This window comes from Xenopus tropicalis, chromosome 9 (assembly GCF_000004195.4).
Source record: "Xenopus tropicalis strain Nigerian chromosome 9, UCB_Xtro_10.0, whole genome shotgun sequence".
Taxonomy (NCBI): Eukaryota; Metazoa; Chordata; class Amphibia; order Anura; family Pipidae; genus Xenopus; species Xenopus tropicalis.
Genome location: NC_030685.2, coordinates 24,259,312 through 24,331,400, shown reverse-complemented (window position 1 = coordinate 24,331,400; position 72,089 = coordinate 24,259,312). Strand labels below are relative to the sequence as shown.

General features: G+C 39.3%; 2 protein-coding genes across 2 annotated transcripts in view; both read left to right on the top strand.

Moving 5' to 3' along the window:
- Positions 1 to 14,674, top strand: part of MGC89178 (protein) — an 18,787-nt gene extending 4,113 nt beyond the window's left edge. The window contains 9 exon segments of the mRNA NM_001008096.1: positions 1,519 to 1,757; positions 2,707 to 2,829; positions 3,152 to 3,329; positions 6,271 to 6,408; positions 6,998 to 7,012; positions 8,070 to 8,447; positions 9,521 to 9,723; positions 13,655 to 14,583; positions 14,618 to 14,674. Of these exon segments, the coding sequence (NP_001008097.1) occupies positions 1,519 to 1,757; positions 2,707 to 2,829; positions 3,152 to 3,329; positions 6,271 to 6,408; positions 6,998 to 7,012; positions 8,070 to 8,447; positions 9,521 to 9,723; positions 13,655 to 13,789 (1,409 nt within the window). The 3' untranslated portion in view covers positions 13,790 to 14,583; positions 14,618 to 14,674.
- A 17,114-nt stretch (positions 14,675 to 31,788) lies between these two features.
- Positions 31,789 to 47,915, top strand: LOC116407814 (uromodulin-like). Its single transcript, XM_031893847.1, has 9 exons — positions 31,789 to 31,867; positions 31,955 to 32,029; positions 34,746 to 34,939; positions 38,885 to 39,039; positions 41,131 to 41,373; positions 41,519 to 41,678; positions 43,122 to 43,200; positions 45,759 to 45,770; positions 47,808 to 47,915. The coding sequence occupies exons 1-9, from the start codon at positions 31,798 to 31,800 to the stop codon at positions 47,876 to 47,878; spliced, it is 1,059 nt and encodes a 352-aa protein (XP_031749707.1). The 5' UTR covers positions 31,789 to 31,797; the 3' UTR covers positions 47,879 to 47,915.
- The last annotated feature ends 24,174 nt before the right edge of the window (positions 47,916 to 72,089 follow it).

The window sequence follows — 72,089 nt, the reverse complement described above, 5'->3', positions numbered from 1 at the left end:
TGAAATGGCAACTTCAATTACTAACACTTCTATTCATTGCTTAAAGAGATGCAAAATAGTCAAACCCAGTGATCCCCAACTAGCAGCTTGCGAGTAAGAGGTTGCTCACCAACCCCTTGGATGTTGCTCTCAGTGGCCTCATAAACTATTTTTGAATTCCTGGCTTGGAGGTTTTGGTTGAATAAAAACCAGGTGTTCTGACAAACAGAGCCTTTTCTAGGCTGCCAGCCAACATTGGGCTACCGGATAGCCAATAACAGGCTTGTTTTGCACCAATCAGAAACTCTTTCATGCTTGTGTTTCTCCCAACTCTTCTTATATTTGAATGTAGCTCACGTGTCAAAAAGAATGGGGACACCTGGTCTAACCAATGAAACGTGTGCCAGTAACAGCAGACGACACAATATACTGGGAGTTGCTCTTTAATGAGAACAATTTTCTCTACTTTGTAGTAACCTGTAATAACTGAGCTGAGGATTATCTCGCTGGTGGCTGGTTTGCAATAACAACCAGTTAGCTATGGTCTACTGCAAGTTAGAAAATGCAAGGCTTATTTTGGGCAACTTCCCCGGTGCAATATAGCACCTATACGAGAAAGTATGTTAACATATTTAACATTTATAGTGAATATTTCAGGATTACAAGCAACAAGTCATGTTTTTATGTATAGTTACACTATAACATACACTGATTATTATTTGCTATAATTCAGTAGCTTTGTCTTTCCTTCCTTTTACTCTAAAATACAGCTTACATGCACAGGGGGGTCATGCTCGGCATATAGACTTTCAGTAGACTTACACTAAAGAACTTTATTTGATAAAAAATCTCCTACTGTTCAATAAAGCCTCCACCAGGTAAATAGCATTTCAGACCACCATAGACCCACAGACTACACAAGACCATAATACTCATTCAGCATGGCTGGCTTTTAGTTCTTCACTCTCAACGTGGTCCTTCTTAAGGTGGCCATACACGGGCCGATTCTAGTTGCCGATATTGGTCCCTTATGGCAGCTAATTGGCCCGTGTAGGGGCACTAACGACGGGCCTGCCCGATCAATATCTGGCCTGAAATCGCCCAGATATTGATCGGGCAGTTTAAAAAATTTAGTCAGATCGGGGACCGCATCAATGAGTCGACTTCGCCTATACCCGTCGTTCTAATTCGATCGTTTGGTCCCAGGGCCAAACCACCAAATTACCTGGATTCGCCTGATATCACTCACCCATAGGTGGGGGATATCGGGAGAAGATCTGAAGGTGTATGGGCACCTTTAGTCCCATAACCCTGATTGTAGACCAGTAGAACCGCAATGACATTTTTTTGAAGTCCACAGGGTAAGCAATGCTGCAAGGAGCAGAGCGCTAAAGACTCTCTGTATTAGGCACAGTGATTGGGTCATAACATATATATTTGTTCTGTAGACATTTAAAAAATCTTTGTTTAAAATTTGTTTTAAATGGTTTTAGCGGATGAAAGCTTTTACATGTGTCATTAATAATCTTTCTTTTTTAGGTATTGGTCCTGTCAGACACACAACTTCTGGAACAGAATTTGGTAATTTCTTTCTAAATCTTAATGCCTACGAAGGTGGCGACTGCCCTGAATATGCAATGGGTGGACTTAAGATGGCTTTGCAGGCATCACCCCACAATTCAATAATCATGGTCCTGACAGATGCTTCAGCTAAGGATTATAATAATGCCATTTTAATAAATGAGATAAAGTCACTTATTAGTGTAACACAGTCACAGGTAAGAAGCTGACAATATTTGCTTTCCAAAAATCTGGCATTCTATAAATGGAAACTATCGTTAAAATGAAAATGTAATCATACAGAAATTAGACATTTTCAAAATATAATTGAGTGGAAATTCTGTACAGTTTCTAAAATAATCAAGTTATTCTTCACTATACCCCCTCTCAGCATCTGTTTCTCTTCATTCTCTCCTTATTCAGGAGTTGGCATTCTTTCAAAATAACCAACTCCGACAGAAATCCTGTCTCTCTACATGCAGAATTTGTGCCAAAGTCAGTTATTTTTTTTAGATTTTGATTGTGCCTGAATCAGTTATGCGATTTAGCTCTAATCTGCTAGGAAAGGGAGCCCCCCTAAAAGATATATTAGATTTTGTTGTAAGTCAAAAACCTGACTCCAACTCTTGCATTAAAAGAGAATGTAGAGAGGCAGATATGTAGAGAGTAACTTCAATATTTCAAAAACCAAAGTTTTTTTTTATTTCAAAGAGATGACTCTAATATTAAATTTTCATTTTTGCAATAGTTACTTACTGCAAAGAAATGTAATCTTTTTGGATGCTTTAGAAGCAAAATTTTGTTGTTGTTTACTAACCACATTATTAATATCATGACAGCCTGGATTTTTGCCATTCTACAGGAAGGACTTGTTAGGGTATGCACAGAAAGCATAGTTGTAGCAAGCAGATTATTGGGGCTCTTATGCAAGGCTTAGTTTGCATGCCAAGCCAATCATATATTCATAGAAAATAATGAAAACCACAAAAAAAATACATGGTTAAAGTAACAGATGATGTATTATTATTGGTTTCCATGGTTTTTATGTTTTTTTTTCACAAAAAAATTGATTTGGCTGCAGATCTACTAAAAAGAGCTATGGAACTTATCACCAGGGTATATATTTCTTTCTAATTTATACAATAAAGGAACATATCTTATTTTCAGGTCATCTTTATGGTCACTGGCCTTTGTTCAGATACAAGTGACCCAGCATTCACTATTTTTAGGGAAATTGCCAGACTGAGTTTTGGCCACGTGTATCAGCTCAACCTTGCAAGTCTTGGGAGCGTAAGTACTTAACCCTCTATTGCCCTGTTACCTTTGGCTTTGTTTGGATTCAGTTAGCTGCTTTGTTTCTCATCACTGGGCTACATAATAGATTTTTTAAGCAATTAGGACAGATGAAAATTTAGCAATAACATGTAACTGTTACAGCTGCAAAAATGTAGATTGTTAATATACAGTATTACTCCAGATTTGTAAGTCTCTGCAGACCTAAAGCAATGTTGCCTTACTGAAGATTACAAAGCTTGTAAGATTGTAGGGTAAGTTGCTTTTCATTGAAGGTACTATTCCTTTGCATCATCGGTAATCTCCTGTTTACTTTAAGGCATTTCGATATGTAGGTTCTGTTATAGCAAGACCTGCAAAGTCTTCACTGAGGCTTTTCTCTGGAGATTATGAGTCCGGCAGTCATTCTGATTCTTTTGCTGTCCCAGAGAAGTTAACTGACTTGATAATGACCACCGAAGGATCAATTTCTTCTCTAAAAGTTGCTGGACCAGATAGTAAGTAACCTTACCCTCTCTATCCATCTGCGTATGTATCTAGAGGGCTCATTTAATACAGAGGGAAGATGCAAAGGGAAAAAAAGTCCAAACCCCATGGTTTTATGCCCACAATAAAGCTTCTCCCCCACCCAGTATATGTGCCCATCAGTTAATGCAGCAATGGCAGTGTCTGTCTGTGTTGCATGCAGAAGGGTTGTCACATGGATGGGACCTGGAAACCTTGATATACAAGGACAGCAGGATGAGCAAGAGATGCCACAAGGCTTTCCAAAGTCATGTAATTAATGCCTGCTCAGTAGTGATGTGCGGATCAGGAAAAACTCAACCCACACTGGAACAAAACCCACAAAATGTTGACATTCTAAGCCCTGCATCCAACCCATACCCACATATTTTCTGCTCTGTATGCTACTTCTGTGTGCACTTCCTTTTCCAATACAGTTTTTTGGATATATATAGAACCCATAACTATACAGGTATAGGACCCATTATCCAGAATGCTCGGGACCAAGGGTATTCCGGGTAAGGTGTCTTTCCGTAATTTGGATCTCCATACCTTAAGTCTACTAAAAAATCAATAAAACAGTAATTAAACCCAATAGGATTTTTTTGCATCCAATAAGGATTAATTATATCTTAGATGGAATCAAGTACAAGGTACTGTTTTATTACAGAGAAAAAAGAAAATAAGTTTTATAATTTTGAAACATTTGATTCAAATGGAGTCTATGGGAGATGGGCTTTCCATAATTCAGAGCTTTCTGGATAATTGATCTCATACCTGTGCTTAAAATTGCAATGAAGAGAAATTAAACTTCCAAGCAAGTCTCTGCCAAATGTAATGATAAAAGCATTTTGTAGGTTGTCTTACCTTTATAAAACTTTAGAAAAAAATTATTTTTACAGCATTTCTGAATAATCGTATTTTTTATCTCTAGACAAAACAATAGCCGCGGGTGACAAAATAATAGCCGAGGGGCAACAAAATAATAGCTGCAGGTGACAAAAGAATAGTTGCGGGCGACAATTTTTTTTGCCACACATATTTTTCGCCGTTTCGTGGATTTTTTGAAAGATTCGCAAATTTTTCGGTGAAACGGAACAGATTCGCTCATCTCTAATTACTAACTGTTTGTGGAGGAGAAATCGCTGTTGCGTTTCACTGCTAAATGCACGCGATACTAACAGGAGGCACCATCTTGGTGAAGTGTCGCAGGTGGGAACGAGTAACATCAATACTGGTGGGAGAAAGCGGATAGAGTGAGACATCAGTCATTGGTGCGAGAGAAAGCAAGTGTGGAAGCTTAAGCGAACTTATTAGAAATTCTACGCTACACAGATATAACGACTGGGGGACGCCCCATATCAGTCGCTGGTGTATGCTGGAAGTAGTTTGACTTTGTGGTGGTGGTAACGATCGCCTAAGTAACATCAGCTCAAAGCAAAAGAATTTCATTTTCTTAAACGGGTTCACCATTCAATTAACCGTTAAATTAACTTTTAGTACTGTATATACTCGAGTATAAGCCGATCAGAATATAATCCGAGGTACCTAATTTTACCTAAGAAAACTGGAAAAACTTATTGGCTCGAGTATAAGTCGACTCCCCCAGTTACATGGGAGTAGGAGAAACAATAGGTTACCTCAAAGCAGTTCTAATGTGTAGCGCTGGCTCCTTCTGAAATCTCAGACCCAAGCACAATGCACTGAGATGGCGCCTACACCTATATTACAATCAAAAAAATACATTTGTTGGTTCAAGAACACAATTTTATTTGCTATGTAAACAGCGCAACGAGCGCATGTCATCTGCAAGCCAATTTACCGTATATATACTAGTATATGCGCGAGTATAAGGCGAGGGTTACTTTTTGAGCACATTTTTAGTGCTGAAAAACTCGGCTTATACTTGAGTATATATGGTAAGTAGACAATGATATTCTAAAACAATTTGAAATTGGTCTTCATTATGTTATATATATATTTTTTTTGGTTGTTTAGCTTTTTGTTCAGCAGCTCTCCAGTTTGGCATTTGCTAGGGTGTAATTTAGGAATATGAATAGAATGGGGAATAGGAATAAAAGAGTGCCTGCATAGAAAGAGAAGGGATAAAAAATAGAATTTCCTTACTAGACTTTAACAGGTCATGATATTATAATGTCTAAAGATGGAATTCTTCAGATGCAGTATTAGTACCCCTAAGAATGTTTTTGTTACGGGCTGTAGTGTATAGGAGCCCGTAACTGCCAGGAGTAACGTCTTAGCCAGACAGGAGAGACCTGCCAACCCCAGTATTCACCGTTGCCCTTTTGAGCCCCCTGGACTTTCTGAGGTGGGACTGACAGGGATTTTGTATTCTCTGAAAACTTGGGGGCACATTTACTAATCCACGAATCCAAATGGGAAAAATTCTGATTGGAAACGAACATTTTGTGACTTTTTTGTATTTTTTGTGATTTTTCCGTCGCCGTTACGACTTTTTCGTAAATTGTTGTGACTTTTTCGTAGCCGTTACGACTTGCACGAATTGTCGCGACTTTTTCGTAGCTGTTACGATTTGCTCGTATATTGTCGCGACTTTTTCTTATTGAGCGCTCGTAAACGGCGGGCAAAACTTTCAGACTTCAGGCACTCTGCAGCTCCAACCTGGCCCAAGGAAAGTCACGATACTGAAGCTTGAATGAATCCAAAACTTTCGTACTCGGCGCGACGGCTACGAAAAAGTCGCGACAATTAGCGCAGGTCGTAATGCTACTAAAAAGTCGAGACAATTTACGAAAAAGTCGTAACGGCTACGAAAAAGTCGCAACAATTTACGAAAAAAATCGCAAAATACCGATCATTAAGAAAAAATGCATTCGGGCACTTTTCGGACGTTCGTGGATTAGTAAATGTGCCTCTTGGTGTATGAAATAATAATTCTTTTCTGTTACATAGCACGTCCTGTGGCATTGAGAACTGTTGTGTCTGAAAAATGGGGGTCCATGTACCGGCTGAGAAGCCCCAAGAAAGGAAGCTGGAAAATAGATGTTACTGGAGAAGGCCCACATTCTGTACGAGTGGAAGGATTAAAAGGTACATACAAATCACACTAATCTTTCCTTTTTTTGTATTAAAGTTTAAAAATACTGTTTAGCAATTATATGTAGAAGAGCGGCCATGTCTATAATTAATGCATCACTTGCCATTATGAAATTATCTACTTTTTGCTTCATTTTAAAAGGGTTGTTCACCTTTGAGTATGATGTAGAGAGTAATATTCTGAGACAATTTGCAATTGGTCTTCATTTTTTTTATTATTTGTAGTTTTATAATTATTTCCATTTTTAGCCAAGTTTTAGCAGCTACTTGGTTGCTAGGGTCCAAATTACCCTAGCAACCAGCGAGTGGAATAAGAATAGTAGACAAATAAGACAAATAATAAAAAGTAACAATAACAACAAAACTGTCGCCTCAGAGAACAATAGTTTTCTGGCTGCCGGGGTCAGTGACCCCGATTTGAAAGCTGTATGGAGTTAGACAAAGATGGCAAACAATCCAAAAATTGAATTGGGAATGATGGGAAACCATAGAGGGGCTACTGATTGTAGGGAGGACCATGCACACATTTGTTTAGCTTAGAATTTAACTCTTAACCCTGATTTACTCTTTCTTCTTATTTCAGTTCCAAGCACTGCATGTAAGTCAACATCTATTTTCGATAAGGATATTAAAAAAATATAAGAGTTATGCCCGATGGGAATTGTGTGGTGAGATAAGTCATTACTTACACTTTGTATCATGAAGACCGACCTTAACAACTGCACCTTGGTGGGTATTTAAAGGGATAGTGACAATTTTCACATTTACCAGGAACATGTGATTGATAAACTAGAGTGCTATTATAGTGACGCACTATTGGCCGTGCTGTCACAGGAGTTGACGTCAGGCTTGAAGACTAATCGACACTGTGTGCCAATCTGAATGTTCTCATCCTGTGTATCACTAGAGGTTTTCTGATGCTTAAATATTACTAGTCTCACCATACTAAAACCTGTGTAACACTAATAAAACAGCGGTTGTTGGATAAGCCTTCCATTGAGGTTATAGTTGAACCCTTGGTGAAGGCCCTGTTTAGCCAATAACAAGGTTGCAGTTGTATGAAAACACATGCAATATGAACCATTCAGCCATAAGTCCAACAATATAGGGTCACTGACATCCTGATGCTAGTGCTATTTACAAAGCCAGGGTATGACTGCACTCAAGCAACCATAGGGTAAGTGGTAAATACAGGCCCCAGTAATGAACTGCACCAATTGGTACTTGCAGCTGAATAACATGCAGATTAATAGATAGATGGGGATGAAAGGGGGATCATCTATGTATCTCCTTTCCATCTGCCCCTCATGAATGCATTGCTGATGAAGCAGGCAGTGCTGTATTCCTTGGTGTAGGTTCTACACTCTGTTTTGGAAAACCAAGACCCATGGCACTTCATCTATCTCTCTGTATGTGCAAGGCAGGGCATAAAGTGCAAAAAACATGGTGTAGTGCTACATATTTGGCACTTTGCACCCTGCCTTACACATAGAAAATGACACCTCAAATATCTAAGTGATCCAAAGATTTTGCTTGTACATCACATGGGCCCAAAGAAAATTTATAGTGCTACAATAAAGTGTGGCACCCAACACCCTCAGCCTCATTACTATGCATAATATTTGTTCGTTTATTGTCTTCCCTACTTTATCCAGTGACAACTGATTGTTCAAAATGCCACCCTAATGCAACCTGTGAAGACTATGATGGCACTAAAATCTGCACCTGCAAAGAGGGGTTCTTTGGCAATGGAATTAGATGCACTGACGAGGATGAATGTGCTTATTCCTGGTTAAACAAATGTGCCGAGGGTACTTGTATTAACACTATTGGCTCCTACACGTGTTCTTGCAGTAGTGGGTACATTGCAAATGAAGATCACATTTGTGTTCCTATTGATTACTGTGCAAAGCCCTCGACCAACAAATGCCATGAATATGCCACTTGCACACATACTGGCAGTGGCTACACATGTGCTTGCTCATCTGGATTTAAAGGGGATGGATTTGACTGCAAGTACAGCAAGTGCACAGGTATGAGTGACTAAGGCTTTAATACTTTATTTATTACATAAGATGTTTGTATAGTAAAATATGGAAAAAGCTAAAGAGAAAAAATGGAAGATGTTGTTACCAAGTCCAGTGACCTAAACTAGATATATAATATTTACTATCATTCCATCTAGACCAACAACAGTGAATTGCTAATTGTAATGGAAGCCTTGGAGAATGCTGCCTTGGTTTCTTAAAAACTGCCTTGTCCTTTTGTTTGTTAGGAGATAAGCAAAATGGTGGCGTCACACTTGATGTACCAGGCTTGGGGGGTCATTGGCTATATTTTCATCCTATACTCAGATGTACCTTGTAACGTTCAATCAGAGATTAGAACATTCCAATAGTTACTTTTAGGCTATCAGAAGAATGTATTATTATTCTCCACTGTATCGCAATTAAAAAGAAAAGGGGGAAACCATTTTAGAAGTTCCAAAAATAAATATTCTGTCTGCATTGACCAATCCTCACCCCTTCTTCGGCTCACAGAGTGATCCAGCCCCTCCCTTACATTGTTCCCTTGTGAAGCGAGGGATCCTGGGACTTTTCAATGAATCTGTTCACCACCCACTATGGTAAGTAGGGCGACTTTAGGACCCAGAATCCTTCACTTGGAACAAGGTGAGGGAGGAGTTGTAATACATTATAAGCCCAAAGGAGGGTTGGTAACATGGTTTCCTTTCAATCTTTTAATCAGCTATGTATGTGTAAAAGATACATTTACAAATAGTGCTTATGTACCTTTTTGGAATGAATCATGTCAAAAAAGGGGGTTATATTTTCCCTTTTAAGTTGCCCATTACTGATAGACTGTGATCACTGTAAAGCAATTAAAAAAGGCCTTGCCCTAAGGTTGGAGCCTTAAACCCCCAAAATTCAGAAACCTTTGATTTTGATCACCCCTTTTGTAATACAGATTCCGATCATAATGTGTGTGGGGCAGACAACTGCTAACAAAAAAAAAATATGCTCTGACAGATTTGATGTGACAATTTGGTTTAAATCACAAAACAGAATATGGCAGCTACACATGAACCACTGTATTTCTATTTAAGATATTGCAAGCCTGGACTTTGTGCTGAAGTGCAATGAGAATGAGATGAAAGCTTCGTTTCCAGCCTGCCAGCTAAAACATCTTGGATATGCTGTCAATGGTGTCCAACTTGCAGATACACGGTGCACTGGTGTTGAGGACGCCTTGGGGCTCGTTTCTGTTATTGCGCCTTTAAAGGAAGGAGAGTGTGGAAACACTGTAGTTGTAAGTATATTAAGCCATACCTGTATATAACGGCCTGATCCAGTAGCTTACAATACCACTGGCTAAGCTCAAACTTAACTATGTTTATTTAGGGAGGTCCTCTCATCCTATTTGGATTTAGTGAGAACAATACAATGTTTTTGGGATGGACAGTAGCTTCCTACTGCATCTTAATATAGAGATAAATCCACCCCTTATATAAAGGCAGTTGAGCTTCTGTTAACAATCTGTTACTGCCTATAAGATCTACTTGTTTCTCTTTCTGCTCAGTTGCTGCTTGTCCATGCAAAGTCTTTTTGGAACACAGATTAAAGCTGGTCATACAAATTAAATTGTACAACACCTTATGACTATGAAGATTGTCATTCATCCAGGTCATAGTATAGCTAGTATAAGTAAATCTAAAGCAACTGGACTTGCTAAGTAATCGTTGAAGACGTTTCACTACTCATCCAAGCAGCTTCTTCAGTTCAACTGACTGGTATGGGAAGTCCTCAGCATATATACTCTTCCACTAATCCAATCACAATGGCACTTTGTAACTCTTCCGAGAGGTGACTCCTGAAACTCACAGAGGTGTGAATACTGTGGAGTTACGCTGAGAGGATTACCAAAGTATCATGCAACAGGTGTTACTTGTGAGAGTTGCATGATGGCTCAGCATAGGAGGACGAACTCTACAGGCCAAGACTCTGCTGTATTTCTAAATCTAGAAGACAAGGGACACTCCTTTGAGAATAGCAACGTCAAAATTTTGGACAAAGAAGGCTGGTTTGAAAGAGGTGTAAAAGAGGCCATTCATGTTAAAGTGGCGAAACCATCCCTAAACAGAGGCGGGGGCCTTCGACACCATCTGTCTGCTACATACAATGCTGTTCTAACATCTGTACCCCGGCAGTTTCAGAACTCTTCGCACATCCATTCATGCAACTCTCGCAAGTAACACCTGTCTCTGTGAGTTGCATGATACTTTGGTAATCCTTTCAAAGTAACTCCACCTCTTTGAAGAGTTACAGTGTGCCACTGTGATAGGATTAGTGGAAGAGTTCACATGCTGAGGACTGAAGAAGCTGCTCAGATGAGTAGTGAAATGTCTTCAATGATTACTTTAGCAAGTCCAGTTGCTTTAGATTTACTTATACTAGCTGTACAACACCTTGTTTCATGTGACTTTCTGTAGCTATGGTGTACCATGGATATGGTTCTCTTCCCTTCCAGCTGTTCTGATTGGATCAATAGAAAGGCAACCAAACCTTGTATACAGTGAACTTGGCCAATGGCCTGATCTTTTTCATAGCATAGGGGTAGGCCCATATTCTGAACAGAAATCTAAAGACATCAATTAATGCATTCAGTTTTCTCCATAGATCAATATAGAGGGTGCATTCTGTGCACCAGAGCTGTTTTTCCACTGGAAATAGCAGAGAAATCTGTGCTGAATCCAAAGTGGTGGACATATCTCCACAAATTATTGGTATATATAACACTGCCAAAACTGAACTGTACATCAAGGTGGATGAATGAAGCAGATTTAAACGGTTTAAATGTATACATTGTTAATAAGTGTTTACTCCTATCCAGGCATAAGGGGTCATTTATAAATGCAGTGTAATGCGATTTTTAAACACAATTTGCTGAGTATTTTACCCACAATGAAGTGTTTTCCCACAGGCCATTGTGGCTGCTCACTGATTTGTGCTGCTCTGTTGAGACTGATGTGCATTAAAATAGGCATAGTTGCTAAAGTGCATTTTTGCAAACTTAATTCAAATTGCTACTAAAATCATCAGAGTGGGCAACTGCAACACAACGGACACTGTGGTAACCACAAAATTACCTCCATGTTCAGGGTGGCTCAAGGACCCTCCAACATAAATATGCACACTTTCAGTGGGACAGACACGCAACTATGCAGAAGTGGAAGGGACATTGTTAGGCACAATGATGGTTAAAACCCTTTAGGTACTGGTGTATAACATTAAAGGGACCTGTCCCCTTAAGAAAGAAATTTCAAATCCTTTTTTATCATGTTAAGGTGCCCATACACGCTACGATCTGCTCGCTTGGCAAAGTCGGCAAGCGAGCGGATCTTCTCCCGATATCCCCACCTACGGGGATCGGGTAAACTAAGGGTATAGGTGTTCGTCGGTTCGAGGACTGCATCACCGAGCCACTGCAGTCCCTGATCTGACTGATTTCAAACCTGCCCAATGGAGATGTCGGTCAGACAGGCCCATCGTTAGTGCCCATACATGAGCCGATAAGCTGCCGAATCGGTTTAAGGGATCGATATCGGCAGCTAGAATCGTCCGTGTATGGGCACCTTTAGTTAAGCAAAATAAACTTTATTTACACTATATAAATTATATCAGACTGATTTTCAAAACTGCCTAATCGAAATGTTGGTCAGACAGGCCCATCGGTAGTGCCCCTACATGGGCCGATAAGCTGCCGAATTGGTCTAGGGGACTGATATCGGCAGCTAGAATCGGCCCGTGTATGGCCACCTTTAGTTGAGCAAAATAAACTTTACTTACACTATATAAATTATATAAAATTTGTTTCCCTTTTTTTCCGAAGTGCTGAATGAAAAGGGAAAGTAAATGCCTGCCCCGCTTCTAGGTATAAAGGTGAGGCAGGCAATATATGATTGACAGCTCAGATTTTTAAATACATTAATAACAGCTATGGATGGATAATTTGGGTCTCATGTTTAATTTGCAAAGGACTTCTTTTTTAATATAGCTTTTTATGCCTTTGGGGCAGGTTCCCTTTAAATACAAATAAAAACATAATGTACCAGCTTCAGCACTTTCATGAGATATTCCTTCCATGGCTACACAACCTAGTACAGGTATAGGACCCGTTATCCAGAATGCTCGGGACCAAGGGTATTCCAGATAAGAAGTCTTTCCGTAATTTGGATCTCCATACCGTAAGTCTACTAAAAAGTCAATAAAACATTAATTAAACCCAATAGGATTGTTTTGCATCCTGTAAGGATTATTTATATCTTAGTTGGGATCAATTACAAGGTATTGTTTTATTATTACAGAGAAAAAGGAATCATTTAACCATTAAATAAACCCAATAGGGCTGTTCTGCCCCCAATAAGGGGTAATTATATCTTAGTTGGGATCAAGTACAGGTACTGTTTTATTATTACAGAGAAAAGGGAATCATTTAACCATGAAATAAACCCAATAGGGCTGTTCTGCCCCCAATAAGGGGTAATTATATCTTAGTTGGGATCAAGTACAGGTACTGTTTTATTATTACAGAGAAAAGGGAATCATTTAACCATTAAATAAACCCAATAGGGCTGTTCTGCCCCCAATAAGGGGTAATTATATCTTAGTTGGGATCAAGTACAGGTACTGTTTTATTATTACAGAGAAAAGGCAATCATTTAACCATGAAATAAACCCAATAGGGCTGTTCTGCCCCCAATAAGGGGTAATTATATCTTAGTTGGGATCAAGTACAGGTACTGTTTTATTATTACAGAGAAAAGGGAATCATTTAACCATTAAATAAACCCAATAGGGCTGTTCTGTCCCCAATAAGGGGTAATTATATCTTAGTTGGGATCAAGTACAGGTACTGTTTTATTATTACAGAGAAAAAGGAAATCAGTTTTAAAATTCTGAATTATTTGATTATAATGGAGTCTATGGGAGACGGGCTTTCTGTAATTCGGAGCTTTCTGGATAACGGGTTTCCGGATAAGGGATCCTATATCTGTACTAGCCATTTGGCCTCATTTATCACAACAGTGCAAAGATGGATGCAGTTAGTGTGCATATTGAAGCCTTTCATTAAATGTAGTTAATTTTATATCTATGTATATGTGTGTATATTGATGTCAATACATTTAATCACACAATTTACTTTCGAACCATAATTCAGGATATTCTTTTCTATTTCTCAGAATAATGGAACCCACACCACCTACAGAAACAGATTGTTTGTGGCACCAAATTCAGAGGTGGTGGATGCATCAAGCCTAGTCTTTCCAGTTGTAAAGAGATTTTCCTGCACATATATTAATAAAGAAAGTGCGTGAGTGAAATTCAACCTTCTATCAGCGAGATCACTGGGGAAAGCTGAGCATGAAGCCTGATTTATCCCAGCAAGAGAGGAGAACTAAAGAGACAGGAGAAACATAAGAGACCAAGATATTGTCTGAAATTTTGCACAATTATTTTTTACTTTTCATCTTCGCATTTTATTTTTGATAAATGCAAAATAAAAATGGCATTTGAAACAATCAGTGAATAAGAGGCTTGCTTGCAAAATGAACATAAAGGAAAACTATACCCCAGAAGGAATACCTAACCAACAGATAGTTTATATCATATTAAGTAACCTGTTACAGAATCTCTCCAAACTGGACTATATCAATCAGTAAATATTGCCCTTTTACATCCTTTCTCTTGAGCCGCCAGTTAGTGATGGGCTGTGTGCTCCCTCAGAGATCACATGACCAGAAATAATGCAGCTTTAACTGTAACAGGAAGTTGTGTGGAAGCAAAAGACAGAACTCAGTCCATTCATTGGCTGATGGGGCCTAGCTTGTATGTGTGCCTTGGCTTGTTTGTGTGCACTGTGAATCCTATGATCCCAGGAGGCGGCCCTTAATTCTTAGAATGGCACTTTTCTATTTAGCATTACCCAATAGCACATACTACTAAAAAAAAGTATATTTTTATGAAAATGGTTTATTTAGATGAAGCAGGGTTTTACATATGAGCTTGTTTATGCGGTATATTTTTATAGAGACCAACATTGTTTGGGGGTATAGTTTTCCTTTAAAGGCCGAGAAACTTTTCTGTTTTTAATAGAGCGCCCAAACATTTAATTGGTGTGTTTATTCGGCCCCAGCGGAGCTTATATTTTTATATACCATGCTATATATGTGTATATGGGTAAATAAATATTTTTGATTTAGTGAGCGCAGTATTTGTGCAGTTGTTTTTACACTGCACCTCTATCTATACTGTATATATATATATATATATAATGTCGGCCCAATATGCCAGCAGTCTGTAGAGCTCACATCTTGAGTAAAAAAGACCCTAAATCTGAGCAGGAGATTTATTAACTATTGTCAACTAGGGAGGCACAGAACCCAGTTTTTCAGATTTAGCCGAATACCAAACCGAATCCCAATAAGCTTACGCTATTTCGTTTTTTGAAGGGTTAAATGTCGCCGCGCGAAGTAGAAAAAAATTCTACTTCCGCATTCATGTGGTGACATTAAGGGGCTGATTTACTTACCCACGAACGGGTCGAATGGAGTCCGATTGCGTTTTTTTCGTAACGATCGGTACTTTGCGATTCTTTCGTATGTTTTGCGATTTTTTCGGATTCTTTACGAATTTTTCGGATCCAATACGATTTTTGCGTAAAAACGCGAGTTTTCCTATCCTTTACGAAAGTTGCGTAAAAAGTTGCGCATTTTGCGTAGCGTTAAAACTTACGCGAAAAATGCGCAACTTTTCGCGTAAGTTTAAACGCTACGCAAAATGCGCAACTTTTTACGCAACTTTCGTTATGGATACGAAAAACTCGCGTTTTTACGCAAAAATCGTATTGGTAACGAAAAATTCGTACAGAATCCGAAAAAAATCGCAAAACATACGAAAAAGTCGCAAATTGTTCGTTTTCAAGTCGGAACTTTTCCAATTCGGGTCGGATTCGTGGGTTAGTAAATCAGCCCCTTAGGTTCGGCCGAGACCGTGGATTCAGCCAATTCCGAACCCTGCTGAAAAAGGCAGAATACCTAATCCTGGATTCAGTGCATCCGTATTGTTAACCCTTTATGAGCAGTACTGATGCATGCTACTTGTTAAAGAGTTAATGATAGTTTCATGTTCAAAATAAAATGGCCAAAAATGTAGGAAAAAAATATATACTTTTCCCAAAACCTGTCCCTACTATAGTGTGGGAGGGGAAACAAATTCTTACCATTGTGATAGCCTTTACTAGATAAGAAGCTGCATCCTCAGGGTTGGACTAGGCCAGAGGGACACTGGGAAAAAACCCAGACACAATCTGAGGCATAGGCACTCCCCCACTAGCTTCCTTTCCCCGATTGTGGTGAAGTTAAGTATAAGGTACCCATGCTCTGGGGGTGGGGGAGGGTGGTAGCCCCGGTGGGTCGCACACCCCAGTCTGATGCTGTCCATCCTCTGCCTGTGCAGCTTGGGTGGCATTGACTGCTGAGTGGAGTGAGGTTATAGTGTGGTAGCGGTGATTCATGGGAGAAAATGGCTTGATTTCCTTCTTTCCTGATGTCCACTGACAAGAGCGGACATATCACCCACCGACCCACTGCCTTCCCCTACTGCCCCAGGGTTACTGGTATGAATCACTGTTTTAATCCCCTTTAACATTAATATGTATCTATCTGAGCAAGGAAATAAAATGAATGCTAGCGCAAGTGCAAAGAGCTAGAATGGATCCAAAATGGATACTATTCACAAAGTTGCCGGCACCCATGCATGCTCCTAACAATTTTTCTGCAATGGACAACATGCCCATTTAGCTTGGAAAAGGAACCCTGAAATAATCACCAGCATAGACATATTGATATTTCCAGGATTTCCCTAGCAGGTTGCATCCATATAATTAGTAATGCCACACACATTGACAAAATGGAAGTGATGCCATCTCCACTATAAACTTACATGCAATCATGAGAAGCAGATAGTAATAGGGTGGGTTGCAGATTGTAGGGAGGAGGACAATGACAAGGCTAGGAAAGGGGAGGGGAAGTGATGTCAGAGGCTGGGGGGGGGGGTTGAAGGAGATAGGAAGAGAGGAGCAGAACCATCTTTACCTGAACCACCCACCCGCCAGTGGATCAGAGCTGGGTGATTGCACGTTGGTGCCCATACATGGTTTTTTTTTTTTTACAGCAGGTGGTGGAATGCTTGACTTGGGGGCCATGGCCAAGGATTGTTACAGGTACTGATAAAGGCTTTTGATGGGCATGGGTGTGGTGACAGACAATTGGCTGCCTAGTTACACTTGCCCAGCTCACCCCTATGCCAGGTAGCCCAGAAGGATATATAGCGGTGGAGTTTGGCAAGCGTTACCTGGAAAGGGTTTTTATTTTCCTCATGTTCTAAGTTGTAAACATTTTGATTGGCAAGTTAATTAATTGATGTTAATGTAATTGTATATTCATCTGTAATTAAAGCTGTGGCCTTTCTATTCCAAAAACCTGGATGTCATTATTAGTGTCTTTGGGGGAAAGGGTCAGTAAGGGGATACAGGTATAAGGTTGTGTGTGGGTATCCTTCCCATGGGGCCTAACACTGCCCTTGTCATTTGCACCTCTATGGGCACACTCTTTGTTTTGTGCAAACAGCACAACTTATTGAGGGCATCAAAGACAATGGGCAGGATTTATATTGGCTTAAATTTATTTTACACATAATTTAGGAATTTTTCAGGTGCACATTGTTGGCTAATGAGGCCCAGTGTCTCCAATTCCTCCTCTGTCAAGGTCTGTTACCCACTTATACAGCAGCTTACTAGACTGAGCAGCAAGTTTTGCTGGTGGCATAATTACTGCCTGGAAATGTTCAATACACTCATTAATGTTTCTTGTGGAACAACATTTTTGGTAGATTGTGTGCATGTCCTAACATGTAATATACACTCAATAGGACACAATGAAATTAATACAATAATGTATTTCATAAGTTGTGCAAGTGTTTTTATGAGATCAATGAAGTCATTAAAGGTAAATGGAAAAATTGGGCTATTTTGAATCTAAGAGGAAACCTTATTATATTATAGAGGTCACCGCAATTCATCTAATTTCTAGGAAAATCTGGATGCACTTCAAGCTGAGACCATGTATATTGACTGTGATGAGCACCACAAGCATCTGATCTTTGAGGAGGGAGGTATAGTTCTTGACATTCTTTATGTGCTCTGTGTCATGCTTTTAATATGTTGTTTTCCCATTACTTTTGAATTAAGACAGAAGCTGTTATCTCTGAGTTTTAAAGAAAATATGAGGCTTCACTCAGGCATTGTCCTGCTCCTCTGCTTTGGGTTTACACTCTGTGCAACACCAGTAAGCATGAAGAGATGCCATTATAGAGTGCTTGTGGGGGAGTGTTACTTTTTGGCAGGGTAGGACTGGGCCGGGAAAAAACTTGGTGGGCCCCGGCGGCCCAGACCCGACCCTTGCTGGCACTCTCCCAGCCGAATGTTCCTCCCCTGACGCGTTAAACTTATACTTAGGGGGCGCCTGCGGGGGGTAAGGGACGTGGCTGGCAGGGGCATCTGCAAGGCCCCTGGGGCGGCAGCCCCAGTGGGCCCTGCACCCCCCAGTCCGACCATGCTTTTTGGGTACAGTGCACCCTGTGGGCTATATCAGCTTGGCTACTCTGTGCAACTCTTTTTCCCACAGGGCTGAAGATGTTTAGTTATTTCATTACCAATCTAGACAACCTTCTACAAAACTAGTTCTCTCGTTTCCTCCCAGGGACTATATTATTCTCCCTGAACATTAAATTTAATTACTAAGAAGGATTACATTGCAACTGGGTCCTCCAAATTTGGTGACCAGGGAACACATATCACCTCCAGGAAGATACTCCATAGCAAAACAGAGATTATTTTCAGTTTGAAATGTGCCAAGAAATGTAACCAAGAATGGATGGTTGGCACTGGTAATGCTCTGAAGAATTCTTCTCTCCTTAAAGATGCTGGAAAGAGGAGCATTATATTATCACCTGATCAAACCTGCACAGGGCAACTTATATACAGGGAGCAATGGCAGAAATGAACCTTACTCATCCTGCCCTTGCACTATGTTTAAATGAGCATTACAGCGCTATATATTGATATCACTTGTGTTTAACTTGGTGCTCAGAGCTGGAGTACATGTGGACTATCCCTATATTTAAATCTATTATCTATTCTATTGTTCTATAAGCTGGAAGAAGCTTACTGCCTGGTTGTTAGTTGTGAAACACGTTTGCTATTATTTCCCTTTCCTGTACCCCTAGGCAAAGGCCCCTTCAACTCAAATATAGTCCCAGACCTTTGTGGCCTACCTATAAAACATGATCACCACCCACAACTGACCTTTCCATCTCATTCCTCTCAATTCTTCTGTTCTTCCTCATGATTTTAATAGCGCATAGTTGTTTGGTCTTCTTGTGCTCTGCCAGGAACACCTACAATAAAATAAGGTCTTTGTTATACTGTATGTTCATAGTGCCCTAACCCTAATTATGGAAGAAGTAGCTCACCTCTCCAAACGAACCTTGACCCAACAATGTTCCGAGGGTATAACTATCCACTGACATAGTAGGTTTGGGCTGTGTGTTAGAGATCATACGAACAGATTGCTTAATTTAAGTTTACAAATAAAACAATATCCATAATACAAGTCAGCAGAACAAATATTTTTGGGTATTACACAAGCACATACATATATCCAGGGCTTGTGCCAGCCCAGTCCTTTCCCCATAGAGCCCTAACCCCTCCCCACCTCTTACTGAACCACCTACAGGAAAATAACCCAAACCAATACCTGTACATGTTCTTCTGCACTTTCTGTTTCTTTTTTTTAGATTCTGACTCTTTGTCAGAAAACAGAGGCTGCAAATGAAAAGAGAATATTTATCATATATTGAAAAAATGTTCCATTACAAAAACAGTAACAAGTACATCAAGTACACTGCGGATAGAATCCCTGAACCAAAGAGCTTACAAATAATTATACTCTAGTTCTGTGTGATATGGAAAGTAAAAAAAACTGCTATGAGAATGATGCCATGGTAGCTTTGAAGGGCTATACACAGTATATGAATACAGGCCTTGAGGCCTTAAACCAAAGAAATAGTGAGGCCTTAAACCAAAGGAATAGTGAAGCCTTAAACCAAGGGAACTGTGAGGCCTTAAAAAGGTTGTTCACCTTGAAAATATCAGTTTTAGAGATTGATATTCTGAGACAATTTGCAATTGGTCTTCACTTTTTATTTTCTGTCATTTTCAAATGATTTTGCATTTTGTTCAGCAGCTCTCCAGTTTGGAATATCAGTGCAACCGAGTAGCAACTCTACAACTGTAGGTCCTGCTGCCTCCTCGTTCATCCCCTGCCATCTGCAGGCTCCGCTGTATTGTGGGAGAGAAGTGGCAGTGGTATTAGGAGGTGTGGGTGCAGGAGGGGTGTTTGCCGGTGGCAGAACAACACAATGCATAAAAACAGCAGTTTTCAATAAAATGTTATAAAATAACTGAATGACAGGGACTACCAAATCCCTAAGCATGTGAGCTTCTAGCCCTAGGTCCCAAGTCAAGTGCCCAGGCCTCATCAAGCCCAAAGATAATTAAAGGTGGCCATACAAGCTAAGATCCACTCACTGCGAGTGAGCAGATCTTCTCCCAATATCGGGCTAATTTGTACGACAGGTATAGGCATCCGTCGGTTTGGAGACCGCATCAACGAGCCGATGTGGTCCCCGATCCGACTAAATTTCAAACCTGCCCAATCGAAATCTGGCCGATTTCAGGCAGATGTCTAAAGGTCCCCATACACGAGGCGATTTCACTCGTTGTACGATGAACGGTTATATCGACAAACGATCGTATGGCGATCGGGTTTCCCTACGATATTCCATCCATGGGCAACGATAATTTGCAAAAGATTTCATTGTATCATTATTGTAAAATACGTACTATCGTACATCTACATACGATCCAATGTCGTGGCGGACGCGGTATTTATTTATTTATGTTCGTTGACTTCCGCTGCTGGCAATCATGACATGCGCAGAGAACAATCGTTCGAAGACAAATGTCTGACACTCACACCAACTGGCAGATTTTATTGTTAAACTACTAACATTTTTAAACCTGGCCGATCGATTTTGGGGACGATAATGTCGGGTCGATTAGTGGGCCGACGATCGTTCGCATACCATCAACTATACGATAACTTAACGATAGTATCGGATCGTTCGGGAATCGGTCGTTTCACAGTAAAAAATCGTCCCGTGTATGGGGGCCTTAAGGGACCGGTATCGGCAGCTAGAATCGGATCATGTATGGCCACCTTAAGTCTTGTCCTATTTATTACCCCCCCCGTGTCACACTGGCATTTCTACATGCCCATGGATCTTTCTCTGTCTCTCTCCTCTGACCTGCACCACAGGGAACTCGCATAACTGCACCAATCACTGTTCTTGGTTTGAAATCAAGTCGCGCTGCTGTGTTGGTCAGTGCTGTCTCACACTGCTTCGGGCCCTTTTTACTAATAAAGCCGACATACATCAGCTTTAACTGTGCTCTTTAATACCATAGTATCATAGGTACTAGTGAAATGGTAATAAAAATGCAACTTCAGTTTTCTACGCTTCTAAAGAATGGGTACTGTTCTGCCCATGCCCCAGCTCGTTTGGAGCTTTGATCTATGAGGTTTTGTTAACAACTGGAAAATTTGATTGCAAAAAAAAAAAAAGGCCTACTTGAAGTGCAGGATGTAAGTTTTGTAAATAGTCATGTTTTTTCCCAGAATTCCAGCTGTCCCAGTGGTGCTTACAAGGTTCAGTTGTGGTAAATCAGGGATGAGTCTTTAAGCACAATATGTCCACAGATTTTGCATTGCAATGACATAACATAGTTGATACTTATCTTTACATGGTGTTTCTCTCTCTGGATTTGTGTATTCTGCAACTGAATTCTGGGTAACTGAGAGCGGTAAGCAGAAAGCATAAAACATATAAAGACATTTTCGGGTTTGGCCAAAGCCCAGAATCCAAGTTAAGGGTTGGGCCGACTACTGAACCGAATCCAAATGAGCATGTGCTAATTAGGATTTGGAAGGGTTACATTTTACACTTCCGTGTTTATGAGGCGACATTAACCCTTCCAAATCCTAATTAGGCCAGGACCGTGGATTCGGCTGAATCCGAACCCAGCCAAAAAAGCCCGAATCCTGGCCGAATACCGAACCGAATGCTGGATTTGGTGCATCTCTAATTTTACAACAGGGGGACTTTATTTATTATAATACTCAAGTTTCAGTGATAGAAATGACATCACTAAGCACTGATTATAAGGATATCATTTACAGGCTATTCATGGTTCTTGTGTACTATATATTTATAAATCTGTCTACTTATCTATCCTCAATAGGTCAACCAAAAAGGAGTGTCAGAATATAAGTATGCAAATAGAGGCAAATATATTTGTTATTTCAACACCTGATGGAAATATTGTCTGTATGTTTATTCCTTTCCCTCCCTTGGCACAATGTGATACCCGACCCAGGGACTGGTTCAATGCCCGTTAGCCTACAAATTGTGTAACACAGAGATGCACCTGTGAGCAATGGCACAGTACTGTAATTGTTTCCTGCATTATGCATAGCTTTCTATAATATACATTCATCATAGAAGGAAAACCTGTTCTACAAACAATTTGATGAAACAGAAACCATGTTGTTACGTTTATATAGGTAGGTGCTTTGTTTGCACGTTCCGCTCTCTCCTGTAAACTCTAAACATTTTCCATGGTGATGGGCTGTGGCCAAAGTAACTCTTCTAAAGTGATTCTATAGAGTGACATGTCCATAATGTTATCGTCGATGTTTGCTAATAGCAGCGATATGAAGTACTACTGAAATGGTAGACATCATATGACAGTAGGTTCATAAGCCGGCAGTTATTTTGTCACATGGCATAATGGATTTCCCACCCAATAAAAGGGATATTAGAAATCACCCGCCCTTGTAAATAGAAAGCAATATGGCTGACTCTAGAGCTCCTTGTTTGAGTCCAGTGGCAACTCATAGTTACATTGGGCAGTAGCGATGTACAGGCCGGCTTGATACCTGCGGGACCTGTGGGTCGGGCGGGTTTGGGACATCCTAGCCACATCAACTGCGGTTTGTGGGCGGGTTCGGGTTGAGCGCTTCCACTCATCCTCCCCGCCTGCAACTGTACACTGCTGGCTTCCTCTTCCGGCTCTCTAATTTGTGGGCGTGCCCCCAGCAAGCCCTACCCCCTTTTCTGATGTCATTGCAGGCGGGTTGGGTGCAGATCTATAAATAGAGGGAGGAAGCCAGGTGGGGTAGGGTTCAGGTTGGGAGTGGGCATGTTAGGATCGGGTGCGGGTCCAGTATTTCTCGACCCACACAGTCAGTTAAAGGGGATTAGAATCAACTTGCCCCACGGCACCCCCTATTTCTCTGCAGAAGGTGACCAAAAATGTAATTACAGAATTCTACTGACCAAAAATAGAATTATAGATGAAAGAGGATTCGCCAATGAGAATGCTGCTTGCTAGCATGTTTGTAGTCCAGCAACATCTAGAGAAGAGTGTGGATGAATGCAACAGTCTTTATATTTAGGGGGTGTTTTCTAAACACTCAAATTAAAATTTTGCACTAAAACTCCCAATATTTGAATTATGTTTCAAGAACTCGAATGTTCAATATTTATTAAGTGCGAAAAATCTGAAAACTTGAAAGTAAAACAAATTTTTACATTCTGACACTGCCTTGGAGGGCAATGGCACACAAGGAATTTTGCCCCAAACTTTTTATTCATGTTAAAAGCATCTAAAAGCCTGTGAGTTTATGTAGAAGTCAAAGGGAGTTGTACTAGGCAAAATTCAAGTCATATTTTCAATTGGAGATTTTTGAGTTTTCTGAGTATTCGAGTTTTTTAATTTGATTTTTTTGATAATTTGTGTTTTTCGTATTTGGGTTTTTCAATAAATAAGCAAACATTTAAGTTATTTTTTTGTAACTGCAAGTTTATTTAAAGTAGAACTTGAAAACTGATAAATAAGTCCATTAGTGTCCCTGTGATGTGTTGTTTATTTAGCCCCATCAAGCAAAGGCAACTCAGCCTAGTGATGAGCGAATCTGTCCCGTATTGCTTCGCCACAAAATTTGCGAATCTTTCAAAAGATTTGAGAAATGGCGAAAATGCTGCGCATCAAAAAAAATTGTCACCCGCGACTATTCTTTTGACGCACGACTATTCTTGTGATGCGCGACTATTCTTTTGTGCCCCGCAACTATTCTTTTGAAGCACGACTATTCATTTGTCGCCAGCGACTATTCTTTTGGCGCACGACTATTCTTTTGTTGCCCGCAACTATTCTTTTGAAGCGCGGCTATTCATTTGTCGCCAGCGACTATTCTTTTGGCGCACGACTATTCTTTTGTTGCCCGCAACTATTCTTTTGAAGCGCGATTATTCTTTTGATGCGGGCGACAATTCTTCATTCATTTGTCGCCCGCGACTATTGTTTTGGCGCGCAACTATTCTTGTGATGCACGATTATTCTTTTGATGCCTGCGACAATTCTTTTGACGTGGGTGGCAATTTTTGGACGTGCAGCAAATTTTTTAATCCGTTTCGCAAAACAATCTGTCAATGGCGAAATGCGGAAATTCGCCGCCAATCCATGCCTGGTGAAACATTTCGCCCCTTCACTACTCATGGATAGTGATGAGCAAATTTTTTCACTAGGCATGGATTTGCAGTGAATTTCTGCATTTTGCCATTGATCGTGTCAAAATAGTTGCGGTAGCATCAAAAAAGGGTAAGGCGCGGCTGTGTCAAAAAATTTTTTTTTTCACAAAGTTTTATATAGTTTCGCAAATTTTTTGGCCAAACGAAACAAGACAGATTCGCTCATCACTACATATTGAGCCCTATTTGTATCATGAAACTTCCAGATGCATTGCGTCAAAATAGGCACGGTTGCATAAAAAAAGGGCTCAGTCAAAATAGTCGCGGTAGCTGATCAGCTGCAATTTAACCAGTGCTGAAGGATCTACAGAAAAAGAGCCGATCAGACTAAACCGAATATCGCATGTAAGAATGAACGTCCAGACCAGCTTGGCGCCCCCTGCTCTAGCAATATGGTTCATTAAAGTATTACAGACTTGAAGTCCTATCTGTCAATTCATTGATATCTAGCACCCACTTATATACACTATATTTACACTGGATGGCACCCCAGAAAAATACTAAACCAATTTCGCCATTATAGGATGTTGCCCATTTTGCCCATAGATGTCAGTATTGTGTAACCAGCTAATTCAAGCTTTTCGTCTCCTATAAATATTTATTTTTATATTTGTATTGCTATTTTTCAGTATCAGTGCCAGTGTCACCTCTTGATCAGTTTCTTACTGGTTAAAAAAATAAAATAAATTTTTTTATTAAAGAAATAATGGTTGAGTAGATATATTTAACCTATTTATAAAGGTGAAACTGTGAAGTATACTTTATATTACTTTATTTTCCCTATATTATACAGGACTTTCCTTCAAAATCTGTTTGTTACTCTCCCAGAATTATTTTTCTAACATTCCCTGGCAAAGAGATGTAACTTTACCCAAATTCCAGCATGCACCAATTTATTAATGGTTTATACATGCTGGGAGCTGTTGCCCCTCACAATCAGACTTATACGCTTGGAGCAATATTTTACAATAACATTTTTCCCTAGCTCCCAAAAGGACCAGTGAACAAATTTGCATGGAAAGCATTCTATCCAATGAGAATCCGATCTGATCCGTGTAAATCTGTTTCCATGTAATTAGTTTTGATCAGGAGAATTCTCATTATACATGTAATTACATTTTTGGTTTGTAGATAAAGGGGTTTTTTCAAAAACTATTATTGCTTTAAGAATACAACCCGAATGTTTCTGGACTACAGGTCCCAGCATGCCTAAACCTTTGCCACTTTAGAATGAAATGGTAAAGGCCCATAGGCAGGTTTGGCCTTCAGTACACAAAACAGACATTATGGAACATAATTCAGGCGATTCAGAGAGAGGGGGAACAAAATGAATAACGGAAATAAAGGATCCAGCTCACATCGCCAAAAGCACAATAACATGTTCCAAACAACTGGTTTTAATGGCAAACCTGAAAGCAATTGATCAAGAAATATTACATTGTCAGATTAATGGTAACAAATCTGCAAGATTTATTTCCTCCCTTGCTCTTATCTTAAAGGAGAAGGAAAGTCATTTTGGCATTTTACTGCCAATAGATTTGCCCCATTAGTGCCACCTAGAACAATATATTTATTCTGCAGAAAGCATTACCGTACCTGAGTAAACAGCTTTAGAAGCTTTCTACGTTTGCGGAAGACAGCAGCTGCCATTTTAAGTAGCTTCCTGCTGCAGCTCTAGCCCTTATAGCTCAGATCACACATTCCTAAGGGAGGGGGGAGGGAGTTCTTAGCATTTTGGTGGGAGTAGGGAGCAGGAGAGGGAGAGAGAAGTGAACTGCGCAGACTCTGGCCCAGGGAATTCAGGATGTTTCTGAGAGAGGAAGTCAGACACTGGAACATCATGTTTACAAAAAAGAGACAAGAAATCCTGTGTTTCTTTTGATAGAGGATTCAGCATTACTGTGAGTACTTATGGCTGTATTTACATGACCTTTCTGATAAAGCTTACTTAGTTTTTACCTTTCCTTCTCCTTTAAACAGCACTTAATAAATGTACATAATATAGGGAAAACATTATTAAAAAGTGAGTTTTCCACAGATCTAGACTTGAAGCCAGATCCCTCAATAGGCATCTTATCAATGCTCCCGGGCTCAGTTATCAAATATAAGAGGTCACTCTTAGGGTACTGCCTAGGGGCTGCCAGGACAGTGATACCGCACCACTGGAGATCTATTACCCCCCGACTATAAGTGAATGGGTTAAAGAGATGGAAAATGTTATGCGAATGGAAGAACTGCAGTGCCCAAGGGACATCAGATAAGTTTGTATTGACATGGTCACCGTGGGTCTTATTCCTAGAAATATATAAAGATGAACAAATGACATTGGACCAGGGGCACTAACATTAAAAAAGAGGATATAAATAAAAAGGTCAAATACCAACTGATGAAGATGTCAAAAGGTTGATAACGGAGCGACTGAGCGTCTTCAAGTTTTGTTTTCCCTATTGCTACTTTTTTCCCTTCGTTGTTCTGGTTTTATTTTTATGTTGCTTACTTCTCATTACAATTCTAGAAATTATCACCACCATAATGGCAGCAATAGGAGACACCTCTACAGAAGTACAATACAGTATAATAAAAGAACACTTTTCAGATGGTTCTAAGTAAAATGATACTGAAACCTGTTTTCTTTATACAGTTGTAAACATTTTAAATATGCCTGATTTATTGTGATCCGTAAAGTGTTCACTGTGCCTACTGGTGAAAGTTCTCCTGCTTTATTATGTATTGCTTGCAAACAAAAATGAAAATAAAGAATATACCAAAAAAAAAGGGAGTTTTCCAATAATACTGCTTATGCTTTGTGATATCAATTGGAAGAGATTCAAACTTGACTTCTATGCCTTCCTTATGTACGTAGAGTAATTCTTGAATGTGCACCCTCTGGAGTCTTCTATGAATTCTATAGGCAAAATGTGTTTGCAATTGTGTCTTCATTCATTTCCCTCCCTTGGGTCAATCTAATGCCCAACCCAGGTAGGTAAAATGTCTCTTTGGGGTACATTTATTAATGCACGGACGCTCCAAGCATTCGTTCGTTTGTACGGTCGGAGTGTATTTTCTGAGACAATTTGATTCCTATGGGAGGCTTCCAAAATCATGCACAGAAGGATCAAAGTCGGAAAGGTTTTCCCACTGTCTACAATTGTTCGGTACAAAAATTTCGGTTCGCCAATACGATATTATCATGCCTAATACGATTTTTTCGTAGGCATTTTCGTGATATTTGCGATCTTCAGAAATTATAGTATCCAATCTGAATTTTTCCCATTCGGGATTCGAACTCGTGATTTCATGAATGTGCCCCTTAGAGTTCAAACCATAAAACACAGAGACTGTGTGTATAAGGGGATGTGATTGGGAAATAGTGAAGTGAAAGGAAACAACTAGAAAAATGCACCTGAAGGCGACTGCACAGTACTACAGCATTTCTGAACCATGCATAGTTTCCTACAGTATAAATTTATTATTGAAGAAAAACCTGTTCCACGGAAAAAACAGTGGCTAAAATAGAAAAGGAAGGTCAGCTGATTTATATGTGTAAGTACATTGTTTGCACTTTCCTCTTTCTTCTGTAAACTCTAAACATGTTCCATGGTGACAGACCGTGACTAAAGCAACTCTTCTAAAGCCTCCCTCAAGAGTGACAGGCGAATAGTATTATTCCCATTGTTTGTTATGGTTTTTATGAAAAGCAGGGACATTTCTGAAACAGTAGACTTATCATATGACATTAGGTTCACAAAGCAACAAGCCAGCACTTTTGTTACAAGGGGTAATATACCCCCAATGTTATAAAGAAGGTAGAAGTCACATCTTCCAAGGCGTATCCAGGAGACCCATGGTTAAGGCTCAACTCTTTTTCCACCTCAGACCAGGTGCCAGCAATTCTACAATAATGGCCAATATAAGCCAGCTTCCCCTTGGCAACAGAGTGGCCATCTTGCTGCGACCTGGTATTTCCCTATTCTGTGAGATCTTCCATTAATGTCAGGACTTGCCTGTACTCGAACTCTGGACTCTATATTAGGAAGGTTCTGCATTACTCCGCTGAGCCACTTGAGACCTTGGGCATCCAGCCCTAAACATTATATTCACCCCTCTTTGCTCCATTATTCAGACTTGCCGCCTCCTCCTCCCTTAGTAAGCTCAGGTGGTTGCAATTGGACAATTATCGGGCTTTATAAGCCAGTTAGAAGCAACCCCTGGTTGCTTGTTCATTAAGCCCTTTTTGTGATCCTGTGTCCGTACCTGCCTGACTCCTACCTGGTTCCTGCACCCGTACCTGTCCGTGTTCCTGTGTCCGTACCTGCCTGACTCCTGCCTGGTTCCGTTCCTCGTCTCCTGTCCCTGACTTCTGTTGGATCTCCCGGTATTTGACCTCGGCCTGTTTAATTGACTGCTCTCTGTCTTCAGCCTGCCCCTGACCACTGCCTGTTATTCGGACCTTCCTTGCCTGCTGCCAGTCCTGACCCTCTGCCTGCTTTACGGACTTGTATTGTTTGCCGCCTGCCTCTGACCACTGGCCCGTTTTGTGGACTTTGTATTTTCTCGCTCAACCCTTATAATAAATGTCTCTGCATCTCAACATGCCTTATACTTATCTACAACAACGGTACCCTTTATATCCATATTACACAGCATATAGACTCCTACCTGCCAGCCACCCACCTGTGGCTGCTCCTGACAATTAATGACTTCTGTCCATCTTAGTCAGCTCACTGCTTGTCTCAACCTTTTGGCCAGAATATGATCTAATTAAACTCTTTCTGCCCTCTGCCTGTTTCAGGGCCTTCCTTGTACCCTACTTGCCATGATCTTGCTCCATTTATTGGACTTTGAATTTGCAATTGTATTGTATTGTATTTTAGAACCTGTTATATTAGTGATGATCTTATATTTACATGCAATATTAATGGTTTTCCCTTCTCATATCGCAGAAAAAGTTGTGAAAAGTGTTTTTCATCAATTTCCTTAAAAAATTAGAAGCTTCAACAGGACAGCTGCTGGATTTGGTGTCCCTTTAATACTAAAGATCTTCTATAGGCATTCCCTTCATCTAGTCAATCTCTTACCCCATCAATGCAAGTAAGCATCCACAATGCTTTCTTCTTACTAAGAATATGCCCATTCTGACCAATCAGACCCACTAGCAAACAAATTAGGTATGGATTTATTGTACAGGTATGGGATCCCTTATCCGAAAATCCTTTATCCAGAAAGTTCTGAATTACGGAAAGGCCATCTCCCAAAGACTCCATTATAAGCAAATAATTTTACCCTTTTTTTACGCAAGCGTGCCCAATTTGATGCGTGGCAAAAAAAATTCTGTGTGACGAATTTTTCCGAGGTGAATTTTCATGGAAGTTTCGTGAAACAATTCGCCAATGGTGAAATGCGGAAATTCGCTGCGAATCCATGTCTGGCGACAAAAATTTGCTCATCACTATTCTGTATAACAGGTCCCAATACCTGTACAACTTAGGGGCTATTACTTATTTTACCGGTATTTATATAGCCCAGACAAATCTCTCCTTATGATTATACATCACTCCATCAATCTAAGGTCCCTATTACAGTCACACACAGTAGGTCCAATTTATTAAGAGCCAGTTAACCTGTATGTTTTCAAAGCACGGGAGGAAACTGGAATATCCAGAGGAAACCCACAGAGACAAAACATACAAACTTCTTGAAGACATTGCTCCAGCTGGAATCGAACTGCCAAGGAAAGGCTTCAGTGCAGCCCACTGACCTTAGTGTCGCTAGGCCCAGACCTCGGTGTTGTCCATTTAGTTTTACTAAGCCCAGACCTTAGTGTCGATAGGCCCAGACCTGGGTGTTGTCCACTTAGTTTTACTAAGCCCAGACCTTAGTGTTCCTAGGCCCAGACCTGGGTGTTGTCCATTTAGTTTTACTAAGCCCAGACCTTAGTGTTGCTATGCCCAGACCTGGGTGTTGTCCATTTAGTTTTACTAAGCCCAGACCTTAGTGTTCCTAGGCCCAGACCTGGGTGTTGTCCATTTAGTTTACTAAGCCCAGACCTTAGTGTTGCTATGCCCAGACCTGGGTGTTGTCCATTTAGTATTATTAAGCCCAGACCTTAGTGTTGCTAGGCCCAGACCTGGGTGTTGTCCATTTAGTTTTACTAAGCCCAGACCTTAGTGTTGCTATGCCCAGACCTGGGTGTTGTCCATTTAGTTTTACTAAGCCCAGACCTTAGTGTTGCTATGCCCAGACCTGGGTGTTGTCCATTTAGTTTTACTAAGCCCAGACCTTAGTGTTCCTAGGCCCAGACCTGGGTGTTGTCCATTTAGTATTACTAAGCCCAGACCTTAGTGTTGCTAGGCCGAGACCTGGGTGTTGTCCATTTAGTATTACTAAGCCCAGACCTTAGTGTTCCTAGGCCCAGACCTGGGTGTTGTCCATTTAGTTTTACTAAGCCCAGACCTTACTGTTGCTAGGCCCAGACCTGGGTGTTGTCCATTTAGTATTACTAAGCCCAGACCTGGGTGTTGTCCATTTAGTTTTACTAAGCCCAGACCTTAGTGTTGCTATGCCCAGACCTGGGTGTTGTCCATTTAGTTTTACTAAGCCCAGACCTTACTGTTGCTAGGCCCAGACCTGGGTGTTGTCCATTTAGTATTATTAAGCCCAGACCTTAGTGTTCCTAGGCCCAGACCAGGGTGTTGTCCATTTAGTATTACTAAGCCCAGACCTTAGTGTTCCTAGGCCCAGACTTGGGTGTCGTCCCCTTAGTATTACTAAGCCCAGACCTGGGTGTTGTCCATTTAGTATTACTAAGCCCAGACCTTAGTGTTGCCAGGCCCAGACCTGGTGTTGTTAGACAGCTTGCTTGTCATTTCAAGATATCGTCCAAACCTGGACCCAGCGTTGGGGGTTGTCTCGATAATAGTGATTTGCAAAAGACACCTCTCTCCTATTACACCCTGATATCTGCAGCAGAAAAAAAACTGCCCATTACACCCCCACCTGACGCCACTGGTACAGTTGGTTCTTGGCCCAAAAATGCACAAAGGTATTCAGGCCATTGACCACTCATAGTAACAGTATCAGGCAGTTTTCATTAAAATAAATGGGTGGTTCCAGAAGTTTCTCTATAATCCCATAAAAGAAACAGAGCTATGAATAGCAGGAAATAGATTCCTTCCACACCTTTACACTACAATAATTTCCCCATTTTTCAGCTATGCCTAGTCTCTCCAGCCTGAACATTACTCTGTATTGCATGCAATAACCCATCCTGTAAATAGAAATGACTGCTGTAAAGTTGTAAAGTGAAGGTTTTTGATTTTTATGAAGCTTTGTGCAAACTCTTGCCCAGTTCTTGCAGATACCTGGCTGCCTGCTGATTCTCTTTCCAGGGATCTCATTCAGGAAGGAAGGCAAGTAAAAAGCAATATATATGACTATTACTTTCGTTCCACACACAGTAAGTACATGGGATGCAATCGGACATTATCTATTCATTTCAGATTTTTCTAACTCGTTTTCTTGTCTCATTTTATAGACTTTTCAATAAGCAGAGATGAATATCTTCATGATCCTGTTGTCTGCTCTGCCTGTGGCAATTTCACTACAAATTAATTTAAACAATGGTAAACATATTGGATATTTTTTTTTTAAAATCTTCGACGTGCTATTATACATGTTTTCTTAATAATGGAAGTTATTTTTTTTTGCAGAACAAATTTTCCAGGACCGGACAGTCATTCAACTGTTGGAAAAAAAAGTTGGACTTTCGAAAGAAACTAGACAAGGTAATGTGTATTTAGCTTTTGTATGTACATCTACTTAGAAACATATAGCATTTATTGTGCTCTTGGAATTCAAGTCGGAAGCTCTCAGCCTTTTATTTACCTTCTTTTTGTAGTTATTATATAGATCTGTGCCAATATGAAGCATCACTCTCAGCTTAGAAAGCTTGCAAAGATTAGAATTCCACACATACAATGCCTCCCTAACAAAAGTGGCACTTTCCTTAAACTGTATATCTGCCAGTTTGACAATTTGCCAGCTAAAAGTTGCAGAGATTGTGTAGAAATCAATGGCAGATGTCCCTTCCCTTTCCTTAAAGATCTTTCTTTTGCTTTGAAACTTTAGGCTTTGGATTTGCGGTTTTCATGCAACAAGTCAAAAAATTCGGGATCTTTGCGACTTTTCTGCAACTTTTCTCGCTCTGACTTTTTCAGTTCAGACTTTTTAGTAAATGTAAAACATTTGAGGACTCGAGTTTACTCGAATTTTAAAATTAAAAAAAGAGAAATGGGCCCCTAAAAATCCTCACTGGGGTCAGTGGAAAAAGGCAGACACACAGTTTTTGCACTTCACACCTTCCCCTGTGGGTTATGTCTAAAGGTTCAGCTCTTTGCACTCCCTGAATGTACAAAGAGCTGTGGCTTTCACTAAATACAGCACTGCTTACAGGTGGAATGATGCAAAAAAATGGGTGCAGACCGTCATATTTTTGCACTTTGCACCCAGCTGTTCCTGAGCACAGACACATGTATCCGCCCCCAGTGGCAGTGACAGATTCTGGCAATAAGGGGTCCTCTAGGGACACGGCCTGTCTACACTCACCAATCATGTGCTCTGCACTTTGCACCTGATTTTGCACCCCTTAGTGCTCTTACTTCTGTTCAGGGTCTTTGTAGATTATATTTATAGGGTGGGTGGTGTGTAACAAGTGCAGGCTATGGATACATACCTGCCTAGGCTTACTCTTTTAGAGAATAATTCATAGTTTTGTTTTAGCAACTAAAAACGTTCTATTGCAGGAACTAAAATCTACTTTTTCTATTCTTCTAACCAAATAAAAGCCTTACAGTGATTGGCAATTTTGGTATAGTTCAGAATAGTATCCAGCTCTCACATCAGAATTAGTTGTTCTGGTTAAGATTTCTAAATGCATGGTGTTACCAGGGCACATATCATATATTGGGCCAGATTCAATTTGATAAGAAAAGCTTATCTTCTAATTCAATTCCAGATAATCTCACTGTTTATCACATGAAAACTCTATTGGAGGCTATGGGAAATACTTCCATTTCGCCCATAATATTTTTCACGTAATAACCATTTTATTCATCATCATTGAACCAAAATTGTGTATTCTCTTTCTGCCCTCCAACCGCCATGATTTACACAACTCAGTATTATTAGTAGAATCCATTGTTATTGAATAGGTAACACTCTGTAAAGAATTTAGCTGAAATTGATTTAAATTGTCCCAGCAAAACAGCAGTAATGTGGGGACATACAGACACATGGACACTTTTACAAAATGTGGGGCATTGTACAAAAACCCCAAAACCTAATGTTGTCATTCTGTACAGGCAGAAGTGTTAGTAGTAGAAAGAGGTAGGTGTTCATAATACCTACAGGTTCTATGGTCTTTCTACTACTAATGCCTCTGCCTATACAGCACGCTGCCCTAATGGTTTGCCGTATTACTTGGATACAATGCTTGCTAGATTTTGTCATCTAATAACCAGCTCCTATCTCTCTCTGTGTTTGTTACATTGGGATCTTTATGTACAAAATAGTGTAACTTTTATCCCATTCTCTATTTGTTAGTCATATGTATCCCCCCCCCCCCCCAGCTCTACTTTCATGCAAAAAGCACCATAAAAATCTGGCTTCTTCCCTGGTTAATGAACCACTTTACTACCCTACTACCCAGCCCTTACTTACTCCTCCTTGTGTAAAACAGTAGCAAAGCTTTATTTAAGATAAGTTAAGAATTATCAACATAACCACCCTGGTCCTTCTTACCAGACAGCAAGTAAAATATAATTTCCATTTGTGAACTTTTCTACATTTTCACCTTTTTAGACTCTGAGAGACTGGAAAGGTAACCAAAGGCAGCCAGTTATGAGCGAGGTAAAACAGTTATGTAGAAAGGATGTATTAGTATTTGTTATAGCACTTACACATGTGTTAACCCTTGACTTAGTAAACCTACTGCACAATATGTTTTGGAGTGGAGTATTCTTCAAACGTCATAAATGTAAAATGAATCCTTCAGTTTAGAAGTAGATCCACATAAGCGATATCAGTGGTGAGAACACCATGGCCATGACGATGGTAGTTCCTTCATTAATTTACTTAAAAGTAGGGTTGGACTAGGCCAGCGGGGCAACAGGAAAATACCCGTTGGGCCCACCAGACCAGATCCCCATCCCAGCTCCCCCGGGCCACAAATGAAAACAAATTAAAACCAATTGCAGTTTGTCTTGGAATATCCCTTTCTACATTATGTCAAAAGTCAATTTATGTAAACAACCCCTTTACAGCAGTATTGCTCAATAAAAGGCTTATTCATAAAATATAATCCTCCATGAAGCAAGTGAAATAAAGAATGTACTTTTCCTTTCATACTTCTAATCATATACATTAAAATGATTGCCTTTTTGTAAGTGAAAGTGTGTTTGCAGAAGCATAATATTCTCCTTCCTTCTTATGGTGGTGCTTTAGACATATCTCCCACATTGTCCTGTGGATCAACATATACTGAAGTCACTTTCCAGAAAAGCGAACTCTTAGCCTGGAATGTGGATATTCCCAACATACGCCTAAAGTACAGTACGTGTGCCGAGCTTCTGCACAGCAGTGACACAGTAACAGTGAGATGGCAGAACGGAATGGCAGAATGTCGAAACATAATAACTGTATGTATGCCAAATATTTATGATTTGTTTTAACAAAATTTCTGTTTTTAAACTGATGTAATGATTGAATTGGTTGAGTATCACTTACCGGTAATGTTGATCTGGTATTCAGATACACCACCTTTTAATATCATTATATTAAAGTTAGTGGCTATAGACAGTTGACTGCTTTTATTGGCCATATAGTAGGTAAGGAGTTGGTCTTGACTACTACAGTATATCTGCTTTATTTTTCTATGGCTTGTTGGCTACTATATCCGCTTTATCATAGGTGGATTTTAATGAAAGCTTAGGGAGGCTAAGCCTCCCCAAACCTAAGTCCTTTGTAAATTTACCTGAACTTGTTTGCAATATAATGCTGTACAAGTTTGTAACTGAAAATGGAACGTGAGGGAGGTTGCAGGTTAAGATCAGACATCAGCGTATCAGTAGCAGGGCTGTGTGGGGAAAGGAGGGTTGTGATGTGAAGGGGTGCAAGTATAAGGCAATAATAATCCAGCCTTAATGTATTCCACCTTTCAGGCTAAGTACAATCTTCCTTAGTTTCTGCTCATAGTCTGCTACTCTTCCCTGCCTTCCTTCCCAGTGTAACATTAGCCTGCCCAGCAGAGGCTACACGGAGCTGAAATAACTGAGGGAAAGCAATGCAGAGAGCTGGAGAAGGTGCTGCTTTACCTTATTAGTAAGATAAGCACACATATATTCCTTTATATATCATTTATTTTTATACTATATCGGAACTGTAGGAGCAAAGTTTTACATAGCTGTAATAGATCTAATGTTCAGCTCATATAAATTAGAAGTACACCCAAGAGTTAAGTCTGAGGTGGAAACTGATTCTTTTGGGGCTATCTAGATTAACCTTTCTAGGAAATGATAGGGAGTGATAAAGGATTGGGGTGCTAGAAATATGAACTCTGTTAAGGCTTAGGGGAGATATGTTCAGCTGGAATTGGTTATTGCGGGGGGGCTTAAGTTTTGGAACTGGAGATATTAAGCTGATAATGGCTGGACTGGCTGGGAGTTGACAGAAAATGCCAGATGTAAGTTCTGCCAGGTCTGTAGAACTTAAAAATGACTGCTGGGAGTTGATTGTAAGGCAGATGTTGGTTTAGAATTAATCTCATATTAAGTGTTCTAGAACTGAATAGAGTTAAAAACAAATTTCAGCTGTAAAGGACCAATGCCACCAAAACATGAATGGTTTTTTTCTGCTCCAAACTGCATTTTTACTTCAGTATTTTAAAGTTGTCAATGTATGTGTGTGACAAAATTGAAAAAAAACAAAAATTGTACAGACAAGTGTTTTCTCTGTGTTTCCAGCCAGCATTCTGTGGAAAGTCTCTCATATAACCCACATAGGGCTTTATTGGCTCCAGCTTGGATAGCCATACAAGCACCTGCTTTCAGATCAAACACTTTTCAAATAGATGTTGTGCCTATTTTTATGTTATGAATAGTGCAGCACAGTTTCCAGATTCATTCTCTCTACTTATTTACAGTCCCCCTTACTTATGTAACAGTCCCCCTACTCATACAGGTCTTGCTGCAAGCAGCCGGCTTTAACCCTGAATGTTTCTTTCACACAGTTAGGACGCACCAACTGTCATATCTAAGACAACAGAACGAAAAGATCCTCCTACAAGTGGGAGGACTCAGATAGCCTAGTGGTTAGGGAATCAGCCTTCAGTGTGGTGATCCACTGCGACTCGGGTTCGATTCCACCCTAGGTGCACCTTGTGACCTTGGACAAGTCGCTTAACCTACATACCCTTGTCCCGGCCAGGCAAGCTGCGCGGGCAGCTTGAGAGCCGTTACTTTTTCAGTGCCTACATTTACCTTTCCCTTACCAATCCTCTAATGATTTATAATACCAGCTATGAAATTGCCTGCCTGGATTGTCCCTGCCACAGTTAGTGGAACTGAGATGTCTATGGCAGCTGAAAGCAACTATCACAGGAAAAATCAGTTTCTTTCCACTCGCAATAAGAAGTCAATTGATACACATTCCTGATGCTTGTGATATTAACTATGGGAGCCCACTAGATATCAGACCAATGCCAATGGCAGTAAAAGACTGAAAGCAGTTACAGATCAGCAATAGCTGGATATTCTGAAGACAGGGGCACCCCTGCCATAAGCCTGCAAGGTACTATGGGCAGCAAAAAGCTGCTCCTGGTAGCTTTAAGAACTGAAATTCAGATTTTAAATCGCATTTTCAACTCAGTACTAGCAATGTGGCCCCCTCTTCACACCTCTGCGAGGGAGACGGCATCTGAAAGGCTGCCTCAGGGCAGCATAGACCCCAGAAACACCCCTGTCTGAAGATGAATAGTTTTTTTTTTATGATTAATCTTTCTAGGAAATTCAGCTGTAAAGGACCAATGCCACCAAAAAATGAATGTTTTTTTTCTGTCACCCTAACTGCTCCAAGCTGCATTTTTACTTTAGTATTTTAAAGTTGTCAATGTATGTGTGTGACAACATTTTTTAAAAATTGTTCATGGCTCTTACAGTGTTTTTCCCAGCATTTCCCTGTGCTGGATCTTTCATGTGTTTCAGCACAGGAAGAAATGCAGGCCTATATACCCTATTAGGCTGTACTCTGTGTGGCACAGGGAAGCTCCTAACACAGCAAGTTGCATTCCACCTGCATTCCACGCTTCCCTGTGCCACAGTGACTACAGTCATATAGGAAATACAGGCCTGCGGTTCTTTTTGTGTTCCCCTGCACTGAAACACATGCAAGATCCAGCGCAGGAAAACGCATGTAAAAAATGCTTTTCTGTATGAGTGGGGTAACTGTCATTGCATATAGATATGCAACATTTTAGCATCGGCAAATAAAAAAATCACCATCCGCCTATGCGCTTTATTTTTCTATGGCTTGTTGCCTACTACTGTATATCTGCTTTATTTTTCTATGGCTTGTTGGCTATTACTGTATATCCACTTTATTTTTCTATGGCTTGTTGGCTACTATATCCGCTTTATTTTTCTATGGCTTGTTGGCTACTATATCCGCTTTATTTTTCTATGACTTGTTGGCTACTATATCCACTTTATTTTTCTATGGCTTGTTGGCTACTATATCCGCTTTATTTTTCTATGGCTTGTTGACTACTATATCCGTTTAGTTTTTATATGGCTTGTTGACTACTATATCCTATATAGCAGAACGAGATAAGAACATAATGCAGCATTTAAAAAATTAGATTATTCAATAGCTATATATTGCCATGCTTGTGAAAAATCAAATTTTCAATAAGGAATTTCAGAAATCCTATCATTGTGCCTATAGTGGTAGAGATTACAGAGTTAGGGCTTATTTGCTGATGGCAGGGCAGGGTGCAAAGTGCAAAAAATAGATGCAAGCTACCATGTTTTTTTACACTTTTAATCTTGCCTCACCATCAGTACCTGTGCAGGCATGTAGTACAAGTTACTCTGCATTTCCAGTGAATACAGTGCTGCCTACGTTTATCACCACTGTATTCATGAGAAGAAAGGATGAGACATGTAGGCATAACCACTCCAGCCACATACCTATCCCTAACTTGCATGAGTTAAGGACCTCCACCTGTTCCCTGGATGCAAGTGCTTTCTGACTGAGCACCAAGGGGGCAAGAGTTTGCATCCCTCTCTAGCGCTTGTGTCCGGAGACATTAATAAATAAGGCCCACAGAGTTAGCTTTTCTATTATTCAACTATTCTATTTCTATTATTCAAGTTATATCCTTGTTCAGTGACATTTGTTCCAGTCAGGTGAAATACTGAGATGAATGTTAAACTCATTGCCTCTGCAGAATTATATTTATTTTCACATAATTTCCATGTCTAAATTGCTATGCAATCATATGTAGACTGAATAATGTATATACATATAATGTAGATACATAAATAACATTCAATATAGAAATGTTTATGCTTTTATTTTATTTACAGAAAACTGATGATATGGTGACATATGGGAACACAATTCACTTGGTTCCTGATGCATCACAGGTTATTTACAGAGAAGAAATTTTTGTGAATGTTAAATGCAGTTATCCTCTGAATATGAATGTATCTCTTGAAACCGGCTTGATGCCTGACCTCAGGTCTTATTTTATAATATTATTACTATCTCTTCCTTCTAATGGGATATCTTCTTATAATCTCCACTGCTACCACTTATCTTTACAACATAAAATGGGCAAACCATTTCCTTGTTATGATCCATTTTTCATTTCAGTTTACCTGTTCTTTTCCTGCTTCATATCTTTATCTACAGTCTTTCTATTGCTATTACTATCATTACTGTATTATAGACTTATATAGTATTTATAGAGCCCCTAAAGCTTCCTCAGTTAAAGGACAACATGGTGGAAAATACAAATAAGTAATGAACTAGATATAAATCAACACAGGGAGTCAGAGTTATTTGTGATATAAAGATGAGATATGTATTTCTCTGTAATAATAAAACAGTACCTGTACTTGATCCCAACTAAGATATAATTACCCCTTATTGGGGGCAGAACAGCCCTATTGGGTTTATTTAATGGTTAAATGATTCCCTTTTCTCTGTAATAATAAAACAGTACCTGTACTTGATCCCAACTAAGATATAATTACCCCTTATTGGGGGCAGAACAGCCCTATTGGGTTTATTTAATGGTTAAATAATTCCCTTTTCTCTGTAATAATAAAACAGTACCTGTACTTGATCCCAACTAAGATATAATTACCCCTTATTGGGGGCAGAACAGCCCTATTGGGTTTATTTAATGGTTAAATGATTTCCTTTTTCTCTGTAATAATAAAACAGTACCTGTACATGATCCCAACTAAGATATAATTACCCCTTATTGGGGGCAGAACAGCCCTATTGGGTTTATTTAATGGTTAAATGATTTCCTTTTTCTCTGTAATAATAAAACAGTACCTGTACATGATCCCAACTAAGATATAATTACCCCTTATTGGGGGCAGAACAGTCCTATTGGGTTTATTTAATGGTTAAATGATTCCCTTTTCTCTGTAATAATAAAACAGTACCTGTACTTGATCCCAACTAAGATATAATTACCCCTTATTGGAGCCAAAACAATCCTATTGGGTTTATTGAATGTTTAAATGATTTTTTTAGTTGACTTAAGTTATGGAGATTCAAATTTCGGAAATATCTCTTATCTGGAAAACCCCTGGTCCCGAACATTCTGGATAACAGATCCCATACATGAACATGAAAAATAGACGCAACAATTATCAAATTACTTCTCATAATACAGGTATTGGACCCCTTATCCAGAAAGTTCCGAATGACGGAAAGGCCATCTCCCATAGGCTCCACTGTAATCAAATAATTAACATTTTTAAAAATGGTTTCCTTTTTCTCTGTAATAATAAAACAGAACCTTGATCTCAACTAAGATATAATTAACCCTTATTGGAGGCAAAACAATCCTACTGTTTAAATATTTTTTTAGTAGACTAAAGGTAGGAGATCCGAATTACGGAAAGACCCCTTATCCAGAAAACCCCAGATCCCGAGCATTCTGGATAATGAGTCCCATACCTGTAGTAGCAATAAATGAATACACATTTAACAAATATGGAATGCAAAAATGTATATATGAAATGTATTTCATTTTAGAACTGATAATCTACATTGGCTCCTACTGCAAAAACTAAATCAAATCAAAAGACAGAATTAATCTATAGGGGTCATTTACAAAGTGCAGGGTACATTGCAAAGTGCAAAATATGGACAAAAACTGCACTTTTTTGAACTGCTGTAGATCTCTGTGTTTCAAAATGGATCTCAGAGACATGCATGTGTCCAATGGATACAGAGTTGGCAGCATTTGGCATCACTGTATTCATGGTGAGTGGGTGGGGAAGGCACATAGGCATAACTCAAGTTGGAGAGTATTGGGAGTATGTGTGGGCGAAGGCCACAGAGGAGCACTGTACTCCATACCAGCCCTATGGCAGGCAGTAAGGATAGGCTGCCTTGTTCCTAACAATGCTGGAATTGCATCTAGCACCACATTTCTAATACAGTGCTAGGTGCAGAGTGCAGGCAAATCTTACATGAAAGTGTTTTTGTAAAAGTACTAAGGGGTGGCATCTGGGGTAATAGTAACCAACCCCTTATGTGTATCCTTGTATGTATAAGCTAACATATATTACTGTCATTTCTGTAGCAAACTATACATGGACATTGACGGCAATGGACAAATTACAGTGGCCATGGCTTTGTACAAGGATCCAGGGTACAGCACACCATACGAAGAACCATTCGTTAAAATATCAACAAAATCGAAGCTGTACGTTGGAGTATTTATCGAAGAAAATCAATCATTGTTCCACATTGTATTGAAAAATTGCTTTGCCACCCCTACAAATAATATTTATCACCCAACAAAGTATTTCATCATTGAGGATGGGTAAGTTAAGACAAGCTAAGGTCATTCATTAAAAAAGTTTATTTTTAGCATGTCTCGGATGGTGACCCCCATCCTTTGAGCAATTTAGTCTACCAAAATATAGAATTGTTCACCCTACAATAAAATTCATCCCATTGTTTTGCAGATGCCCTAATACAAACGATGGCACTGTCAGTGTGGCTGCTAATGGTATCGCAAGTGAAGCACAGTTTTCTGTACAAATGTTCGAATTTATTGGTGGCTATATGACGGTCTTCCTGCACTGCGAGGTTTATCTCTGTGAGAAGAATTTATTGTGTTCACCTGTAAGTAAATGGCAAATGCCCCAACTGCCATTTCTACTTCTGTAGTTAATTAAAAAATTCAGACATTTGAATCTTGTGTGTTAATATGAGAACCTGGGAGGCTGCTGCACGTAGACACCTAAATAAAGGGTTGCAGGGTCGGACTGGGGGTTGCAGGGCCCCCCGTGGCTCCCTCCCCAGGGACCCTGCAGGTGCCCCCACCAGCCGCGTCCCCTAACCTAACCCCCCTGCCCCCCACAGGGGCTCCCCTAACCCCCAGCAGGGTCCCCCATCTTCCCTGGCCGCTGGGGCCCACTAGGACCGGGGCCCAGTCCGACCCTAAAGAGTTGATTCAATCTATATAACTTTCAGATCAAGAAAATGCTAACATAACGTCCAAAAATGCATCCCAGTTCAGCCTGACAGTTGAATCCCTCTCTGGGAAGTTCTCAGTGCGCTTATAATTTTTGAAACAATTTAATTCATTGTTGTTAGAAACCCCGACTGATCCATCATATATTATTAAAGGGGACCTGCCATCCTAACAAATAATTCCAAATTTATTTTTGTTGTGTTTGTCAAGTAAATTAAACTTCACTTATACTATATCAATAATTTAAATCTTCAGTCTTGGAATTACACAATCACAGCAAGCAGGCAAGCTGTTCTTTCAACTGCAACAGCTAGGCTGCTCATGCATGCTCTCATCCTATCCCGACTTGACTACTGTAACCTGCTACTAATCAGCCTCCCTAACTCCCATCTTTCCCCCTACAGTCTATATTAAACACTGCTGCCAGAATTATCCTCCTCTCATCCAGGAGAGTAAAGTCCTTATCGTGGCTCCCTATTAAACAAAGAATAACTTACAAACTCCTTCTCTTAACCTTCAAAGCCCTCCATTCCTCTGCTCCTTACTACATCTCTTCCCTTGTGTCTCCGTACGTTCCTGGCCGACTCCTTTTTTTAAACGGACGTTCGTTTCAATGAGTCCTCTCTATTTTTCCCAAACAGAAATTGCTCCAGCAGCCATTTCCTGAGCATTGACACTCATTCTTGGAAAACAATAATGTATTTAAGTTTCACTTGAAACTGAGTGAAATAGAAAATAATGATGTGATTAACTTCCCATTGAAAATGTGCGAAATAGAAAACAATGGTGGGATTAATTTCCCTTTGAAACTGTGTGAAATAGAAAGCAATGATGGTATTAACTTCCCCTTGAAAATGTGTCAAGGACAGGCTGTCACTGACTAGTCTATTCCTCTGCTATTCTAAACCTCCATAGGACTGAATCGTACTCGACAGTTCAAACCTGCCAAAAAAAGTTAACTAAATTTTAAATTTAGTAAATTTAATATGAATTTAAAAAAATCAACTTTTTCTCAAAATTGCTTAGTAAATATGCCCCAGACTGTCTGGTTTGCGTTTATATTGACTGTTTAATATTCCTCTGAATTACAGACCTGCCCAAGAACTGGTTTGCGGAGTGAAACACTTGAAACCCAAAACACGCTGCGTGTAGGGCCCATAGTCATTCAAGGTAATATTTTTCTCATTATTTTGAGCTAATATTTTGTATCAGGTATTTGAATTGTGGCATGTCTGATTAGTGGGTTTATTATTCTAATTTATTATTATAAAAATTATTTATTTATTATTATTCATTATTTCCAACTGATGCTTAAACATCATTTAAACCATCCAATAGTAAGAAATAATTCCAAATAGGCTTCTTTTGTGCTAATCAGGCAAAATAAACTTTACTTAGACTTTATAAATGATATTTATCTTGTTTTCTTCAGTTTTGGAATTCCTAATCACACAAGCAGGCAGGCAGTAGTGATGTACGGGCCGATTAACCCACGGGTTCAGGCCGCTCTTGGCACATAACTAACACTGCCGGCTGCCGAATGTTTATTATACAGCTTTTAGAAACGCTGCACTAAGTTCCCTCTCAAAAGATTTCTTGTGTCTGTAATTCCTGTGCCACAGACACTCAGCTTTCTGTTCTCTGCTCTCTCCTCACTCCCCCCCTTAGGAATGTGGATCTGAGCCAATCAGCAGGAAGCTGACTCATAGGGGCACATTTACTTACTCCCGAACGGGCCGATTGCGTCCGATTGGTTTTTTTTCGTAATGATCGGTATTTGGCGATTTTTCGGAAAATTGTCGCGACTTTTTCATTACCATTCCGAATGTTGCGCAAAATTTGGCGATTTTTTTCGTAGCGTTACTACTTGCGGGAAAAGTCACGACTGTTTAGTAGCCTTCACGCCGAGTACGAAAAATTTGGATTCATTCAAGCTTCAGTATGGTGACTTTTCTTGGGCCAGGTTGGAGCTGCAGAGTGCCATTGAGCCCTATGGGAGACTTTCCTTGGGCCGGGTTGGAGCTGCAGAGTGCCATTGAGCCCTATGTGAGACCCATTGAGCCCTATGGGAGACTTTCCTTGGGCCGGGTTGGAGCTGCAGAGTGCCATTGAGCCCTATGGGAGACTTTCCTTGGGCCGGGTTGGAGCTGCAGAGTGCCATTGAGCATATGGGAGACTTTCCTTGGGCCAGGTTGGAGCTGCAGAGTGCCATTGAGCCCTATGGGAGACTTTCCTTGGGCCGGGTTGGAGCTGCAGAGTGCCATTGAGCCCTATGGGAGACTTTCCTTGGGCCAGGTTGGAGCTGCAGAGTGCCATTGAGCCCTATGGGAGACTTTCCTTGGGCCGGGTTGGAGCTGCAGAGTGCCATTGAGCCCTATGGGAGACTTTCCTTGGGCCAGGTTGGAGCTGCAGAGTGCCATTGAGCCCTATGGGAGACTTTCCTTGGGCCGGGTTGGAGCTGCAGAGTGCCATTGAGCCCTATGGGAGACTTTCCTTGGGCCGGGTTGGAGCTGCAGAGTGCCATTGAGCCCTATGAGAGACTTTCCTTGGGCCGGGTTGGAGCTGCAGAGTGCCATTGAGCCCTATGGGAGACTTTCCTTGGGCCTTGAAAGTTTCACCCGCCGCTTACGAGCGCTCAATACGAAAAAGTCGCGACAAGATACGAGCGCATCGTAATGGCTACGAAAAACTCGCGTTTTTTCGCGCAAATCGTATTGGTAACGAAAAAGTCACGACAATTACCGAAAAGTCGTAAAGGTGCCGAAAAAATCGCAAAAAATACGAAAAAAGACGCAAAATGTTCGTATTTCAATCGGAATTTTTCCAATTCGGATTCGGATTCGTGGGTTAGTAAATGTGCCCCTTAGTCTTACTAACTGAGCATGTTCACTTGGTCTGGGTGTCTGTGCAGGAGTGAGGCATTATGGGAACTTTCTTTACACAGCTCAGCATTTTTTCTTCCTGTTTGGCTTCTGATCATCTGAACAGGAGAAATATGGGGAGACTTAAGGGCACTATTGAGAGAACTGAAGGTATGTCTGCAGCTTGAGATTAACTCTTTATTAGCCTTTCCTTCTCCTTTAATGGGGTGGGCTTAACTGACCCATCCTGGCCAAGCAGCCACACCCTTTTCTCATTGCAAAGAATAATTTGCTGTGGGGAATAAATGGTCCCTTGTTGTGCCCTGTAGCTCTGCAAAATGTCTATTTTGTAGCTTTCATTGTCTGGTCCCAACTTAACCTGCCAGGTTGGCCTTTTATAGACTAGAAGAGCTCAACAGTCCAAATCATCCTTAGTGTGATTTGCCAGTAAAATTAACAGTTCAGTTCAATCTATTGTCAGGGCCGGATTTATTTATGTGCCCCTAGGCCAGCCTGTGCTTCCATTCTAAGCTGCCCCCCCTTCCCTGTGCATAAGTGCACGTGCCTACAAGATAAACAGGAGCCGTGCCGGGACAGGAGGTTTAATACAGGTGCAGTAGCAGGTAGTGCTCCCTGACAATGTGCCAAGTGGGCATGTCGCCCCTGAAACTCTGCCGGCCTAGGCCCGGGCCTTTGTGGCCTTCCCACAAATCTGGGTCTGTCTATTGTGTTGTATTGTTGTGTAGCTACAGTGGATAACACACCCTGTATAATGCAAATAAACATTGTTAATCTTCTGCAAAAATGGGTACTGATTGCCTCCCTGCAGCAATTTAATGTTGTTATTTTCTTCTCTCTCATATACAGAACGCAACAGCGGTAAGTAGTAATAAACTTGTTTTATACTGGATTTCTAAATGATTTCATTACAGGGGAGTGAAAAATATAGCTTCTCCTTTAGTCTATTTACTATTGTATTTAGGGAAATAATAAATGCAGAATTCCTGCATAACTTTCCTTCTCTTAAATAGATGTGTTTTATATTTTAAACCATAAAAATGTATTGATATATCTTCTTCACAGCTGTTTGAATTTCTTAACTCTGGCAAATCTCTCTATTACAAGTGTCTTATGAGATCCAATTTGAATGGCTTTACAAAGGAACACAGGTTACATTTAGACCCCTTAGTCATTTAGTTCTTAGTTAGGATGAGACCCCACATAAAAATAAAAAATAGTCCCTAATAACTATATACTGTATATTATGTTGTTCTGTATTTAAACACAAATACATTGTTGGGCACATTCTTTAACACAGAGTAACACATTATTAACCAATACAGGAATGGGACCTGTTATCCAGAATGCTCGGGACCTGGGGTTTTCCAGATAAGGGATGTTTCCGTAATTTGGATCTCCATAACTTAAGTCTGCTAAAAATCATATAAATATTGAATAAACCCAATAGGATTGTTTTGCCTCCAATAAGGATTAACTATATTTTGGTTGGGATCAAGTACAAGGTACTGTTTTATAATTACAGATAAAAAGGGATTTATTTGCTTATAATGGAGTCTATGCCTTTCCGTAATTCAGAGCTTTCTGGATAACTGGTTTCCGGATAAGGGATCCCATACTTGTACCTAATTCTTACTTAATATTTCTTTGCATTTCTATGCAATACTGACAGTATTTCCTTAAATGCATCCCATACTGCATTTCTACAGTTCTGAATAGATATATTCAAGCACTACCCCTATTAATATACACTTGGGTTCTCTATATTGGTAGATCTCCCACCATGACACTAACCCCACCTTTGTGTGGAGCAGGTAGCAATCTAGCCTAAGTTAAGTAATCTATCTGTCCAACTAGGCATTTATTGCATATAGGGCCCTGTACCCATGCTTCAACAGGGCTTATCCATTCCTGCCAACAGGAGGGTTGAGAAGTAATAAGAGAGAGAACTAGATCCCACCCCTTTCTAATAGAAATACATAGGGTCCCCTGATCTCGTCTATCATATAGGGCACTAAGGCTGATGCTACACGGGACTGAGTCTCAGCCTGCTGAAAAATGCAGGACAAAAGGACAAAAATCAGTCCCTACGCTAGCATCAGCTCTCTTCTTTACCTGGACTGAAACCATTCCATCGGCCCCGGTGCAGGCATATACATATATCAGAGCTAAAACGAGAGTTTGCATCTTGGAGGGGATATGCTTCATGTGTGCCTACACCCGGGCCAACACAATAGTTTCGGATGAGGCAAAGAAGAAAGCTGATGCTAGCGTAGGGGCTGATTCTCAATCTCCATTTTTCTGCAGTCCGAGACCAGCGCCTTATGGCATCCACCTAAACAGTCACAGGCAGGATCTTGCTTCAGACAAGACCCTCTGTCTTTTATCTCAGGGAACCACAAGTTCCTCAAATCTCCTTAATTCTTTACCGCCCAGTGGAATTATTTATAGGGGTACCATCAGGAAGACCCATATATATATATAAGGTGCTTGAGAGAGGGTCAGCACTCACAGGACTTTCTCCTCTTTAATAAAAATAATTTGATTATTTAAGTCCCGTGAGTGCTGACCCTCTCTCAAGCACCTTATATATATATATATATATATATGGGTCTTCCTGTTTATATACAGTATATTTATATATATATATATCATAAACCTTAGCACTACTATATATTAGCTAGAGACATATCTTGTATTACCATTCATCAGCTCTACAGCTTTAATTTATTGTTCTATCTACATCTCAAAATATCTATTACATTGACTCTTTCTGCCTAAATTATGCTAAGAAAGTTTCAAATTTAAGTGTAGTATAAATGTATATCTACCAACATTATGCCAATTATAAACCATCAATTTATCCAAATAAAATCTATTTTTATTTCCTTCCCATAGGAACAGGAACGTGCCTAAGTAAACTGACTTTTGCTGCATTTCTAATAGCATTTTATTTTTATATAAAATAAAAAACGTATATTAGTCACCATTCGACATTTTTGTGAATTTGTGATATTCAAAAGTTAATTGTATCTTGAGATTTATGCAAAACATTATAATATTTATATAATTGTAATTTATATAATTGTTTATTTCAATGTAGTTCATTTCATAATGCATGTCACTCTATTTTGTCAAATTCTGTCCTCATTAAACCATAAATTATTAAATGAAATGAATAGTATTTTGCCTTTCCAATGTCCAGCCGTCTTAAATAAAGATTAAACCTTCCATAAAAATCTCACTCGCACTCATCAGCTCTTCCAAGTTGTTTAATGCTATTGCCAGTGACTGTATTGAATCAAAAAGTGAGAGTCTGGTATTAGCAGAGCAGGCAGGGAACATTCTCACTGGAGGCTCTTATGAATGAGTTGGGCCACTGGCCCTGAAAACCTGCAGAAAGGTTTAATGTATAGTGTTGCTTTAGGGCAGGGTTACACGAGGAGATTAGTCGGCCAGCAACAAATCTTAGTTGCTGCAGGCGACTAATCTCCCAGCAATGCCATCCCACCGGCTAGAATGTAAATCGTCAGTGGGATGGCATACGCGTCACTGCGATGTCCCGAAGTCGCTCGAAGTTTACTCTCAAGGCAACCTCTCTTCGGGACATTGCAGTAACACATATGCTATCCCACCAGCGATTTACATTCTAGAAGGTGGGATGGCATTGCAGGGATATTAGTCAAAGATTTGTCATGGGCTGACTAATCTCCCCCTGTGCCACTGCCCTTAGGGTGAAGACACATGGAGCTACTAGTAGCAGCTACTTTTTCACGGCTACTAAACTCCAGAAAATTCCCTGCCATAGACAATACTGAGAATTGCCTCTGCTAAAACACACGTAGCACACGGAGACAGTTATCAGTAAATGATCAGCATTGTCTATTTTAGTAGCCACAACAAATACTACTACTAGTAGCTCCGTGTGTCTTCACCCTTAGGTCGAAGACACATGGGGCAATTAGTCACCGTGACTTTTTGAGAAGGCACAGCGTCTAATCTGTGCAAGCGATTAGTCCCAGCGACAGCTATTGTATCTATGTGCAAAAAGTTGCCCCGTGTGTCTTCGTCCTTAAGGATCTCAGAGATTGATGGATTACAGCTCCCAACATGCTTTAGGGTAAAGACATACAGAGCTACTTAATAGTAGCTACTTGTCATGGCTACTGAACACCAGAAAATACCCTGCCATAGACAATACTGGGAATTGCCTCTGCTAAAACACACATAGAGACAGTTATCAGTAAAATATCTGTCTGGTTTTGTAGCCATGACAGGTAGCTGCTGCTAGTAGCTCTGTGTGTCTTCACCCTGAGAGGTAGGGATAAGTAATCCTTAATTATGGGGAACTGCAGGTTCAAGCATGCTTTAACCCTTAATAATATTTATATATGATGTAGTCTGCATATAACTGTGTGTAGCGATATTGTTATGGACGGATTATGTGCCACTGACATCATATCTTACCAAATATTAGCTTCTACATATTTGTATATGGGAAGGTCCAAAGATTTGGCTTCAGTCTGTACTTTTCATGTTAAATAACCTATTTTTAAATAGTCTCCCTTTTCATTCAAATGTGCACATCAGAAAATCTTATACTGATTTAAAAAGTTCCAGTCAATAGAGAAGATTATGTAGAAGTTATACTAAATAAAGAAAGGGACATGAACCTTTTCTAAAGACTATTCTGTTTGTGTTCCCTTGCTCTCCACAGCAGGATGTTTGTCCCCAGTCAGACTTAATCATCTACTTTTCTGCACTTCATCTGCGATGCTGTTGGAGCTTTCTGGTGGTGATTAGGTGATATTAGACCTTACATCTTCAGAATGTTATAAGATCAGAAGCAGGAAATTTCCAATTTTTGACCATCATAGCACTTTTGTAGTACAGACCAGTCCAGCTAGTGATATGGTAGAGCAGGGATCCCCAACCTTTTCTACTCGTGAGCCACACTCACTTATAAAAAATTTTGGGAAGCCACACAAACATGAAAAAAGTTCTTTGGGGATACCAAATATGAGCTGTGATTGGCTATTTGGTAGCCCCATGGGGACTGCTGGCCTGCAGGAGGTTCTGCTTGGAGTTGTGTCTTTTTGCTTTCAAAGCATGGGGTATATTGGACTCTCCTTCAAAGGATGGGACTTTCGAATGTGGAAGGAGTATTGTGTAGGGTGTTGTTGAACTACACCTCCCACTGCCAGATGTAATAATGATGTAAAAGAAAGATGCCAGGAGTGCTTTTGTAGCAAAGAAACTGGTTTAGTGTCCAAAACAATCAAGGCAATGCAGGGTTTTAATACTCACAAATGCCAATGGAGTGGCAGGTATAAAAAGACAAAAGATGCAGCAGTATCATATGATGCACCACTATGGAGAACCAGCTGGGTTAAGTAGACGTGGATCAGGTAGAGAAACTATGCCTGATATCCTTGTCAGTACTGCGGCCCCCACACTAAGGCAGCAGAGCCTGTAAAGGAGAATACCCCTACTGTTCTCCTGGTTGGAGCCAGAAACTGCTCTTGCTAACTAAAGCAGACTAGCTCACTTACCTAGAAAGTGCTATAACAAGAACTAATCTGCTCTTACTATTCCTCTTTCATGGGTCCTGCTCCCCGACTTTACTGGAGGTACTGCTCCCTCTAGGGCAGAACACTTCCGGGGCCTTGTTAGTCCCTGGCTCAGTGTAACATCCACCTGGTTAAACAGATGCAGGCGAAAGAGGAAGTTCCTCCCCCTGTAAACACTATACTAAAGTGTGACAGGAAGTGGTCATAAGCCTTATGGGCCAATGATAGAGAACATACTAATAGTAAAATAGATACATGGGCTTCTGCCCAGTAACAGTAAAATAAGGATGTGGGATTTAAAGCTATAGGGATTGTTAACCCTATAGGTCCCTACAGAATATGAAATAGATGCTGAAAAGAAAAGAAGATTAACATAATATACTGGAGAATGGATAACTGGTAGCTCCCAATCTCATAAAATAAAGAAAAACAGAAAGTTGTTTGTAGTTCTATATCAGTGTAGTATGCAACGTGCACTGCTGCAGGGGTGATGTACCTTTTGGCCGGTCCAGTCTATGAATTTGAATAAAGCTGGTCATACATGTGCCAATATTGTTACACAAAATGATTTTGTTTATGGTAGGCTGACCGTCCCATTGAATACCTATGTGCAAAGGATATTGGTTGGTTCACACATCGCCATGTTGTAAAGGCTAATCCGTTGATACACCATATCTGCCAGTGAATGGTACAAAAGGAAGGGAAGACAAACCGCAGCTATTCTTTATATTATGTTGTTGTGATTGTTTGGGTTGTTGGCCCAAACTAATGTAAACTCTTGTAAAGCTTCTTCCAGTTTTAGGCTGATTGGTCGGATACGAAGTGGACTGAACCATGTATTGCCTTCTTAAAGTTCATCATTTTTTATAGGCTTTATTTGTGAATGTGCTTTTTATGATAAAAAGCCTGAGACTCTGGTGCATGTTTTCTAAATGTCATCTGTCTGCCTAATACTGACTAGCTTTTACTTCTGGTACAAACATTATTTCTGAGATGAAAAAAAAAGTCAATTTTGTTCCTTTGAAGTCACACCAAATTGCTTTTTTTACACCTACTACAACCTACACATTAAATAAAAACACATGTCATCTAAATGCAACATCCATTGTATAAGTTTGACTCCATTATTACTGGTGTTTTATTGTTCACCATGGGTGGTAGGTTGGCTGAAACCAGATAGGCAGTTCCTGCAGCCAGACAATAAATGGAATGTTGACAATGATGTAAAACACAGTAGAGTCATGAAATTCCTTCAATCAAGTACAAAAGCAGCAAAGATTATTTTTCTTATAATCCAGCCACAGAACGACGCTGTGCATGATATGGCAAAGAAAAAAAAATAATTCGTGATGAGAGAATCTGTCCCAAAAGGACAACCCCAATCTCAAACAGACCCCAAGGAACAACCCTCACTTACAGGGATAGACAACTATATAATTAATTCTAGCAAGCCTATATACAGTATACTAAGGGGCACATTTACTAATCCACGAATCCGAATCACGAATGGGAAAAAATCGTATTGGAAACGAAAATTTCGTAAGATCGCAAATATCACGAAAATGCTTACGAAAAAATCGTATTAGTCAGGATAATATCGTATTGGCGATCCGAAAGTCACAAAATTTTCGTACCGAACTATTGTAAACAGCGGTAAAACCTTTCCGATTTTTTCGTGCAAACGTCTGAAAAAGTCGTGCGCCGTACGAAAAAGTCGTGTGCCGTACGAAAAAGTCGTGCGGACACCCAAAAAAATCAGTGAAAATACGCTCGGAGCGTTCGCATGAACGCTCGTGCATTCGTGCTTTTGTAAATGTGCCCCTAAGTATATATAAGTATAGATAATATTTCCCTGTATCCTATAGCTTAACAAATGGCAAAAGAGTAAGAGCAACATTACCTAGGGAGGCAAATAGGAAAAATATGGAGGCAAAAGGTTTACTAGGATCACTGGATTTAATGTTGGTGGATAATATGGCTCTGATAATCCCCCATAACTGTCATCAGCACATCAGAAACATCAGCACATCAGAAACATCAGCACATCAGAAGTAACCTACAATTAAAACTATATCTTTCTAAACCAATTCTAAAAAGTTTTTTAGGCCCAGATACCCAAATTCACCAACATGAAGGACTTCAGAAGTTCATTGATGGACATATTTACCTGCCATATTTGTATAGAATTACTGTTTGCTATTGTGGACTTTGGACCACTGGATTTTGGAATCATTTCTCAACATTTGGAGGCAACTATGGGCATATAGCTTTGGACCTTATGGACTTCAGCATCCTACTTATTACAATAGGTATTAGTTGTATGAGGTGTATCTCCTCTCAGTTTATTAAGGCTATGCAAACTTTGTAAACAGAGCGGGTAAATACATTATATGTTTCAGGGATAATTAAAGGTGTATTGCCATTCTGAACATCATTTAAAAAGGCAATATATCTATAAGACAAAAATATAATATATATATATATATATATATATATATGATATAATGTAATGTTGTTTGTAAAAGCCATTGTTAATATAGGGTTAAGTGTGGACCTGGACGTGACCTGGGTAGTAGATGGATATTCTTTTTCAGCAGGTCTGGTTGCATTCCTAGACGAATTAAGTCATGCTTTATTATTTTAATAACAAAAATATCAAAACCAATGCACCACGCTTAGAACAAATGTAAGGACAGTGAATTAAAGAGATACTGACACCATAAATGAAACCTTTTTTTACAACTATCATAGCATGCTCTATAGTGATGAGAGAATCTGTCCTATTTTGCTTCACTGTGGAAAAATAAGGATTAATTATATCTTAGTTGGGATCAAGTACAGGTACTGTTTTATTATTACAGAGAAAAGGGAATCATTTAACCATTAAATAAACCCAATAGGGCTGTTCTGCCCCCAATAAGGGGTAATTATATCTTAGTTGGGATCAAGTACAAGGTACTGTTTTATTATTACAGAGAAAAGGGAATCATTTAACCATTAAATAAACCCAATAGGGCTGTTCTGCCCCCAATAAGGGGTAATTATATCTTAGTTGGGATCAAGTACAGGTACTGTTTTATTATTACAGAGAAAAGGGAATCATTTAACCATTAAATAAACCCAATAGGGCTGTTCTGCCCCAATAAGGGGTAATTATATCTTAGTTGGGATCAAGTACAGGTTCTGTTTTATTATTACAGAGAAAAGGGAATCATTTAACCATTAAATAAACCCAATAGGACTGTTCTGCCCCCAATAAGGGGTAATTATATCTTAGTTGGGAACAAGTACAAGGTACTGTTTTATTATTACAGAGAAAAAGGAAACAATTTTTAAAAATTAGAATTATTTGCTTATAATGGAATCTATGGGAGATAATCTTCCCATAATTCGGAACTTTATGGATAATGGGTTTCCCGGATAACAGATCCAATACCTGTATTACATCCTATTGACTTTTGAATTTTTTAATGCATTCTTTATGAATCCATAGATACAGCTGCACTTGTAATGCACAATAAATTATTATATTACATTTTTGAAGCGCGCTATTTTTTTAACGTGACCGCAACTTTATTGATGTGTGCAACTGTTTTTGATGCGACCACAACTATTCTGATGCGATCACTAGTGATGAGCGAATTTTTTTGCCAGGCATGGATTCGCAGCGGATTTCTGCATTTCGCCATCGGCGAATTGTTTCGCAAAATTTACGTTAATATTCGTCACAGAATAATTTGGCGTGCGTAAAAAAAATTCTGTTGCGTGTCAAAAAAGGGCATGGCTGCGTCAAATTGGGTGCGGCCGCGTCAACAAAGCAACAACAACAAAAAAAAAAAGACGTGGCATGTTTTGCTAATTTTCTTGCCGTTTTGAAAATTTTATGGCGAAGCGAAACGGGACAGATTCGCTTATCACTAGCAATCACCACTTTTTAAAAAAAAAAAAAAAAAATTCCAATGGAGGAATTTCGCCACGTAATTGCATAAGTGGCATTCTATACACAATTAAATAGTTATATTTAGGGTTTTTCCATTTTGCTGTTAACAGGATTGGATAATTGGAAACTGCAGGAGGTTCATTCAACTTAGAATGATCAGCTGAATGCTATTGGTGCCGGAAAGACACACTGAGGAGCAGATTTATCAGCCTTCAAATTTGACTTTTTTTACCCGGAATATGAGCATTTTGGGGCCAAAATAAATAAATCTGAGTTTATGAAACCCAAATTTTAGATGTTTATTAAGCACAAAACACTGAAAAATCCGTATATTAAAAAACTGAAGCATCTAAAAGCTTTTCTGTTCATGTAGAAGTCAAATGGAAGTTGTATTGGCAAAATTCAATTTCTTAATTTGAGTTTTCAAGACAAAACTTAAATTTGGCTCAATTTTCGGCTTAATTTTTAAGAAAAGTTTTGATATTCCATCCTCCCCAATCATCACTGAAGCATAGAAATAGAGGAGGCAGTAGTAAATGGTGGAGGCAGTATTTAATGGTAAAGGCTTCATTGCCCCCCCCCCCATTGTTTGTTCTCCTACCCCTACAGGGGGGGCAGAGGGACAAGTTTAAGGAAGCAAAGGCTTTCCAGATTAAGAACAACTGCTCTTTAGCTATCCTTATTATAATCAGAAAATAAATGTAATCATCTCTTTGTCAACAAATTTCATTTATAATATTCAGCTTAGTATCAGCCAATTTTCTGTCCAGTAAATAAAAACAAAAACAACTTATAACAATTTATTTTAACTAGGAATAATGCATTTCCTATTCAGGGGAAATTACTTCTCAGGTTTCAGGAAAATCATTTGCACGAATATAATATCATGTTGACTGGCCCTTTTAATTGTTCTAATTGTTACTATTCATCATAATAATTGCAGTTTGATAATTCCTGTTGCTAGGCTATTGTATTCTGATAGTTTGCACAAACACATTTATATAAGAGGGAAGCATTATATATGTCATTAGGTCCCAGTCATAGAGGTATTAGCTGGACCTTCTCTAGCAAAATTGTTGAACTGAAGCAGATTAAACATCACAGTAAGTAAAATGCTCAAGAAATAATTAGTGTGTTTGTACTTTTACTATTGTATATTTACAACCTGGTACCACTGATCCCTCTGATCTTTAGAAATCTGTTCACTCAGAGAGGTTGTTGGCTCAGAAGTTCTAGAGCAGGAATCCCCAACCTTCATTACTCGTAAGCCTCAGTCAAATGTAAAAAGACTTGGAGAGCAACACAAGCACCATAAAAGTTCATGAAGGAGCCAAATAAGGGCTGTGATTGGCTATTAGGCAGCCTCTATGCACACTATCAGCTTACAGGGGCTTTATTTGGCAGTAAATCTTGTTTTTATTCAACCAAAACTTTCCCCCAAGTCAGGAATTCAAAAATAACTACCTGGTTTGGGGGCACTGAGAGCAACATCCAAGGGGTTGGGAAGCAACATGTTGCCCTCGAGCCACTGGTTGGGGATCAATGTTCTATGTTCTGTGTTGTTCCCATAATTTGTGTTGTGTACCAGTCTGCAGCTTACAGGGAACATTACCTTGCACTACAATTAACAGAACAAGGAGGAAGAAGTAAAATAATTTTCTATTTATTGCAAACTGTTGAAGGAACTTCAAGCACACCGGACAACGGAGTCTGCTAAAAACTGTCTTTATTTCTCCATTTAAAATCAAGGTTCCTGACGCGTTTCGTGCGCACTTAATCATAGGCACCCGGACCACCTCTGGACTCTGGTGAGCTTCTTGAACATTAATTGATGTGTTGATTGTTCCTGTATGGTTTGGTATTGAATACACTGGAGATAGGTTCGGGGTTTATACACCCGAGCCTTCACAAGTTACTGGTATGCTTTGTGTTACCATTCCAATATAAATCTTACAAATTTTTTACTGTTTCATTTTGAGTTTATTTTTGCTATAAGGTATCATTTTATATTTATCCCTTTCATAATGCAAAATAACGAATTCATATGAAACACTTGTTTTATTTCTTCAGGATTCGGAAGTAAAGGGCGGCTGTAGGAGATGAAACTTATTGGGCTGCTTTTGCTGTCACTGACGATACCGGTGATCCACGCTGTCACGCTGAGTAGTAAGTATGGCTATAAATAATTCAATAAATAATTTTCACCACAAATCCATACCCGGTGAATAATTTTGCCCATCACTACTACTACTAATTATTTGAAATGATATCTCTGAATCCAGTAGCATAAATGTAATGAGTTCTTGACTTTCTACTTCCTTTCTTTGCAGCCTTGCGCCCCACAGTAACATGCGGATCAGCACTCCTTACTGCCTTGTTTACCACAAAAGATATCAAATCTTTGTCAATCAGTACTACAACCATTCATCTCATAGACAAAACATGCATTTTTTACACATACAGTAGCTCTCAGTTGGGATATCAGTGGCTGACTGGACTTACTCAGTGTGGCAACACTGTCTCTGTAAGTACCATAGTGATATGTTTGATAATATAATTAAAATGAAACTATGATTGCATAGGCCATGGCCATTTTATAAAATGTTTCCTTTGCTCTAAATATTGAAAAGATAATCTGCTTTGCACAAATACAGAATACTGGACTGGCCTATCTCCCAGGAACCCCATGGGTTTTCTACTCCTGAACCTCAAAGATTTATAACTTTATGTCTTTATAATACACAAGAACCATATATACCCTGTAAACACACAGTGCTTTGTGATGTAATTTCTGTTACATGAATCTTGTGGCAATTTATAATAAATAAAGTGCCCCTTGCACTAAAATAGGAGGATATTAGAAGTTATCTTTGAATTCCATGACCTTTGTAAAAATGCTCAGCTGTTATATGGGCATGGAACACCTCAGGGACTTATAATATCCTTACATTTTACAACATGGGGTACTTTATTCATTATATAATACACAAGAGTTATTTTATTATTATAAACATTGCTTATTGACATCATCAGTTTTAATCAGAGCACAGTGATGTAATTTCTGTTACATAGCCGACTAATACTTGTGTATTATAATAAATAATACCCCCTGCTATAAAATATGAGTCACTAAGGAGTTTCATGGCACTCTGCCTCATGCCTTTATATGGACATGAAACTCCTTATAATAATGCTTATATTTTACAATAGGGGGGTACATTATTCACTATATGATAACTCTGCATCTCTTTATACTATGGTAAATAATAATAGTTATAATAATATTACAATTATTGTGAGTTATAATATGATATTATAATAATATTTTTCTTATGCATTCTCCATGGGTGACAATCAGTTCTGACAGACAGGAGTTATTACTTTATTCATAAAGAGTAGTTTAACAAACAGCTGATACCTGTATGAGATTTTATGCAAGTAAACACTGTTGCTGGGCTACAACTCCTTACCTAGTTCATCTTATTATCAAGGGTTAAAGAGGTAGTTAAGATTAGTGATGAGCGAATCTGTGAAAGATTAGTGATGCATCGAAGTCAATGGGCCTGATTCACTAAAGTGCGATAAAATTTATCGCACGCTTTTTTGCATTAAATAAGTCGCGATAATTAGCGCGCGATTCACCATAGTATTATCACGTGAGTTGTCGCCAGTTTCGCATGCAGTATTTTTCGCTCTAGTTTTAACGCATGCGTTCATTTTTGCGCTAAAAAGAATACAATTGCATGATTCACAAACACTTAGGCGCGCTAAATACCGCATTGGTCTATGCGAAAATTAACACCTACTACAGGCAGGCGAAAAATTATAGAAAAATACAGTAAATGAGTTTTTGGCAATAAAATATGGACTTTGCAGTGTTATTTATTCAAGTATGTGTTCTTTTTACTCAATTTTACTACAGTCTTGGCATGTATGGAATTTCGCTACTAATATAAAGTACTATAGCGGTAAATATTTAGTAGCGATAATATACAGTACTATAGCGGTAAATATTTAGTAGCGATAATATACAGTACTATAGCGGTGAATATTTTGTTGCAATAATATACAGTACTATAGCGGTGAATATTTAGTCACGATAATATACAGTACTATAGCGGTGAATATTTTGTCGCGATAATATACAGTACTATAGCGGTAAATATTTTGTCGCACAAAATACATTACTATGTATATTTTGGCGATTTTTTTTGTCGCGACTTTGTAATCTCGCGACTTGCGGACATTTTGTAGTGATTTTGTAATCTCGTGACATGTGCGACTTGGGGCCATTTTGTGTCATTGAGCCTGCAGTCACACTACAGAGAAGATCATGCCTGGGGTTTCTAATCTGCTACCAGGGGAGAGGCGCTATATTATCCCCGTTCTCCTACGCTCAGGATATGACGACCCGCCGCTGGGGCCCTTAGGGGTCCACGAGAGGAAGAGGGCGATCCTGCGCGAGCTAAGAGAAGGTTTGCTCGCCGGGTTTTCCCTTGATGTGGATCTCCGCCAGCTCCAGTGCCTATGGTCTGACCTGAAGCGCAGGAATTCAGACCTGGTGGCTGAAATTGCGGAAGGTAATTATTGTACTTTATTATGCTGTTACAGTATACGTTCAGTAAAAGATTTAGCAAGTAATTTGAACTAAAGGTACAAATGTAAGAAATGTCAGGGATGATGAAAGTAACATAGTAACATAGTATTTGGGTTGAAAAAAGACATACGTCCATCACGTTCAACCATAATGCCAGTGAGGAACTGAAACGTTGGTCACAATAAACCTCTGAATATTATTTCACATCTTTGTGACTCCTTGTGAAAATCCTGTGTGTGCCGTCACCCCATGCCTGTCTAGATTTGGTTTTGCCACAGGCACCCAGGTATTATTGTTCCTTATGGTGTGCAGCTTCCCAGCACTTCGTATTGTATATATATATATATATATATATACACTCATCTATTTTCAAATACATATGCATAAATAAGTTTAAAGCAGGGGGGAAGCAGCAGGGAGCGGCCCATAGTGTGAGTCATTTGGGGAAGGGCCACGAATGTTTTAGGGGGCCCTGGCTAACAATGTCTGTGTGTCCTTTGTATTGATGTGAGGGTTCACAGGGGGAGGGGCCATTGGGGGTGTGGGAGGCCCAAAAAATGTTGTTGTGAGGGGCCCCGTTATTTATGATGGTGTATGAATATATATATATATATATATATATATAATATATGTATAATATATTACACAAAATAACATCTTGCAATACTATCTCACAGAACTTCAGCTGGCGCCTCATCCCCAGGCACAACCCCAGGCCCTCCAGGCTCCACTGGCCCTCGAGGCCCACCAGGCTCCACCGGCCCCCGAGGCCCCAGGACCAGCGGCCCCGAGGCCCCAGCTCCAAAGGCCCCAGAGGCACCAGCACCCGGCCAGGCCCCCGAGGCCCAAGCACCACCAGAGGCCCCAGCGGCCCCCGAGGCTGAAGAGGCCCCAGACACCCCCCCTTGATTCCTCCCCCAGTTTCCCCCCAGGCCCTTGAGTTCTCCCCCCAGGTCCAGGACTCCCCCCAGGCCAAGCGCTGGGCGCCAGGTTCTCCTGCGCACGAGGGACCATCAGTGCAGGAGGACCTGGCCAACATCAAGGCCGAGTTGGCCCAACTAAAGAGGGACATGGAAGAACTCAAGGGCAGCAAGCCCTAAGTTTTATTTTACCTATTTTTCTTTTTTCCAAGTTTTTATTGTTAATATTACATTTTTTATTTTTCTACTTTTGAACTGAGTAATGTCTAATTATTTTTCCTTCCTTGATATGGTATTCTATACTTTCATGTAGTTTCCCCTACACTCTTACATTTATCAGTAACAGCATCAATATGCTATATGGGTTAAATGTTTGCAAATATTCTGCCAACAATTTTGTCTTTAGCCCATTTTGCTGAATAGTAAAACTTGCGTTAATTAGTACGTAGCGTATTTTCTGGCGAGTGGGATAACTGCCAATCCAATGTTTTGTTGCCAGAATAATTGCAATATTATATTTATCCCTGTTTAATTACGTGCCCATAAAATATTTGCCATTTATTCTGTCTAAAATCTCCCACTTAATTTAAGCCACTTTAGCAAACGGACCCCTAAGTATTTGGCTAAATATTCTTAAATGCCCCCCCCCCCGCCCATTTTATTATCTCTAGCACTTCTTTTTTTTTTTTCTTACTTCTTATTATTATTATTATTTTTTTGGCAAATAAACATTTATACAGCACCTCTCTAGCACTCTGTGCTCTCCCAGGGCAAAATGTCGGCAGTTTTATGCTGCCGATTGTCGCGTGCGTAATGTTGCGACAATTAGCACATGCTATAAATAGCGTGCATGCGAAAAATACCGCGCATGTTATTTATTGCGACAAAAATATCGCATGAAATATCGCGCGTAAAATAGCGCAAGTGTACTGATAGTGAATCGTGCGAAAAGTTGCGAAAATTAAGACGCGATAAAAGTTTTAATGCGCGCTATAAATAACGCGCGTTAAAACGCACTTTAGTGAATCGCCCCCATTGTGTAACAATTTAAAGCCAATGGACATTTTTTTTCACTCCTACAACGCAACTTTTTATGCAACACAATTTCTTTCATGAGCGACAAATTTTTCCTACATGTGATCATTTTTTTCATTTTTCTCCAAACACATTAAAGTCATTATGTGTTTTTATATCACAAAATCAGAAATTATTTTGTACACTGTATTAGTGATATAATCACATTCATTGCTGCAAGGGATGCGTTTCTTATTACTTTGTGCCTGGATCCTACAATATACTTTTAAATTGTTGCCTTTGTTATTGCTTTTTCTTGCAGGTAAACAATACTAATGTTACAGTCGCAAATACTGCATACCTAACACTTTCCAATGGGACAAATTATCTTATCGATTTTTCCTGCACGTACCCACTGAATATGAAATCATCTCTTATGCCGCTTGCACTACCAGCTGAAAGGTTCAAAATATTTCACTTTTATTCTTTTTTTTTTTTTTTAAAGATATTTTCTAATGTTATCCTGCCATTCATTCCAATGTTATCCTGCCATTTTCATTAAACTACTTTGTTAAATGAGACAGAAATCTGCCATGGCTAGTGCTGGGCCTAGGATATCAGGAAAACTCCTGGTGGGCCCAGGGGTCCTGCTAAACTTTTGGCCTGTTTCATGGTCATACCTCAATTTTGTATGGCGACAAAGAGTCTAAATGAATGAAATAAAATATTATAGTATATAAAGAAAAGAGACTAGGAGAATATAGAGGTTGAGTGAGGAGAAAAAATGGTTGCAAAGTTGGTCTGTGGTCTAAGGTTTCCTAGTGGCCCCCTGGCATTCAATTCAGACCACAGCAGCTACACCCAAATGTTGCTGTAGTAGAACTTGCAACAAAACCCAACACAGTATAAATGATTAATCCATCCTGCACTCTTCAAGAAACAATACTTGATACTTGAGCTATTCACAGCCTGGTGCAATTCTCCAGGTAACACAATGGGTGATAGTGGAAAGTAGATGATCATTGATGATCATGATCCCCTTTGTATAAGGGGTTCTGGAAAATCAACGGCCATCTCCCCCCATTCTATACCTTTCTTGTATGTTAGGCTAAAGTGGGATCACTGTAGAGAGCAGTATTATACTTTGCTTATGCTTTATAAGAGCAAATTGTATCAATAGATAAATAGAAATTCTACTATAGGGTAGTTTTTTTTCCCCATGACAAACACACCCTGACCTTATGTGTTGCCATTACATGTTGTTTTATATATTACAGCTTGCTGTCTGCCTCTAGTAGTACCTATGGAACGTATATAATGGCAATGGCTCTCTACAAAGATGCTGGATTCATGAATCCATATCAGCAAGGAGAGCCTGCCCTGTTTGCCCAAGATTATCTGTATGCAGCTGTCTTTATTGTCGATGGAGACCCAACAGCATTCAGCATGGTTGCCGCAAACTGCTACATTACTAAAACAAGTAATATCAGCGACCCAGTGAAATATTACTTGATCCAGAATGGGTAAGGGGATCGCATATAAGATATTCCTCGTTTATTTTATTATTGTTTCACTTGCATATTAGTATATAAGAGATGTTTATAATATTGGGTGGAAAAAGTTACCAGAAACATGGTACAGGTATCGGACCCCTTATCCGGAAACCCATTATCCAGAAAGCTCAGAATTACGGAAAGCACGTCTCCCATAGAGTCTATTATAATCAAATAATTCAGAATTGTAAAACTGATTTCCTTTTTCTATGTATAAATAAAACGGTACCTTGGAATTGATCCCAACTAAGATATAAATAATCCTTATTGGATGCAAAACAATCCTATTGGGTTTAATTAATGTTTTATTGATTTTTTAGTAGACTTAAGGTGCTGAGATCCAAATTACAGAAAGACCCCTTATCCGGAATACCCTTGGTCCCGAGCATTCTGGATAATGGGTCCTATACCTGTATATGTTTAGTGAATGTGGACTGACAAACTACTTGAATAAACAGTAAATCTATAGAACAGAGTATATAGAATGTTCTTGACAATATATATATATATTTCTTTAAAAGATGCTCCCTGTATCAGAATGGAATTGTACAACTTACAACGAATGGTGGTGCCAATGGAGCGCTATTTGGGGCTCAGATTTTTAGCATCGCTGGAAGTTACACGAGCGCGTACCTGAGCTGTGAATTTAACATGTGCTTCCTGCTGTCTGGCACCTCTTGCGTACCTGTAAGTCCGTTCTCTTTACTCTTATACAGTATACCAAATTATCAGTTTATAGGAAAGATAACAATGATTGCATATACAACATATATTTTACAGCACTAGTGCGCATGTGGCCTTTACTGTAGTTAATGAGTTCATGGATAATTGTGATTAGTCATATACAATACCCTTGTGTTCACAGAGCTGATATATTGGAAGTTTTTGCTTAAGGAAAACCCATGTGTCCATACAATAAAGTGTATAAAAATCAGAGAAAAGTTTTTGACAAGTATTTCTTTGTTTCAGACATGTCCCAGTACGAGTACTCTAACCACTCTATCAGTGTTTACTCTTGGACCAATTACCCAAAAAGGTAATGTAAACCAATAATAGACCAGAGATCAAGGCAAAATACTTGAAATCACACAGTAATATTATGGGCCAGTTATGGCATTTTTTCTGTCTACTTATTGCACATCTATCTCTTTGTATGGTTATTATTGTCTATTTCCTGCCATGTTGTCTCTGGCCCCCTATTTTACTAGTTATTCATTCTTTTCAAATGCATGCAAGTTCAAAAGATTTTTTTAAGCTTTATTAAAATGTTTCCATAAATTTGCCAAGTCTTAGTACACACATCAAAATGAATCCCAAATATTTGCCTCTAGCATATTTCTTTTAGGCTGGCACCTTCCTACCTTGTTACATTATCTTGGAAAAAGTGTTTTCTGACCAACACATTGGTCTCACAAGTCAAATCTTTACTTGTTTCCTTGCAGATGATAGAGATAGATAGGTACCTTCCTAGTTCTTACCTGATTTGGACTGGGCCAGCTGCAACTGCTGGTGTTACATGGGTCTGTTTCTTACAGATGGGCCCTCGCTCCACTGGTGGTGGGTTAGCCACACTGAATTACACATGCACAACAGATTTCTCAATACCTTGAGTGTCACTGGTCCTTGCAACAAACTGGATCTTACACACTCTTTTTGGTGGTACTGCTCAGATGGTACAATAAACATTAATTTTATAGATACTTCAGACTATGCCATCCAATTGATGATGTTACACAAGCATAGTATTGGCAACAACCCAGAGGTAGTACTCACTTATAATAAGTAGTAATCTTGCACTGGTGGATGGCATTGTGGGTTACTAACCCCTTCTGGTCTCCTCATGGAGCTTCTGGCTGTTCTACTAAATACCCTGATCCTATATCTCACTATAGTGAGCTTTTATAGATTTTCATTCACACCATCTTCTAAGGAATAGCTCCACCTCAGGCTCTCCAATCCAACCACCCCCTCAAGCAAGTGGGGTCCAAAGAGACTGAGCCTTTAAAACTCACAACGAATGGTGGTGCCAATGGAGCGCTATTTGGGGCTCAGATTTTTAGCATCGCTGGAAGTTACACGAGCGCGTACCTGAGCTGTGAATTTAACATGTGCTTCCTGCTGTCTGGCACCTCTTGCGTACCTGTAAGTCCGTTCTCTTTACTCTTATGCAGTATACCAAGTTATCAGTTTATAAGGAAAGCCTTTTTAATCTAGGGAAACATGACGCCCCTGGCCAACTGTAGAAATGCAAGAGAAACAGCTCCCCCTCCCAATTGTAAAACTAATCCCTTAGCAGACTTAACACTTATGGGGACTTCCTAAAGTAAAGATGAGCAAAACCTTTACCCTTTGATAGATAGATAGATAGATAGATAGATAGATATAGATAGATAGATAGATAGATAGATATAGATAGATAGATAGATAGATGGATGGATAGATAGATAGATAGATAGATAGATAGATAGATAGATAGATAGATGGATGGATAGATAGATAGATAGATTGATAGATGAAAGATAGATAGATAGATAGATAGATAGATAGATAGATAGATTGATAGATGATAGATAGACAGACAGACAGATAGATAGATAGATAGATAGATGGATAGATAGATGGATAGATTGATAGATAGATTGATAGATAGATAGATAGATAGATAGATAGATGGATAGATAGATAGATAGATTGATAGATAGATGATAGATGGATAGATAGATAGATAGATTGATAGATGATAGATAGATAGATAGATAGATGATAGATAGATAGATAGATTGATAGATGATAGATGGATAGATAGATAGATAGATAGATAGATAGATAGATTGATAGATGATAGATAGATAGATAGATAGATGATAGATAGATAGATAGATAGATGATAGATAGATAGATAGATAGATAGATGATAGATGATTGATAGATAGATAGATAGATGAGAAAGAGTAAGAGTAAGAGATAGCTGTTGGGAGAGAGGAAAGGCAAAGAAAGAACACTCAAAACTATCCTTTCTGGGTCATTCGGTTTACAAAGCTGCAGTAATTTTATTACCACTGTTACTCATAACATAAAAGAATAATAAACATTCATACTGAATAGCCTGTAAAATGTAATTCACGATTACTGGTGTAAAGGTTCACTCCTGCCTCACATTTATCCGAAGCCTTGTGCTTAGTCCAAGTATATAGTAGATATATTTATGGCATCTCTCTGTTGAGGTTTTATACAAATGGATTTGTTCCTTTTATAAAGAATTCTGTTTATGGCCCAAGATCTGTTTATATCAGACCACACTCTTTTTTTTAGGGTAATGTTACACCAGTGCGGGGTTATGGGTGGTGATAAGGATATGGACCGGAAGCCTGGCTTTGGCATGGCTTATTTGGGTCTGTAATACCTATATAACAGGTAGACGGATAAAAACATATTCAGATTAAGGTATAGTGGTTCTTTTAGACACCAAAGACACTTTTAGAAACGTTTAGACAAGTGAATAGTCGACAAGTTGCTGTAGCTGTACTTCGGTGTGGCTTTTTGGCTTAGTTTAAATAAAAGTGGAATAAGGAACAGAATTGTAAAAAAATAAAAACTCCATAATAAATGTAAACGGGAATTGTAAAAAAAAGACAATAAAGAAATAATGTAAGTGCATGTTACCCATAAAGTCTTATGACATAATTGCACTGCCATTGTGTGATTGTGTCAATTCAGCTACTGGGTTTACAGAAGGAAATCAGACTCAAAGTAATAATGTCTGTGTCCTGTGACTCCACTGAGTTATATACATTTGTCTGCAGTTCCATTAACTTCTCTATAACCTACATAGGAATTCTGCCTGCGTGTAGCTGAAAGGTTTATTTGCATTTCTAGCTATGATTGAATTCATGTAGAAAAAGCTGATATTGCCCATTTATCATTAGTCTATACTCATTACTGAGTGCACAAAAAAAATCACTTCATCTCTTAATTTTATATATTTGTTATTTTATTACTGTGCCCCTTCACCTTATCACATTTATTCCCGGTGCAACCTTATGATTCATGCTGCCAGTCAGTCAATAAAAACATAAAATCATTAAGATGTCATTAAATAAGTTCCAGGGTCTGTGTGCAGAACTCATTTAAATGATGATTTATCAACAAAGCAACACCCACCATATAATATGCCAGGCATCCCTTTCCAAGAAACACTTTCCACCCCTATCATAGGTGTATGTAGGGTGTGCACATTAGATAATATTATAGGGGGTTCTTGGAAATGATTTTTAATTTGAAGCAGCATAGGGGGTTCTTTATAGTGAGGCTGTGGAATGCCCTTCCTAGAGATGTTGTAATGGCAGATTCTGTTAATGCCTATAAGAGGGGCCTGGATGATTTCCTGGACAAGCATAGTATCCAAGGCTATTGGGAGCTTAAGATCTTATGTTAGTTAAGTATAGTTATTGCTTAATACAGTTAATAAATGTGAGTGTATCAATAGGTCTATATAGGCATGTATACAGTATATATATGCACTGGGTTTCATTTGGAGGGGTTTTACTTGATGGATTATTGTCCCTTTTCAACCTAAATTGATGTAACAATGTATGTATATCTTCTCCATAGGTATCAGTAGTGATGGGCGAAATGTTTCGGCAGGCATGGATTCACGTCGAATTTCCGTGTTTTGCCATTAGCAGATTTTTTCGTGAAACAGCTGCCATGGAAAAATTTGCAGTGCGTCCAAAATTGTCGCCCGCAGCAAAAAAAATTATCACATGTGTCAAAAGAATTGTTGGACATCAAAAGAATTGTCGCCCGTGTCAAAAAAATTTTTGTGCGCAACATTTTTTTTTTGACGCGCAACATTTTCGCCGTTTCGCACATTTTTCGCTGTTTCGCGAGTCTTTTGAAAGATTTGCGAATTTTACGGCAAAGCGAAACGGGGCAAATTCGCCCATCAGTGCTGTTACCATACAATAGCAACCTGTTTATAAACCAAAAAAGAAAATTGTAATTTGAATTTTCTTTGACAAAGGATAGAGCAGAAATTCCCAAAATGTACCAGAATATCTTACCTCTAAATATTCCTATTCATATTTCAGCCTCTCATTCAAGCTACTGTCTGGTTGCTAGGGTAAATTGGACCCTATTGGTATTCTTTCATAAAGTCTATGAATCTCATGCAGCTTAACAAATTCCCCGCCCATTTGATTTGTGAACATACTTTTCCGGCCCATAAGTGAAACACAGGAAAAATATAACAGCAAAAAAAAGTTGTAGTGAATACATTGATGCAGGATTGCACCTTTTAAATTGAATATACTGTGTATGTGGTGCTTTAGAATTGTATTGTGCATCGATATGACAGTTGTGTCTCCTTAGCAACTTAAGGCACAAAATGCAGCATGGTGCAATGTAGCCCCTTTGTACCTGTCTTGAGCAGGTAGTAATAGAGGACTCCCTTTAGGCTAATGCCACACATAGCTCATATTGATTGATGGCTATTGATGAGCAAATCTGTCCCATTTCGCGTCGCCATATAATTTGTGAATCATTGAAAAATTTGCAAAACAAATTTGTCGCATGATTTTTTTGTCGCCTGCATCTTTTTTGTCGCCCGCGTCTATTTTGACGCGACTGCGCCCAATTTTTCCGTGACCGCTCCTTTTTTGATGCGACTGAGCCTTTTTTTGACGCGTCTATTTTGACGCGACTGCGCCCAATTTTTCTGTGACCGCTCCTTTTTTGATGCGACTGAGCCTTTTTTTGACGTGACACAAAAAAATTCTGCTCGTCAAAATTTTCTGTGGGAATTTTCACGGAAGATTCGCAAAACAATTCGCATAAGGTGTAATGTGAAAATTCGCTGCTAATCCATGCCTGCTGAAAAAATTCATTCATCACGACTGATAGCTCATATTTTCGGCAAGCTGAAAAACGTTTGCCGAAAATACGCTCAATAAGCTTCTACCTGTACCTGCACCCGAATGAATTGAATACACGTGGGTGCAGGCACATGTAGCCGATATCCGCATAAAAACGTGAGAAAATGCAAAGTCTCCCCTGCACCCATGCGGTTTCATTCAGGTGCAGGCACAGGTAGGGGGAGTTTTATGCGTATGGCACGTATACTTGGCAAGAGTTTTTCGGCTTGCTGAAAATATGCGCTATACACTTCATGTGGTATTAGCCTTGAGGGGTGCTAATTACAAGTGCGCCCAAGTTAATTGCATGCAAATGACTTTATTGACACCACATGACTTACACCAGGGGTCCCCAACCGCCGGGCCATGGACTGCTTGGCACTGGGCCGCCGGCGTTCTCCCAGAGCCCAATGCGGCGCACCCAGATCGGTAAAAAAGCAACGCGCATTACACTTAAAGCCTTGAACGAATGCGCAAGCGAACGCGCCGTGCACATTAAGGCACAAATAAACGTAAGACCGTGCCTGTAATTCGCTCTGCGCCCAACTCCCCCCTCCAGTCCGTGGAATTTTTTTTCTCCTTGCAACCGGTCCTTGGAGAAAAAAAGGTAAGGGGCCCCTGATTTACACAGACAAAAATTGCGTACATTTTGCAGCAAACACAATTATGGTGGAATTTTGGACAAAAAAATTGCATTGAGCAAAAATATGGTAAGTTTTGTACATTCAGTTTAGTAAATGAGCTTTGTATCTTTTCCACTGTTGTTTTGCATTTTCATAATAATTTCTCCACTGTCATCTTACGTGCAAAACGTCCATCACCCAAAAACAAGTTTTGTTTGTGAAATTCTAGAAAATCTGATTTGGTTTCCTTTTAAATAAAATGTAATTTGATTCCATTAAATTCATTGATTTAAATGTCCTTTTTTTCCGCAGCTCCAACTACAACCGTTACCCCTGGTAAGTAACAGTGTTATGGTATTGGAGACATATTGGATAAATGGGAAAACCCTAATTTTGTAGGCAGTTATGAATAATATACGGTGCTGGTTTCACTTTGTGCTAAAAATTAATCCTATCTATAAAAATGGCCCCTTTATTGGAGCTCCCTATAGATCCTATCAGTTCTCTGTCTGTGTTTCAAATGAGGGGTGGGCGTGTCCTAATGGTCCCTGCCAGAAGCACAGCAGGAGGGGGAGAGCCAATCACAGCCCTGCACTCACACAAGCAAAGACAGGCTTCAGTTCCCTATCAGGTCAGCCTAGCTGCTGATTGGTTCCTATCCTACAGTGCAGTGTACTGAGTGCCGCCGGCCCCCCTGCACATCCAGAGAATTCAGCCAGCAGGAAGTGGAACAGATGGGCGGGACTAGTGGGGTTTTGATGGAATTTCTCAATAAACAAGTCAAAGTTTTTGTTTTACATTTATTTAATTCAATTACATTTTCATTATTTAATTTTATTTCCCTTTTATCACAGCTACAACTACAACCATTACCCCCAGTAAGTGACAGTTGCACGGTAGCCTGAAATTCTGAAATTATGTGAATTAAAAAAGGGAAAAATAAAAATTGTGCCTTTTGAAATATATTATTCAAAAATGATGTAACAGATTTAATGCATATTTCTATAGTGATGGATTTCAATCAATTCTTGAGATTTATTAATGAAAATAGTGAATAGTTTGGAAATTATTTAATTCAGATCAATCCCCAAAACAATTTTCTTTGTGTAATGAAAAAAAAGTCTGATTCTAACTTTCCATTCATAAAAAAGTCAATGATTTCAAAGTTGTACAGGTATGGGATCCATTATCTGGAAACCCATTATCCAGAAAGCTCTGAATTACGTAAATCCTGTCTCCCCATAGACTCCATTTTAATCAAATTAATTCAGATTTTTTTAGATTGATTTCCTTTTTCTCTGTAATAATAAACCAGTACCTGTACTTGATCCCAACTAAGATATAATTACCCCTTATTGGGGGCAGAACAGCCCTATTGGGTTTATTTAATGGTTAAATGATTCCCTTTTCTCTGTAATAATAAAACAGTACCTGTACTTGATCCCAACTAAGATATAATTACCCCTTATTGGGGGCAGAACAGCCCTATTGGGTTTATTTAATGGTTAAATGATTCCCTTTTCTCTGTAATAATAAAACAGTACCTGTACTTGATCCCAACTAAGATATAATTACCCCTTATTGGGGGCAGAACAGACCTATTGGGTTTATTTCATGGTTAAATGATTCCCTTTTCTCTGTAATAATAAAACAGTACCTGTACTTGATCCCAACTAAGATATAATTACCCCTTATTGGGGGCAGAACAGCCCTATTGGGTTTATTTAATGGTTAAATGATTCCCTTTTCTCTGTAATAATAAAACAGTACCTGTACTTGATCCCAACTAAGATATAAATAATCCTTATTGGGGGCAGAACAGCCCTATTGGGTTTATTTCATGGTTAAATGATTCCCTTTTCTCTGTAATAATAAAACAGTACCTGTACTTGATCCCAACTAAGATATAATTACCCCTTATTGGGGCAGAACAGCCCTATTGGGTTTATTTAATGGTTAAATGATTCCCTTTTCTCTGTAATAATAAAACAGTAGCTTGTACTTGATCCCAACTAAGATATAATTACCCCTTATTGGGGGCAGAACAGCCCTATTGGGTTTATTTAATGGTTAAATGATTCCCTTTTCTCTGTAATAATAAAACAGTAGCTTGTACTTGATCCCAACTAAGATATAATTACCCCTTATTGGGGGCAGAACAGTCCTATTGGGTTTATTAATGTTTTACTGATTTTTTAGTAGACTTAAGGTATGGAGATCCAAAATAAAGAAAGACCCTTTATCTGGAATACCCTTGGTCCCAAGCATTCTGGATAATGGGTCCTATACCTGTATTTAAATGTGTTTGTATCAGCCAAAGTTTTTGTTTGTTTTCCTTTTACATTTATTTAATTTAATTACATTTTCATTATTTAATTTAATTTCCCTTTTTTCACAGCTACAACTACAACCATTACCCCCAGTAAGTGACAGTTGCACGGTAGCCTGAAATTCTGAAATTATGTGAATTAAAAAAGGGAAATATAGAAATTGTGCCTTTTGAAATATATTATTTAAAAATAATGCAACAGATTTAATGTATATTTCTATAGTGATGGATTTCAATTGATTCTTGAGATTTACTAATGAAAATAGTGAATAGTTTGGAAATTATTTAATTCAGATAAATCTCCTAGGAAATCACAGCTGCAGTTCCATTTGATTGATAGTAAATAATATCAGTATTGACTGAATTGATCATAGGGTCAGATTGTATCATTTTTACCAAGAAGAAAAAATGGCTGCCTCTGAGCAAAAGAATGCCAATTGCTATTTATCAACTTGTGTTATTATAGAAAAGAGTTTTTCTGAAGTTTACTTGTAGAATTTTAAAGAATGTCCTGTGATAAGCAGCTTTTCAGTTAGTCTTCATTTTTTAGTTTTTGAGTAAATTGTCTTCCATTTTTGCCCCTGACTAGTGATGAGTGAATTTTTTTGCCAGGAATGGATTTGCAGCGAATTTCTGCATTTCGGCATTGGTGAATTGTTTTGCAAAACCTCAGCAAAAATCTGCTGCGAAAAAATTTGTTGCGCCTCAAAAAAAGTTGCAGT

What these genes read in the sequence shown, in the direction of transcription:
- LOC116407814 (XM_031893847.1), top strand. Translation starts at nt 31,798, where the DNA reads ATGAATATCTTCATGATCCTGTTGTCTGCTCTGCCTGTGGCAATTTCA. An exon ending in AATGTCGAAACATAATAACT is followed by an intron (nt 34,940 to 38,884) that starts GTATGTATGCCA and finishes TTTTATTTACAG; the next exon opens with AAAACTGATGATATGGTGAC. An exon ending in TATTTCATCATTGAGGATGG is followed by an intron (nt 41,374 to 41,518) that starts GTAAGTTAAGAC and finishes ATTGTTTTGCAG; the next exon opens with ATGCCCTAATACAAACGATG.